The following is a 72,089-nucleotide window of genomic DNA, read 5'->3' as shown; positions in this document are numbered from 1 at the left end:
CTTCTGTGAAAGAAATTTATTTTTTTGTGAAGCAAAACTTGTAGTGCTTCAAGCTTGCAGTCAGATCACTATTCTTGCAGCTGTGTTTATAGAAAGCAACACTGATGCTATTGCTGTCAAGTTGAACCTAACTTTTTTTTTTCTGAAATGTATCTGTAAATGTGCCCACTACTTGCCTTTCCTACTGTATTTGACGTTATCATGGTGCCACATTCAAAAAGTTCCAGTATCTTATTACTGTCCACTACAATTTATCAAGCACACTGAAATGAGAAGCATAAGACAGAAAGTTCTTGATGCCCTTGAGCTGGTGAAAAGTGAAATTCAGTCATCTGAAATTCAAACTGCAGTTGTAGCTGGATATTACAGTGTCATTTGGTGATTTTGTTTTTAAGCAGGGAATTATTTTGCATATATTTTGGTCCATGAGCACAGAAATCACATTAAGTCTGGAAAATGAAGAAAGGTCCTTATACATTCTGAATGAAGATAAACGTGTTTAATTCAGCACATTATATTTACCCTGACATAAGTATTGGTGGTGGTGAAAACTCCAAAAAACTCATTCTATCTCTTGGTCTTTGGGTCTCTGAGCAATCACAGACTAATTCCTTGAAAGTGGGCTGGACACAGAAGCAGGACTTCCTGTGGTTAGTCGTAGGAGCAAGTAAGTATGATCTTTGCCATTTTGCTTCAGTGCTCTGTATTCGTTTTGATGGTGGGTAGGGCCTGTAAAAATGGATGAAGCTAACAGCATTGAATGCTCTAAAATTGGTTGTATACATTCTGTGCTGAAAGAGAAAATGCATGTTTTTCAGCCCCTATGTTAATGAACTGTCTAGGGGCAACACACTAATTTATCATTGAGAAACATGAAGCTCCAGCAATAAGTAAAGCATTAAGCAATAAGTAAAGCATTAGGACTCCAGGCATGATCAGGTAAGTGCTTCAGAGCCTGATATGCTGATTTTAAAAGTTCAGCTTAGACATGTAATTGATTGTGTGATTCTGCTGCAGTACAAAATTAAATGGGCTCACTAAAATGTCCTCCGTTTAAAAAAAAAAAAAAAAAAAAAAAAAGTGCATTCCATATTTTGGAGATACAGGGGTCCCTTGCTTTATTTAAGGAAAAAGGTTGTGGCTTATCCCGTGCAAGTAGGTGTATGGGGATTTATTTTTCTTCTGGGCAGGACACCTAAGAAAGACATTGCAGAGCATTTGATGACTGAGTTGTCTTTCCTTTCTTTCACCTTAGTATATGGCTGAATGGAGAATTAACTCCAACAAACAAAGCTGATATACAGAAACTAGAAAAGTAGAGCAAGAAACAGAGCAAGTTAGAAAAAAAAAAAAAAAAAAGGCAGGTTAATTTCCCCCTGGAGTGTAAAAAGATGTAGGGACATAACTGTGCCCTTACATAATTTTCTTCCTGCTCTGTTCCCATGGTATTACAGCTTTTTGCTCTCTTGCTACTGACTGCCAGAGAACTTTCAGGCTGACCCTACATTACTGAATCTCAGTAAGAGACTTATTCTTTATAACTGAAATCTGCACACTTCCAACTGAAGTGTGTATCCATAAATGAATCACAATAAAATAAAAATAATTCAAACATTTTTAAGATGTGTATAATTTGAAGCTCAGAATGAGTATAATAAAATTGTGGGTCTCTTTAGGAAAGAAAACACCCAGATGGGATCACCGTCTACACTCCATATGGCACTCAATCCCTCTGCTCTGCATCTTGCTGTGCTCACAATGTAATCCATATGGACATTGCTTAATTGGTTTCTTATTCTGGCAACATTTACTATCTCTGTTCATATCTTCCCATGAAACATCTACTTATTGCTGAAAGAATGCGTTATTATGTGTTGATTTTCTAGATTGTTAGAAATATAAAAGCATTAATTTCTTTCTGTATCTTTCAGTGCTGTGGCTTTGCCCATTGCTGATGAGGCTGAGAATATTCGTGCACATCCAAGATGTGCAGTTTCAGCCAACTTGTGAGTGCTCATATGCACGCCCTAAGCATAATTATGTGTGTGCTTCTCTATTCAAACAGAGGGCTCCTAGGATGTGCAAGCAAAAAAACAGAGGGCCAGGAAGCTGTATGAAGGCCCTGGAGGTGCACCAAGTTTCTCCATGAGTTTCTCCAGCTTTGAATGATGTGAAGATTTTAAGGGCAGCTCTGAGATTGCTTGTGTGACAACTGAAAATTTCACAGATGAAAGAAATGAAGGACAAAAGGAAAGACAACTGTCACTTTGCTGAGGTTTCCAGTTTACAAGGTAAATTAGCATAGCCCATACACTGCAAGCTGAATGAGTGTGATCTGACTTTAAGGCCAATGGCACGCTTACAGTGACTGATCCCAAATCATACAAATTCCTGTTTAATGCTAACTACATCAATGTATAAAAAACAAACCAAACAAACAAACAACAAAAAACCCCCACACCTATACAACTCATAAAATGTTGGCTCAGTGTGTATTAGTGATCCCAAAATAATATCCTTGTGTTCCTCAGAAATGGGGCAACTCTAACATATGCATTTTGCAGTTGTCTTGAGTGCTGTGTTTGGGTTTGATTATCCTGTCTCTAGAAAAAGTAATCCAGAGGATACAGTGCTGTATGATGAAATATCATAGGAATATGATGTACATGTATAATATGGAGATAATATATGATAATATGGAGGGAAATGGAAAAGGTAAAGATATGGAAAAAGAGGTAGGGAGAAATTACAGTAAAGACTATATGGTAGAGTTGTAAAAGGATAAAGAGAAGGAAAAGAATATTTTAATTTACCTTTCATTATACAGTAAAAGCTCTAGTTCAGTGATATAGAAGCAATATGCTTAAAGCTACAGTAAACACTTTGTACACATTGCAATTTACCCACAGAACTCTGTCATTCTGTCATTAAGTGTTTCTATTGTAAATAGATTTGTGGGGTTCGGAAATGAATCAAATATTTATAGTAAGAGTGGAAACATTCAGAAATTTGTTAGACATATATATTATTTATATCTATGGATAATTTATATTTATATATGAAAACATCTATCTATATCTTGTAGCTATTTAGCTAGCTGCTGGCCACTAAAACCTGTCCTGTCATATTTATACATTTTATATACATAAAATTTGTGTACAATTTATACATTTATGTTTATGCATTTATACATATATATTCCCTAACAAGAACAAACAACCACCCTGAGAGTTTTCTTGCATCTTTCTGAAGCTGTGCATAGTATTAGGGAGCATAAGGGAAGCCTTGGGACTGGTGACTCAGGAACTGAAAATTCATAAAATAGAGGCATGCAGAGAAAGAAAACAGCACCTTTTTTTTTTTTTTTTTTTTGGCGAGGGGGGAGGGGAGAGGCATGCAGCATCTCTTCTATATAGCATAGCTTATAAAAAGGAAAATGTGTGATAAAATATACCCTATTATATACTTCATTTTTATTACTGTCACGACACCTGATAAACTCAAGCTGTTGATTGTGTCTGTTTTGATGGCAAGCTATAACTGTTTCTTTTTATTCTCCTCGCCCTTCCCCTCTGACTCTAAGAGTAGTTTAAACAGTTTACCACTATAATCCATGTGATATTTTCTCACTATATTTGTTTTCAGGTATATTGTATTCACCTGTAGATTTACTGATGTAAATGTTTTTTTTTTTTTCAGGCTCCAGACTTGTTTATACTGTACAAACTCCTGCATGTACCTTGGCAGCCTGCATGTATCAACATTGCTACTATATAAGAGAATCATAGAGCAAGTTAAGGTTGGCAGGGCTCTTTGGAGATTGTCTACTCTGAACTCCTGCTCAAAACAGGCTGAGAGAGAGCAGGTTGGTTAGGGCTGTGTCCAGTCAGGTTTTGAGTATCTCCAGGGACAGAGACTCTACAAACTCTCTAGGAAACTGGCGCAGGTGCTCAGTCACCCTCACAGTATTTTTTTTTCTTATGTTTAAACAGAATTTTTCTGTATTTTAGTTTGTGCTCATTGCCTCTTATCATTTGGTTCCACGGAGAAAAGTCTGGCTCTGTCTTCTTTACTCCCTCCATCAGATATTTATATATACATTGAAGATCACCCCTGAGCAATTTCTTCTCCAGAATAATCAGTCACAGCTCTCTCAGCCTCTCCTCGAAAGACTGAAGCTCCAGTCTTTCAGTCATCTTTGCAGTCCTTTGCTGGGCCCACTCCAGTATGTCTGTCTTGTACTGGGGAGCCCAAACCTAGACACATCACTCCAGAGGCATCTTGCTAGGGTTGAGCAGAAGGGAAGGATCATATCCTGCGGCCTGCTGGCCTCCTAACACAGTCCAAGAGGCTGTTGGCCTTCTGTGCCATAAGGGCACATGGGCCTGGGCCTCATGTTCGCCTTGTTGTCTGCCAGGACCCACAGGCTCTTTTTGACAAGGCTGCTTTCCAGCCTGTTAGCATGCAGCATGTACAGGTGCATGGAGTTATTCCTCTGCAGGTGCAGAGGGGCAGGTCTTTGTTTTTCCCTTTGTTGTATTTCATGAGATTTCTCTGTTCCCCCTGATGGTTGGGGTGCAACACTGGTGTGTCTTGGATTGCTGGTGTGCTTTTGTGTTGTCTCATCAACAAATACTCTGGTTGTTCAAGTCCCTCATGAGGACCTGAGCCTGCAAATGTGAGACTACTCCAAGTTGTCTGAAGAAGGTCTCACCTACTTTATCAGGCAGTCTGCAGCAGGCACACACACCATAACCCACTTTGGTCTGCCTTCTATTCCTGACCCACAAATTGTCAGCTGCCTCATCATCCATCTCAGGGCAGATCTCTATGGATTCCTGCTTCTCTCACATGAAGGCTGACCCTCCCTTCTTGCTGTCCCATCCTGTCCGTCCTGAAGTGGAATCTGTATCTATCTACTGCAGCACTTCACTTGTGTGAATTATCCCACCCTGCCTCTGTGGTAAGTTCATAGCCCTGCAACTGCACACTGACATCTAATTTCTCGTTTGCTCCCCATGCTGCACACTTTATTGTACAGTCACTTCAGAGAGACACCCAGCTGTGCTCATTTCCCAGAAAGGGTACAAGTGCCTTCCTCATGATACGTTCTTTTCTTGAAGGCACTCCCTTATTTCTGTACTTACACTTGAAATGGACCTCTTTCAGCCCTGATTTCTTGATCATGAGGATACTCCAGTTCACATCACCCTTCAATATTTGTTTGCCAACATGGTTTGCTTGTGAGTTGTTGTCTCTCTCCCTTGTTCCTACTTTAAAGGTCACCTCTCTAATTTGCACAGCCTGTCAGCAAAAATAGTTTTGACCCACTTGTTAAGGGGGACCCTGTCTGTTCTCAGAAGTCATCAATTTTTGAAGAGAGTCTCAAAGTAAAATAAATAAATAAATAATCCTTATTTCCAACACCTGCTACTCAACTGGTTGTTGGTCTCACAACATCTGTGGGTCACCAGCAGGCTGAGGAGAAAACTCTCTGTGTCTCATGCTCTTGATTGTCACCCCCAGCACCATATAGTATAGTCACACTTGATATGCTTCAGGTTTTTTCTGGCATGTGAAGAGCAGCAGAGATAACTGTCCAAGGCTCAAGCCTCATCAGTCTTTTTGCAATGTTTGAGCCCCTGCAAGGGGCTGCTGGGGATTGTGCCCTGCAGCGTGTCACCACCACTGCTGAGCAGAACATATAATGTCCTCAGCAGAGTTTCAGGTTGTCCCCTGCCACACCACCTCCCGTGTGCCCTTCTGCATGAATTGATGCCTCTATTAGCTGCCTCTGTTATATGCAACATTATATGCAATAATCCACCACTAGACTAAATGAATTGCAAGTCTGAGCTAGCAAGTTCCTGGATATTATCTTTGTAATTCTGCAAAAGTATTTTTCCTCTCCTTGATTACAGTGTCAGAATAATTTTTTATTGTTGCACAGCAGGGAACTGTATTGTTTATTCAGTAATAAGTTAGATCTGGAGAAAGAAAAGAGTGAGGGCAGGAATGGGTACAATGATCTTAAATATAAGCAGAATATCTGACTTGCAAGACCCTGATCATACCCAAAAGCATGTATTAACCCGTTTCATACTCAGGGAGGTGTGGCAGAGAACAGTCAAAAAGGGGACCACAAAAACAAATAATACAATTTTTAAAGCTTTTTTTTTATTTTTTTTTATTTAACTTTTCCTAGGCCATATAGACTCACGTTCTAGTGTGTAGAAAGTTATTCTTTGTAGTAGTTTCGGATGGAGAGGCAAAGATCTCACTTCCAAGTGGAGAAAAGAGAATAGCCTTTAAAATGGCATTTTGCCGCAGGCACTAGGAAGCATTTATACTCACTGATTTTCATGAGTAATGCTACAATTTGTTATTGTAGCAAACCCTTCTGTCATTGTTCTCTACACTTAGCATCTGAATAATAAGTAATATATAAACGTAATAATATATGAATAGCTGAATAGCTACCAAACAAGAAATCTTTCCAAAACCAACCAACCAAACAAACAAAAGACCCACCTCGTTATCACTGAGGAATAGAGAGCTACCTTTTTATTTTCAGGTATGCTTAGGCTCTTTTATTTGAGTTAAGTCTTCTTTATTCTGGTTAATGCATCATGGTTCCAGATGTCTTTGAAATAGGATTTAGACATTGGTCTTAATGAAAGCACTGTTGGACCATGAGTTTTTCAAATATTCTGGAAAAACTCACTCCTCACCATGAATGCCCAAGATGTTTTGGACAATATTTTTATACCTTGGGTAATTTATTGAGTTTGCAGTAAAATCAGTAGATGATAGCAAGTCTAGTATTTGGTATTTGGTGCAACATAGCTCTTGCCAGTACAGTTTGATAGGTTCCATATTTATGCCTCTGACAAAGTAATGAAAAGTAAGCCTCTAGATGTAGTTGTTCACCTAAGCACTAGGTAGAACCTTGACCTAAAGATGACTCCCATAATATAAGAAAGCACTGATTATCTTATGACTTTTGAGTTTGTTGACTTTATATGAAGCTGCACTGGTTTTTTTTCTTTTTTTCTTTTATTTTTTCCTCACAGGTTTTCAGAGCACCAAAACTTTTCACTGATTACTTCACTGTTGTGTTTTTTGTTTGTTTTTTTTTTTTTGTTTGTTTGTCTGTTTGTTTTTGTTTGTTTGTTTGTTTGTTTGTTTTAAAAAGACTTCAGACAACAGGAAGGATAAATAGTGTTGAAGCCCATGTGTCTGGTATTCATGACAAATACTGAAAAATTTATGCGGAAGCACTGTGTGTATCGTAAGTTCACTTTATCATCTCTTGTACATGCAAAGGGAATGCCTTGTTGCTTAAGGCACACTATACTGGTGCTTTGTCTGTTTCATTGCAAAAATCTAAATATAGTACAAATGTTAACAGGTCACAATTCCAATACACACTGCGGTTAGGCACATAATTATGCATATAGAACGGATTGAATGAATAGGTCAGAAATTAATCTGAGATGGGATTTTTGTTTTAATATCTGCAAGTAGTTCTAATCACTGATTTTCAGGCTGTAAAAGGGTTTAAGTGGATGTGGAAAGGTTGTGCAGTCGCCCTATGTGGAGATATTCAAAAGCTGCCTGGTCACGATCCTGGGCAACCTGCTCTAGGTGACTCTGTTTGAACAGGAGGGTTGGACAAGATGACCCCCACAGGTCCCTTCCAACCTCAACTGTTCTGTGATTCTGTGAAAATATGTCAGTGGAATTATGTTTTGTTGTTTGTTTGTTTGTTTGTTTTCCCTCACAGCTGTTAAGAGCATCAGGCATGAATGCAGAGGCTGTTTTCACTTCAGGTTCTTTTGAGAGCCATTTGAAAAGCTGGGCAGGGTTCTGTACACATATAAGGCCTACCACAATCAAGTGGTAGTAACAATCGTTCCACGTTTGCTAAAGTGTGATAGAAGTCTAACCTCCATGAGGCATCATACATACAGTAGTCATTCTCTGCAACCTTAAAACAGTTTGCATAGCACAATAAAATAAAATTAAGGAATTCTGAGTTTGATGTGAATTTGGCAACAATTCAGATGTTTCTCAATAGTGTGAGTTGTTCATTAGTGTGAAAAATAAGTCTTTATCACGTTTACATTCATCTTAGAAGTATACAATGAGAGAAAATATCAAGAAAACATACAAAAGCTGTCTGTGTAACAACACAATAGCAGTTAAGAAATATAATAGAATGAACACAACCAACTAGAATTATACTAATTAGAATGAGTTGTTGTGTCCATTAAAACAGTTGGTTATAAGCTATGGGTTACGTATTCTAGAGAGCAAAGACAACTGGGCAAAGGGCAGATAACCTTTCTGTCTGCCAGAGTGGTCTTATGTTCACTGGTCACCCGAGTTGAACATTTTACCAAATATTTAAGCACCTAAATACATGGTTCAACTATTGAGAATGGAAAGCTCTTATCCCTCTCACTGGTAATAACAATCCTTTTGAAAAATATTGTTTTAACTTTTTACACAGGACAAGAGACTCAAAAAAATTAGTCATTGAGTGTCGTGTTCTACAGCTGTAGGCAAGCATTAAATACAATGTTTTCTATTCTCTTTTAGCAAGCCATTATGGCTGCCATCTCATATTTTCAGCATGAAGCAGTGAAAAAAACAAACAAACAAAAAAAAAAAAAACACGGGAAGAAATAAAAGAAAAAAAGCATTTAATAAACTTAAACATTTTTTCCCCACTTCTATTACTTAAACAAAATCAGCATATTTTATTTGCATAGCTTCAGCAAATCTTGGACCAGCTGTTGTGTTTTTGAACTAATCTGTCAAACTTAAACTCACTGACTTTAGAGGTATTAGTTGGAATTACAGCAGTATTGCTCAATTCATAGTTCAGACTACTGCTGTGATACTATTAGAATATTTTTGTCTGCAGTTTGGGAAATAGGCCATATTCCACAGTGTATCACAAGGACTTTCCAATACATTATGATACTTTCACTTCTACTTGCAGTTCTTGAAGAAAAGATAAAGACAGAGAAATGGTCTGAAAGTCAGACTAGAGAAGCTTGTCCTACTTTAGCTAGTAGTACTTAATATAGAGTTTGCAGTTTTCTGAATTATCTTCCACACTTTAGCACTGAAAACTTCATTAAAGTGTTTTGCTGCCTATAGAAGGAACTTTCAGTCTATTTTATTTGAAATTTAACTGAAGCGTATGGTTTTCCTTTCTTCTCTTTCATGGCCAATTAATTTTCCTGATAAACCCAATCAATTCTATAACCACTAACCAATGTTACTCCATTAGACCAGGAGTTAGCAGGTGTTCCCAAGCCATGTCTCTGTGAACTCTGCTAATAAAATGTTCTTTCTCAACACTGATGAGGGCCAGTTGGTTCAGGGACTTCTGTTCATTAAAGCAAAGCAAAATTTAGTAATTTTGCACACAAACTACAGAGCATTTACTCCTTATCAGGGAGTGAGGTGGTAGGAGAAGGAGTAATGGCTTTAAACTAAAAACAGTCTTTAAAATAAGATATCTTAGACTAGATATTAGGAATAAATTTACTGTGGAGGTGGTGAGGCACTGGAACAGATTGCCCAGAGAATCTGTGGATGTCCCATCCCTGAAAAAGTGCAAGACCACGTTGGATGGGGCTTTGAGCAACCTGGTCTAGTTAGAGGTGTCCCTGCCCATGGCAGGATGTTGGAACTAGATGATCTTTAAGGTCCTTTCCAAGCCAAACTATTCCATGATACTATGTGTGTTCAAACGTAACTACCAGCTTTTTGAGAATAGCTGTGTGTTGCATGACATGGTACGGCGTGTAGCACTTCCGGCTGCCAAACTGGACTCTGAGGACTGCTCCAAGGCTGGTGTGAACTTGTTAATAGTTCCCAGAGATCTGTTCCAAGACAGGGTTTGGCATAATGAGAGGACTTGTGCTGTATACATCAATCTTCATCAGAAGATTAGAAGGCAGGATGGCTGAAGGTGATGCCAGAGAAAACGGTGCAAGTTTCACTTTGCTGGTAATGTGCGAAGTTCCTCAAAGGAGAAAAAGAGAAACTGCATTTCCTATTAACATTCAAAATCACAGAAAGATTTACAAAGAAAGACAGAGATTGACTTTAGGATTGCAAATAGTATTGACTTAAGGATTGGTCATAGCTGCCAGATAATTACAGAGGCTGAAGTAACACCACGAATTAAGGAAGAAATATGAGCTATTTGGAGAGGAATTGCACCTCCTTTCCCTCCAAGGTAATAATTTTTGTAAAGAAATAAAGCGACACAGATGAAGTGTTCTATGCAGGAGTGACAGTTGTGAATTTTCATGGAAAACATTTTGTGCTTTTTATTTTTATTTTATTATTATATATATATTTTTTAATACCTAAACATCAAAGCCCAAGAACTTCTATTTGATGTGTATGTCATGTTTGGGTGGCCCATAACTTGTGAAGTGTTGAGAGGAGCAGAGACTCAGACTAGCCTAGTACTTTAATGCTCTGATGCTCATATTATTTACATGATAGGTGAGAGACTCACATTTGGAATGCCTTACTCACAATAGATGCTTAAATCCATTACATTTGTTTCAAGTAATGCTTCTATTAGGCTACTTATCATCACAGAGTAAAATCTACTTACTCAACTTTTTGGGAGATTTCCCACATTTTGTAAGTAATTCAATATGTGATAAAACCCTGAACTTTCCTGGCTTAAACTTCCAGATTCTTCATACCAGATGGAGCAACTGCAGTCTTACTAACCCCTCTTCTTATTCTTGTCCCTCTCTTTTTCCTCACTTCTTTTTTTTGAAAGTTTCACTTAATGGAGAGTGAAAGTAATTGTAAATCATACAAATGATTTATGAACTTGATCCGTCATGACAGATTTTTTTTATTGTCATTATTATTTTTTTGTATATTCAAGTATCCCTTGATCTGTAAGGTGGATTTTTTCTTTGAATCTCTGTTCAAAATATTTATCCAGGAATTGTATGGCCCAAGAGCTATGTGATGAAATGGGTGGAGACATCAGTGGAACATCTTCAAATTAATGACGGTTTACAAATTTCCTGATCTAGAGGTGGCATCTGAATAAAGAGATTTATAATATCTCACAGGTGAATTTTGTACAGACAGTTTCAGTGACTCTAGAATTCCTAAGGATTATCCAAACTTTCAGGTAAATGAGAAATTTCTACTGATCTTGAGATAATTAATACATAGAAATTTAGTCCAGAGCTTATTGAAAAGTGATTAAGTTTAGAGAATTGTTATCTCAAGTCAGGTACAATACGAATAATTTTCTTCATTAATCATTTTTACAAATTCTGATTTCTCTGTGGTTCAGTAATGCATGCACCTTTGTTTGCTTAGTTTTTCCCTGAAAATTCATGCAAATTTTTTGTTCATACAAATATTTGCAAAGAGCTTTTATGCATGTGAATAATGTTACTGGCAAACAGGGGTATTAATCCTAGTTAGCTCTCCTATATAAAAAAGTTTTATGCCTATGAATTAGGGCATGGAAGTCAGAGAGAGACAAGGGATATTTTAAAATATAACAAATAAATTGGCATGAACTAACATGAGCAGAAAAGTTGGAATCATTGTCCTATAATAACAATAAAGAATCACTAAAAGAGCTGTTTTCTGCTACCAGGAACTAATATTTTAGTTTGAGGAAAACAATACTACTCTGAAGCATTTGGTTGGTTAGCTAAACCTTGATTCCTTGGAAGGTGATGGAACAACTAATCCTGGAAACCATTTCCAGACACATGAAGGACAAGAACAGAAGCAGTCAGCATGGATTCAACAAGGGGAATCCATGTTTGGCATAACTAATAACCTTTTATAATGAAATAGCTGGCTTGCTAGATGAGGGGAAAGCAGTGGTTATTGTTTGCCTATACTTCAGTAATGTTTTTGCCACTGTCTCCCATAAGATCCTCATAGAGAAGCTGTTGAACTATGAGCTTGATGATCAGACGGTGATGTTAACTGAAAACTGTCTGAAAAGCTGGGCCCAGAGGATGGTGAACAATAACACAAAGTCTAGTTGGAGGCCAGTAATTAACAGTGTTCCCTAGGACCCAGTACTGGATCCAATCCTGTTCAACATCTTCATTAATAATCTGATTAATTGCTGGTGACACACAACTGGAAGGAGCACCCTGGGGGTGTTCAAGGAAAGGTTGGGCCTGCCACTTAGGGACATGGTTTAGTGGGTGACATTGGTAGTAGGGTGATGATTAGACCAGGTGATCTTGAAAGTCTCATCCAACCTTAATGATTCTATGATTCTATATGTCAGAAGGACCTCAACAGGCTGGAGAAATGGGCTGACAGGAACCTCAGGAAGTTCAACATGGGAAAGTGCAAAGTTGTGCACCTTGGGAGGAGTTACTCCATGCACAAGCATATGCTGAAAGCTGCCAAGCTGGAAAGCAGCTCAGCAGAAAAGGACTTGGGGGTCTTGATGGGTGCATGACATTCTCTTATAGACAACACAATGTGACTCTTTACCTGCTGTAGATGTTTATAGCAACATCCACAGTTCAGTATATAAGTATTACTGAATTTTATCTATTTATAATAGTTCTTGCTCAGTTCTTGGAATTGCAAAAAATATTGAGATTCCTCACTACTTTAGAATAAGCAAATTAAATAAATTAAATAAAAATGAAATACTTTAACATATAAACCATGTAAAAAGGATTAAACCCTAGGTTTAAAGATCTATGCCTGGTACTGAAATGGGTAATGTCAAGCCAAGGAAAGGGAGGAAAAAGGGTTAACAAGTTGTTTTCTATGACATTAGTCTTCAAGTGTAATGCTTGTGGCATCTGGACTCAGACTGTGATTTAGAACTTTTGTGTCATGGCTAATGATATGGTGATCATAACTAAAACATACATTTTAATATTTACTAGCATCGCAGTAGTCTTAAATGTCATATGTTATGCCCATATTTCAGACAGGAGAGATCTACAGCATTTCTTAACGTAAGCATGGCTTTTAACACAACTGTAATGCACACAGATGCAGCTGTACATGATTTTTTCTCTGTTTTTCTTAGTTCAGCTGTAGTCCCTTCTATACCAATTGTCTGTTGTGCTGAAAAATATCACTGCTTGCATAAAGGTAGCCCTGTTCTGAAGGGCTAGCACACTGCTTTGTTGTCTAAGTAGGTGTTTTCACTTACTACGAAATCCATACATTTCTACTTAGATATTTAAGCTTACAAATACTGGAACCTTTATCACATGCAATACATTATTCAAAATGAAGGCTTTTGAAAATGAATATTGGAATTTCACACGCTTATTGTCACAGTTATGATATTCTCACGCTAGTTCAATTTCTCCATGTTGCAAAATGAATTATGGATAGATTTACATTTCCCAGAGATTCTTCACACATATCTAGGCCTAGATTGTTGATCTCTCTTGAAAATATTGCAACAATTAGTACACTTGAGCACATCTACAGGGTCTTTCAGGCTCCAAATATATTACCTAATTGGCACAGCTCACAGTAAAAATTAATGCAAATTTTTATAACTTTTTTTTTTTTTAAAAGTTTACATTTCTTTTAAAGTTGAGGTCAAAGTTTGAGAGGAATTTGACAGGATTCAGCAAAAGTCAGCAGAAAGAGTAAAGTAAGCTGAGACAGCAACACAAAGCAACTTGGCTGTTCAACGGGCAGGGCAAGAAAGTCTGATCTGGCAGCAAAACCGCCTGCCTGAAGTCAGCAGTGGAGTTATACAGTCTTCTGTTAGTTGGTAGCAAAGGGTAGCTGAGCCAGCAAGTCAAGGAGCAGAATAAAGGAAAATAACCAGGCTCCAAAACTCAAGACATCTTTGACCAAAGAAAACAGTAGTCTGGGGTAGTTTTGATAAGACTGTGTAGTAACTTAAGTAGAGGAAAAAGATGATGTGAGACAAGCCTCCCATTAAACGTGCTATAAAAACACAAGGGAACAGAACCTGATGCCTCTCTCTTTGCCTGTGAATTGTGCAATCTGTGTATCTTAAGAACGGGCTCAGACTGACTAGGCATTTATGTTAATTATGTCTGACTTGCCTGCTAATGATCTGGTGGCTCAGTTACTAAAAATGCCAGAGCATATGCCTTTTGCCAAACACAACTACAGCTACATTAACTGTTTTAGCAATATGCAATCAATCTTTTCCTGAATTCCAACTGAACTGGTATGAAATATTCCTGTGTTCTGCTCTGTTGCAGTTTCTGCTACTTTTTCTTTGGTGTATATCTAGATTTTTTTTTTTTTTTTTTTTTTTGGGGTGGGGGGAGAGGGAAGTGGGAGCTAACTCTGGAAATTCCACCTGTCTGTCTGCTTATTACTAAGAATTAGTTACATAGTTACATGTACATGCACATGTATAATCTGCCTTTTGTTTTTCTCAAAACCTCGTCTTCAGGTTTCACATACTTCACAGAAATTAGTAGTAACCTTTCTGATAGCTGTAGTGTGTTAAAGTTCATGAAATACCTATGTAAAAATGAATGGTAACTGCACTTTATAATGGATTTCATACTTTGAGATCCCTGTTATATCATGCCTTTTTTGTGTCTCTATCAGTTTCTCTTACTGCACATTACAATTTTTTTCTACTGTCTGCTGTAGTTTTGCTAAATTAAGAATCCACTTTCCTCTGTGAAACACAATTTCAGTGGTGATGTACTGTGCTGAAAAGGTGATGCCCGTAGGTTTAGCAGAGCTAAACCCATCCAACCTCTGTATCCTTTTGAATAACATTTAACTGCTTGCATTTCTTTGTTCATCAAACTGTTCAGTCACATACCTGTAATGTTAAATGCTGAAATACAATCTCACAAAAAAGAAGTTTAAACAGTTTGCAAGAGACACTATCTCTTTGTTCATTTTCATATCAGGACATATCATAGAATGGCTTGGTTTGGAAGGGACCTTAAAGATCATCTAGTTCCAATCCCCCTGTCATGGGCAGAGATGCCATCCACTAGGTCAGGTTGCCCAACAGAATCATCACCAGAGCCTCATTAAACTGTGAAACATCACCAGACAAAGACTTCTGGAATGTCATGTTCACTAATACAAATTTAATATACATTTTGACATATTACACTATGCCTATTTATTATATTTCAGGTATACACTAACATGTTAGGTTCTCTAAGAATCCACTTTCAAATAAATGTGAATGATAATGTAGCATCAAACTGTTTTAGCCAGTATCTGTAAATATAGACCAATTTTGCAATTTTGTATTAGAATTTCAGGTTCTCTCCTCACTCTTTTGAATTAAACTTGCTTGTAAATGCTTAGCATATTTATTGGCATAACATTTACAGCATGTTTACAACCAATTTCATTTCATTAGCCCTGAAGAGATCGGGCAGTTCGACTAGATCTTTGAAGGTCCCATCTCACTGAACTATTTTGTTCTGTTTCCACTTTTGATTTTCAGTTCAAGATCACGTTATTCATTATTTCTTCTCTAAGGTATTTTCGATGGGGATTTTAGTGATCTTGTTTTCTAAGTCAAAAGCTAACAACCACATTTCCTTTTCCCATGTTCAGATAGATATCAATATCCAATCTATAATTCAGAAATATTCCCTTGGTGTGTACAGAAAGACTTCAGCCTTCTGTCCCTGATTTCAGCTTCTGGAGATTCAGGATACCTCTAGAAATCCATTTTAGATTTTCAAACATTTATTCCCTTAATACAGAGCATTGATGTGCTTGTTAAATTGAAAAGTATTGCAAAATGGTTGAATTTATGTCATCTAAACACAGATGTTAAATGTTTTGACTGGTGTGTGTTCCCACAGCTAATGATTTTTCTATCCATCACAGCTTCTTGCTATTTTGTAAAGTTTCCTACTTTATTTTGTCTTTCGACTTTCCAAGTCTCCCCTTGTGATAATCTGTTGATCAGGTGTAACTGCATCTCACTTTTCTTCTAGCTTCCTTTTGACAAGTCCTTACTGCTTTTCCTGATTTAGGTTTCTATCATGTAGCTGTCATTCCAGTAGCTTTATATCTTTGATTCCAATCACTATTTGATCTCTTCCAATGGAATCAGTCAGTATGCCATAATTACATGGCTGACTTGCTAAGTGACTGTCAGTCAAACATTCCTCAAATTTAGATAAATGAAAGAAATTCTGTTCTTTGAGAAGAACATATGATAACAATGATGTCCTTTAAAAGTTTCACTTTTCTTAGGAATACATTTTTTTTCCTGCATGCTCAGATAGTCATCCCATTCTCTTTTAGTACCATACTAATAAAGAAACAGATAACTTTAGGTACCGCTATATACAAAAATATCTTTTGTGACTACTTTTAAGTCTAATTCTTTATGCATGGATTCAAAATTTTGATTGAATATTGACCCTCCAGCATTGCCTGAGAGCTTTGGTACTTCTCACTCTGAATACCATTTCTCTCTCTGTCTTTATTTCTCTGAAAACTTACTGTTTCAAGAGCTCACTTTGATTTGATGCAATAGCTGTAGAAAGTTTAGTTTTAGAGTGATCACTATGTTAGAAAGATTGCTTATATATGATGTAAATAATATGATAATATTAATAAATATGATGGCAATTCTTTGCTTACATTGCCAACATACTAAATGCTTTCATAAAATGAATGGGAAGGGAAGTAAAACTGACTTCCTGCCAGTGCACTGTACCTCTAATCAGACTTCCCTTGAGATGTTTTTATTTGTTTGTTTGTTTTTGTTTTGTTTTGTTTTGGTGTTGTTTTTTTTTTTCTTGTTTTTGTTGTTGTTGTTTGTTTTGTTTTGTTTGTTTGTTTTTTGTTTTTCATAATCCATTAATCCGTCCTGCCCCTTTGCCTCTTGCCCTCTATTTTTCAGGGCTGTAGTCTTCCTGTGAAGCCAGTTTATGTCCAAACAACAGTTTGTATATGTAGCAAAATGACAGTGTTGTTCAATACAGAGTGATGGTCAAGTGAAGCCCAAACTTTAGTCAGAGATTACATTGAAGCCAGAGCTGTAGTAGGATGCAAGAAGATCACGTACTTCAAGGTCAAACAAGGATAAGGTACATAGCCAGCTCAGATTGCAGGGCAAAGTATTCTTACAGGGAGACATCATGAGACATCATGGCTGTCATTTAAGATGGTATGTCATCTCTGCATATTTATTTAGTGTTTTAATTGCTAATGGGAAATTGACTCTGCTATGCACATTCAAATGTCTATTTTTTCTGTTAGGGGGAGGGGGGGGGGAGGCAAAGAAATGGCTACATCTGAGAGATGTAATGAAGAAGCAGTAAGTTTCTTATTACCAAGGTTTCTGATTTTCTATGTGGCTTAACAAGAAGACCGAAATAGCTACAGAAAAATGCAACCTGGGTTGTTCAGAATGACATAATGACACATTGCCTTCTTAGTGAGATGGCTTATTGTGATGACTTATTTGCTTTCACAAATTTGCTGCTTATTCATTTATCATGTGAAGAAACATAATTTAATCTCAAGTAAAGTGTTTATTAAATTGTTAGTATATAAAAGTTTTTTTTTTTTTAAAAAGACAAAATCTATGAAAAAGAGCTTAATAAAGAAAGGATTTTAAAGTTGTGTCAGAGTGACATAATAGAAATCAAAAAAAGCAAGGGTATGGTAAGTTGTGGGAAATCATATCATCAAGCTTGGAAGTATATTTACATAGGCATGGAAATTTCTGTAAAGTCAGAAGACCTTTTCTTCTACCTGTGAGTAATACAGCAAATGCTATATGCATCACTTTGTTTCCTGCTATATGCTAATCTAACACCATTTTATACAAAACAGAAAAATGTGATTTTTTAATACTTCACTACTTATGAAATATGATAGAGCTCATGGTTAAATCTAAATTAAACTGGAGGTGGCCTAACTTTAATGCTTACCATAAATTTTTGTTATCTTAGTCTGAGAAAATTATTCAGGCCATACACTATCCTTTGTCATTTACCTGGGAACACCTAAGCCATCTCTGTTTTAGGATGCATACTTCTCTAAGTGCCTGAGAATAAGTAACTCTTCATAGTTTAGAGTTTGACCAGCTAGACACGTGACACTGAAACTCCCTTACGGTTCAGAGATGTGACTCCTGAGCTGTTACAGTTGTCAGAGAGATTTGACACTCAAGGATTCTAGGACTGAGCACTTCATCATGCCAACACAGTCAAGGTGGAGACATCTGAGTTCAAAATATGGACAAAAACAACACAGGAATTAACATCTTTATAAAAACAATTTAAAAGTTAGAGCAGGTCCCTGGAAAGTGAAATGTGGATTTTAAGCATCTTCTCCTTGAGTATGCTGTTTTAGCTCCCAGGAATGCCATAACCACTAAGCTGATATGAGATGCTTTTATTTCACTTCTGAACTAGGCAGCAAGAACTAGAGAAAGAGATTGAGAAGGGAGAACATCTGGGGAAGAAAAGAACTCACCTGGGAGCAGGAAGAAAAGTTTTTGGTTTCCTTTTTCATATTAACGCATTCTGCTGATTTATTTCATTTGGTATTAAGCAGGAAAGTAAATATGTGTGTGTGTGAGAGAGAGAGGGGAGAGGATCCTTGGCTATACTACCCAAGATTGTCAAGGAATCTCAAAGTCAATTAGTTCTAATAAAGTTTTCTCAAACTGACTCTTAGCAAAACCGACTCGCTCTCACTCCCCCTTCCTCTCTCTCTCTCTTTCTCTCTTTCCTCTCTTATATGTTCGTATAAATTACAGAATAGGATGAAGGGGCTGTGTTGGCCACCCCACTGGGTGTCAATGAGGAAACGACATCTGAGAGATAACAGCCCTTTCATCTGCCTAGTTGCAAGGCGGTGCCAGCTGCATTGCTGCACTGGAGCCTCCCCACAGCACATGGGCACAGCACAGGCTTGTGACCACTGCTGTACAGCTGGTGTGCTCTGTCCCCTGATGCAGCACACACTACTATCTTAGAGATGACACATATATATATTTGGTGCATATTAATTTAGCATGAAATGTGCAAGGTTTTATCAAGAAATTGTAATGTAATATAATTAATTCTATGCACATTAATCTAAATCTCATCTGTAAGTGCTAATTTTATCTAATTTGCTGTTCTAGAAGGATGATACCCATGCTATCAATATCTAAGTGACTGAACTATTACCCCAGCACTTAATACTAGTTGTGTTTTAAATGATCATCTGCAGTATGTGTCAGGCAATCAGATAAACCAGATGTTAAAAGACCAAATAATTCTAAAGAATTTTAATTGCTGAATGACAGTTTAGATTATATTTTGGTCTATGATTATATATATCAATATAAACACCAAGTGTTCACATTTTAGCCCTGATCTTATGAACGCTTACATATAATTGATGCTTTTTATTTAAAATCATTTAAAACTGCACATTTTTTTAATGCCTTTTTTTTTTTTTGATTTTTTTTTTATGGTAGGCAATTTGGGTCAGATTTTTGACTATTAGATTGCTGAAGATTGATATTAGCTGTTGGCAAGCATGTCTTTATCACATATGCAATTTTAGACTTGTAAAAACGTGCTAGTAAATGTGACTACTACCCTTCATCTTGGTGAAATGGTCAAAGCAAAGTGTCTGCTGACATAACAGGTTGTATTCTAAATATCTACTCAAAGTTTTTAGTTTATGTTTTATTGATCTCTTAATAAAAAGTATCTGGCTTGGTGGAGTAAATGTTAACTGGGAACTTAATCTCTGTAAACAGTCGTAGGAGAAGGTGGCAGATGCTTCCAAAGAGTAACTCAAAAGGCTTGAAAGGAGAACTCATCTCTCCAACTAAGGCGTATGGTGTTTGGATGCTCTGTATTTCTTGGTTACATTCCCATGCATGCTTTGGAGGAAGCAGACAAGCCCCAGAAAAGGGGAGCAACACAAACATCCCAGACATGACTGAAGCACAAGACTCCATTGTCCTCATACAAACTTTCAATACATCCCTACCTGCTTCTCGGCTGCATGGGAGATTAAACACCTACATGTCATCCAGAATGTCCTGAGCATGTGCAGTGAGCAACTTGGCAGGTATGTAGGCAACCTCATTATCTAGTACTGAGGCTGCTGGTGTATTTAGATGACTGAAAAGTCTGATAGACTGTGCAGTAAGCATTGAGTTTGAGGACAAAGACCTGTAAGGCAAGTGGAAAACTATTCCTTTTTTTTTTTTTTTCTTTTTTTTTTTTCTGAGGAGGAGTTTCTTGGACTTGATTCTAAATGAAAATATTGTAATGTCTGTTGCCAGGAAAAGAGAAAACACCTGGAAAGGCAATGAAGCAAAACTGAAATTCTGGAAGGACCTTAGAAAAAATTTTGGCTTTGGAAGTTGTTTTCTAAAGTTGGGAGTAATAAAACCAGATTTTGCACAGAACATTCCTAAACAAATTATACTAAATGCAGAATCTTATTTTCAGCATGTTTTTGTGACAGAACCCATCCCTCCCACCAACACACACAAAAAAACAGGGTACATAAATATGTTAATTAGCTCCTTCTTTAACTAAAGATTCATCACCCTTGTGTTAATGTCTTTAAAGCCCTTTCTGTGTGTCAAACAGGACGTTTGTCCATTATTGCTCTTATATTATGTGAGGAGGCAATATCCAAGATGCGACTAGCTGAAGTCGCAATTTGTGTGGGAAGGGTAAGTGAGGGGAAAAGTGCCAGAGATCACTGTCTTTGTCAGTTGGAAGATTGACTAGAATGTGTAAACATTGAAGTTTTTCACCAATCTAGGACCCAAGCCAGAAGCAAAGGCACTCTCAAACCAGACAAACAAATGGATAAATGGTTCAAAGTAAGACTTTTTGTGATGTCTACCTACTAAGGCATTTCCAGTGCTTATCCATGCAACATTAGACCCATGTGCCTTTGCACAGTCAGCTTCCAAACTGTTTGTTTCCTTCTCACACATAGGTTGATATTACACTGCTAGATGGTTCCTATAGCATCCACCATAACAAGAGAGTCCTGTTTAAATTTCTTTAAAGGTCATTATCTGCATTGGAAATTAATTTATCCATTAATATGTTTAGATCTTATACATTGTTGGAAATTCTGTTTGTTCAAATGGACTCTAGAGTTAGTAGTTTAGCTGTAATATAGCTATGATGGTTGTTTTTAGAATTACAAAGATGTATGTTTCAAATCTACTTTAGGTGTTTTGTGAATTTTCTTTGAAGACCTTGAAATTAAAATAGAGAGAAAACTGTCGTGACATATCTGTTCAGGTAATTCTTGTAAACAAGATAAGTTTTACATTACCTGTAATAATAACAATAATGATAATAATAATAAAGAAATATGCCAGCATCAGAGTAGACTAGATTTATTATCTGCAAGAGATATCTCGGTTTTACTTTAAGGTATTTCAGCAGCCTGCACAAAAAGGATGTCCATGTTTCTGCTTAGATGATGGATTTCAAAGATCTCATGTTGCCAGTTAATTTTCAGAGTAAAATTAACATAGTGGTGTCTGACTTGAGTGGTAAATTAACAAACATAAAATGTTTCCCACTTCTCAGCTCTAAAATGCATCGAAGAAGGAACAGTTGCAAAGGTGAAGAGCAATGATATGTATGTGTTGGACAAAAATTAAAGCTAAGCTAGGTGTCTAACAGGTAGGTGACACTAAACCCTAGGAAAACTTCTCTGTCATAATGACAAAGATCTATCCACAACATTGTTGATTTGATACCTTTGACAACATGATAGATAGTTTTTTAACAGACTGTATGCCAGCTTGCCAGGAGGTGATGTGCACCTCTTTCAGCAGTTTGTGCCCTGCTTCATGCCAGACGTTGGCTAGATTGGTTCATTAGCTAGGCAGCCCTCCTGGTGTACTCTACAGTGTTACAGATATATCCAGTCCATTTTCTCACACAACAGATATGAGGAAATGGCACCTCTGCTGATTTGTTTCAGATTTGTACACTGGTGTAGCAGCAGGCAGAAGCTCAAACTATAAAGCTGGGAAAAGATCCATAGCTCTGGCAATTAGCTGTAATTGAGATAGCTATAACACATTCATATCCCACTGGTTTCAGAAGGAAGTTCTTTGGCTCTTGAGTGCATTTGAGGATGAATTTAATCTGCCCTTGTCCCTTTTCAGTGCTGTAACTGTATATAGAGGATGAAAAAAAAAAAAAAAAAAAAAAAAAAACTACGTTTGCAGCAGGAACATTTCCTCAGAGAACTATAAGTAACTACTTCCTGTTGCAGGTCCTGTGCTGGTGGAAAAAGATGGGAAAAAAAAAAAAAAAAAGAAAAAAGCCCTCATGGGCATAGTTTTTAGGAATTCTGGGTTACTGTGGGTTCTTGGGAGCTGGAAGTCAGAGATACAATTTCTTTTTTTCCTTGGCCCTGAGCTTCATGTTCTGTATCATGCTTTGTATAGGCATGTAGACCCTAAGTATCTGCTTTAGTGCTTTGCATGTTATTGGGCAAAACTGTGTAAAATTTACCAGATAATCTACAAGAGTGCTCAGTTGAGCCAGGTACTCAGAGATGAACTCCAAGTAGGAAATAATAGAATTTCTATAGTTGATAATCTCGTATACTTAATTGCAGCTAGCCAGAAGCTCATTTTATCAGTGCATTGAGTGCACTGATATTACGGAGCCCTGTCACCTTTCATTTTTTTCTCTATCAGTGGCATCTAATCATCTGCATAAATCATAATATCTAATGAAAGTTAAAATCTTCATTATTCATTTACACATATTAGTGTTTAACATGCATGTATCTTCTTTGATTAATTCATTTAACATGTTTCTTTTACTGTCATTTTACAAGGGACAGAATTGTTTTAAATTTTCTGCTAATAGCACTCTAAATGCCATTGCAGTGAGCATGGTTAGTTGTGAAAATACAACTAAATTAGAATATCTACTTAGGTTATTTAAATAAATCTTACTATGTTTGTATAATGTATAACCCTGGAATTCTAAATAATGGTTATTTATATCTGAATTATTGAATTGTTTAATCCATATTTGATTCTCTGAAAAATTACTCTATTTAATTCCTTAATTCACTTTTCTTTTATTGTTTGGATTTATTCTCCTTCAGTTAACAATTCGTTATTTACAGGTTATTTGAAATCTAACTTTTAAACATAGATAGCTATTTTTATTTGTGAAAAGCAGCAGGGGAAAATTTCAGCCATTGTTTAGGTGGATTTTTAATTCTTTACTTTGTTCTTCATAATTTCTTGTCCTCCCATAATTATTCACCCTTTTCCTAAAAGAAAAAATTATTGTACTATTTTCTGCCCTTTTTAGGAGGTAGGACTCGCTTTTTTTTTTTTTTTTTTTTTTTTTGGCTTTTAATAGAAAGTTTCCCATTAAACTCTTCAGAACTCTTCAGAAAAAATTTTGGGGAATTTTGTCCTCTAAGAAATCCTTACCAAATGAACTCTACAGTAAGTGAACTGCAACGATTCAAACTACATTTGACTTCAGCAGCTTGTTTAACTTTAGCAACTTGTTAAAGCAGCTTTAGCAGCTTGGTGATTTATATTCTTTCAGGCTGAAACAGAAATGTTTCGATAGTGGCAAGAAAGCAAACTTCCGAGTTAGAAGTTGAGGAAAGTACACACACTAATAACTCTTCCATCAGTAATAGATACTGATCAATTATTACCAAAAAGAAAAGATACCAAACATGAAACTTAAAAATGAAACCTGAAGGATTGTTATAGAATTGTTACAAAAATTAAGGAAAGAAATAAGAGACTTTATGTGAATAAGCTGCTACTAAAAAAGAGTCACAAAGATGATACAGGGCCTGGAGCATCTTCCCTATGAGGAAAGACTGAGAGACCTGGGTCTGTTCAGCTTGGAGAAAAGAAGACTGAGAGGGGATCTCATCAATGTGTATAAATACCTGAGGTGTGGGAGACAGAGGAATTTGGCCAACCTCTTTTCAATGGTTTGCAGGGACAGAACAAGGGTTAATGGCCACAAGATAGAGCACAGGAAGTTCCGCACCAACGTGCGAAAGAAATTCTTCACGGTGAGTGTGATGGAGCACTGGAACAGGCTGCCCAGGGAGGTTGTGGAGCCTCCTTCTCTGGAGATATTCAAGGCCCATCTGGACACCTACCTGGGCATCCTGCTCTAAGGAACCTGCTTTGGCAGGAGGGTTGGACCCAATGATCTTTTGATCTTTTGATCTTTCGTGGTCCGTTCCAACCCCTTCAATTCTGTGATTCTGGAAGGAAAAAAAAAAAAAAAGCTTGAAAAATGTAAACCTATTTAAAACTGTTTTACTCACATTTGAGAAAGTTTTTCGCTTTCCTTGGTAAAATATTGTACCGTATAGAGTAAACCTTCCACTAATACTGTGTCTGAGAAATGCCTTATCCCTACAGACCTTAATCTTAAAACTAGACCAAGGAGAGGGTAAGTTTGCACCTGATATCAATATCTTAATGCATGATGAAGTCCCTTACTGGTTGCTATTACTCACTGGAAGACTTTTCTGTGCCTCCTGCAGTACCATCTTTCTACTAGTTAGGAAGCCTCAATGCTTTGCCTTACATATTTACCACTTTTCTTTACTTTGTCACATATTTACCACTTGTCTTGCTCTTATCTATTAATCTTAAAATTACTTTCTCTTCTACCTGGTTTAAGATAAAATTTGAATAGAAGTATTAGAAGATTAGAAGATCCAAAATAGATAATCAGTTAAAATATTAATAAATTTCTTAAAATATGAGTAAATTGGAAGATCTTTTGCCTCTCCCTCTTCTCCATTCTGATTTTTTTTAATTTTTTTAAACAAAATATAGCTTTCTTTTTTGAGCCTCTGTTAGCCTTTATAGACTATAGCTCTTTTGAAATTTTCCACAGACTTCAGACTGACACCTTTCAACTTGATATTCATCCAGGGGACAGTCTGACTGTTCTTCCTCAAAATAAGCTGCCTTTCTTAGTTAGAACAGTGGCTTGATAGAGCCACTTTGATAGAGCTTTTTACTGTTTACTTCTTTCAATTTATATTCATCAGGGCTATTCTGGGCTACCCTGATGTCATAGACAGTGAATGTATCCAGAATCATCGGGTGACCTCCCCAAAATGTGCCATGAAGGAAAGCACTGAATTTTAAGGGGAAGATCTGCCTTCTGCTTGTAGGATGAACCTCACTAAATGAAGAGCCACCAAAAGAGAAAAGGAGGTATAGGTACAGATTGCTCTATATTATCTCAATTTCTCTAGAGACCTTTTTTAATTATAAGCAAATTATAAGAACAGCAGTTTCCACAAGGCAAAGACATAGTTCTGTTCTGTCTGCAACTCCCTACAATTAATTTTTTAAAATGCTTAGTAGTAGAATTGCAAGACATTTTTATCTGTTTCTGAGATGCCTAATTTAACATGGGTGATAGCTGGCATCCTTCCTCCCTCTCCTGCATTCTCTCTGTGATGCCTGTGAAACACTGATGCTTGACATGTCCTACTTGCACAAACAGGTTGATGAGGAAGACAGAGCTGAATGCAGTATGTGGGGATATAAAACAAATGAAAAACAAACAAACAAACAAAAAAGATAAAGTGACCAAACCTAAATGTTTAAAATCACTTAGCATGAAGCAAAACTTCAAGCTACTTCCCCACTTTGAAGGGGAAATGGAACTGCAGTGTTCAATGTTGCACCAAAAACTAGCTAGCAAATGCTAACCTGGCAATGGCTGGTTACAGAGTCACATGTGACTTATCCTGGGTGTGATCCAGAAGGCTGTACCAGTAAGCATAGAGATATTCTGGAAGACAAATAGCTAAATACCTGCAGTACAATCTGTTTGCCATAGTGTAGATAGATCTTAAACCAGCTAGGAGTATACACTGTTTTTCAAGCAGAAAAGTGTGTATGTGTGTGTGTGTGTGTGAGAGAGAGAGAGAGAGAGAGAGAAAACCTCGATGAAACCTTAATCTTAAACTAATAAACTAAGTGTTTAGTAACACTTTGTTATCTTTAGATAACCAACTGCAGTGAGTCCTGGATGAAGGCCCATTGCAATAAGAGTGCCATGTGTGCCTCTGATTTCTATAAGCACCATTCTGACACAACATCTATTGCATTTATCAGGGTCGTGACATTTTGTGCTTCAGAAAATCATAAACAGGCACTCAAAAATCAAGGTAATTACAAGCCATGTCTGATTAGAAGAATTTTGGCCTGAATTGCAGGAACATATTTCAGGAAAAAAATAAAAATAAAAATTGGGGGAGTAAGCCATTATCTGATGTTTAAAAATCCAAACATCAAAAAGATAATGCCTCTGGGAAGAAATATAAATGGTAAACTGAAAGAAGATTAAAAGTGACTAAATCATAAAGTCTTTAAGCTATGGAAATAGAGAAGATAAAGCAAACAGCTAACTCAATTGATGTACAGCTGAAAGTCTGTACAATTACAGAGAAACTCCTTCTGTTGCTTTTACATAGGCTCTTTATTCCCATCAGGTGATGAACAGGGGATGAACAGTTTAGGGAGATTAGGTTATGGGCATAATAAATGTTCAAAACACTTCCAGAATGAATGCAAATGACAAATGTAAGAGTACATGCCCAAGAATAATTTATAATCCTTGCCTTGGTCAAAAAAATATAATAGCACCAGCAGTTCATTATGCACAGAAACAGACCCAAATTTGACCCAGCTTTCTGCTACATTCTTCAGGAAAGTAAATGTTATCTTGATATTTCATAGTAAATGCTCTCATTGGTACTCCTGCTGGCATCTGTCTGTTAGATCATGACATTTCCATACATATCCTCTTTCCAAAGAAAGAAGAAAAATGCTAAAAATATTCTGACATAGTAATGTTAGTTTTCAAACAATAAGCCTGTGCACCTTTTAATAACTCTAATATCTTGGGAAGGAAAGTTTCTTGTTGAGTACCCTAATTCTGTTAAAGGAATACCCTAGCATCACTGAAATATCAAAACATCTTAATGACTGTAACTATTTTATCATTTTAGTTTTTTACCTGGTGAGCACAGACAAGTTTTTGGTTTTGTTTCTGTTTTTAACTATTTACATTTTTGTTGGATCTATGGAAAGCAGTATGAAATGGCTGGAAATGAATTGTCACAGGGATTTTTTGTACAGGCAGATTTTCTTAGAGTTCTTTCAAATGACCTTTAAATTTCAAGAAAGCCATGTTTTAGAGAACACAAGCAGAGTGCTGACTACGTTTTAGGTCTGATTATGCTCTATTATATGCAGTATATGTTCCCAGGCATAGTTTTAGAGGCATTAAGAAAAACATTAAAATAATTTGACCCACAGCTGCTAGGCTTGTGCTAGGTTATTACCATGTGAAACCAAATAAAACAAAGATGCTTAATTTATTCTGAGTGTGAATTCTAAAAATAATATACATATTCTGCTGCTAATTACAAAAACATATGTATAAAGGAATACTGAAAAAACATGACAAGAAAATGTCCAGAAAGATTAATTTTGCAAAGGCAAACACTTGAAGGATTGTACTTGTATTTTCTTATGCGGCTTTAGTTCTGAGTGAGACAACACCCTGTGGTGAATATATGTGGTCTTGCAGTTGAAGTGTTGTGTTGCACAAGCACAATGTCAAAGGAATTACAATTGTCTAAGGAAGTGTAAATCTGTCATGTCCTAAGAATTGAGCTTTTCAACCAACATAACACTCAGTTAAGCGTCTTTTGTGTAAAGATTATGTAATATATTAAAATTTACATTTAATGAAAAGCAGTTGGAAGGCTAAGAATATGTTTTCCCCAATGTTATGGGGAACTAAATTAAATTTACAAGACCTTAGCATCTGGGAGGGAAATGGAATTCCTGTGCCCTGTGTATTGGTGTGTCACTGTTTTTGTGTTGCCGTTTACTCATCAGGTTAAAGCATTCAGGATTAGTCTCTGCTTTAGCAGGAATGCATGTACAGAAGGGCAATTGTAGTTTATAGTGCAGAGAAAGCTAAACACCTTTTCCACCAGGGAGGTGAGAGGAAAGAGATACTTTCCTAGCCTGAAGTCTTTCCCCTACCAAAGTTCATAAGCTTTCTGTATAATAACTAAATGGATATATTAGACCTAGAAAATCACCTGTCACCTTCTTATTTATTAATCAAAGATTGGCTTTTTAGAATTTCAGAGCATTTGACTCTCTAATTACTTATTGACAAGATTTTATGTTATTTATATTTCAAAGAAATATAAAGAGTAAATGATACAGCCCTCATCTTGTCTGTCTGATCTATACTTTGTATCTACATTTGTATTGTTCCCACCTGTTTTGACCCTCTCTTTTGCATTTCTGTTATTTTGGTTTCATCAGTTCAGAAGGGATGATTGCTGGTGGTATGGGCTACTGGATAACAGCAATAATTATACCATTTCTTCCTGGATGGAGATAACACTATACAAGGACCTCGATGGCTGAGGAGGGCAGAAGGCAGGCTCTGACACCCCATCAGTCTCCACCTGAGAGGACAATATTATATTCCTCCCTATGAAAACGTTGGAAGTAGTGCTAAAGCTCTGTAGCAACATGGATGGAGATGTTTAAGAGTCAGTCTTCAGTTCTAAACTGTGCTTCTCAACAATGATTCAAATCAAATAATGATTAAAAGCAGTTTAATCATCCAGCCTGTACTTTGCCACCATTACAAAGAAAAAAGGAAAAAAAAAAAAAAAGCATAAAAAAAAAACAATGACAACAAAAACACACACACAAAAAAAACAAAAACAAAAACAAAAACAAAACTCTTCTCACATAACCTGGGGTTCTATATTAGTACTTGGAAAAACCTCTTGTGACTCAGCAACAGAACATTGTACCTTTGAAAGGATTTATGCACACATTTGAAAATGTTCTGTATTATTGATGGTTATGGTATTATTGATACCACAAAATTTGAGCTACATGCAAGTTCATAAAACTCATCAGTGTGTGTTGACAGTTTATATTATAATTTGACAAGTAAAGAACACTTGTTCATTTGATGATTTTCATCTGTAACTGATGATAGATGCATTTTATGCTAATGAGGGCCTGAATTTAACCTGTTATTTTGGTTCTAAAGTGCAAAGATTATAATGGATTTATTTTTTTTTTTTTTGGATATTAAACCTTGCTTCTTTAAAATATCTAGAACAACAACAAAATAGTTTTAATTTTATTAAAATAGCAGCTGCACGGTGCTCTAAGTTTCTAACTTTAGTCTTTTGTACGCTATAAAATCCATTCTTAACTTACCAGCATAACTCTCATTAATTAATTAAGCTTTCAATTTGATTTCCAGCCATGTGTATTATATAGGATCTAGTCCTTGTTGGAAAGATTTGCTCCAGAATTTAGCTTTTTAAGGAGGAAAAGTTCTCCATGAAAAATCGCTTTTACATTTCTCATGAAATAAAAAGAATTTTGCAAATTAGAATAGTAGAAAAGCTATCTGTCTTGCTGACCTTGCATTCCCAAATCTACAGAGAGTTCAAAATGTAGTATTTAAAGGTATCTGCTGTTCCCTTCAGGTCTTTAGCTTTGTAACCTAACATTATAGGGTGAATCTCAGTTATCTTAGTTATTACTTCCAGTCTCATAATTACCCCAAGATCAATGCTTTTTATGTAGTATCTCCAATTAGTAGTTTAAAAATCTTTTAACTGTTCAATCTGGGGAATTTATGTAAAAATGAACAATGTAAAAGATTCAGTACTGATTTTTCTTCTCAGCATTCTGCATTCTTCAACTCCTCAAATTCACACTCATGTCTTAAGAACAGAATTTTTGCTTGCCCAACTAACTACAGCTGTGATGCCAGCACACCAGAACAATTCAGTGTCACATTATCACAGCAATAGTAAGGCCACTGTATTTTAACAAAAGCAGAACAGACAACGAAGACATAATCATATGATATGAATTTTTTCTTGAGATACACAAGACAAAGCCCCACCTAATGAAACAGTAGTCCAGTTTTCTTTCAGTTAGACATCCGAGTTTTGGAATGGCTTAGTCCATACGGAGCAATCTTTGTTTCACTTTCCAGGCCAGAACAAATTTATGCCCAGCTTACTTGGTACACACATAAAGAAACTCAGATCTGTCTGCAGCCATGTGTATATGCTTGCCATATCTTGAACTCTTTTCTTCTGTGCAGAGCTGTATAGGTAGGAAGCAGGATCAGAATCATAGCAACTATTCTCCTTTCTCATGCTAAAATATTCTGATGGATCACCATCAGCTGCCAAGCCTTCTGCTGCAATTTTGCCCTGGGAAATGTGGCATAAGGTGAAGATTTTCTGTGAGAGTTCACAAAATATATGCTTTCACCATATCAGGAGGTACTTCTGCATCCTGTGAAGAGGTGGTGGCTGAGTCAGCATGGTCCGCTTCTCCTTCAAGTGAGGTAGGACTATATTCATCTTTCTGGGGATAAATATCATATTTTTGACTTAATTTGCAGATGCTATTTTTGCATCTCATCTATGAAAATCTGGTAGCAAAAATTCCTAATTTAATTTGCACATTGAAAACAACATTAACCATCACAACTATCTTCCAGCATCTCTTTTTATCTGGATTTTTTATAAGAACATATCTTTTAGTATAATAAGTGTTATTCCTGAGAACATCTTGTGTATTTGCTTGTTTTGTTTAGAACCTGGTTTTAATTTTCTCATCCGTATTTCTCATAGCATGAATAGATACTCAAGGGGTACCTCTGTTTACTAGATACAGACTGAACTATAAGTTGAGCTGTTGAGTGGTGAGTGATGTGGGCTCAGGAACAATGGAACTCTAGCTGGTGAGACACCCATATAATGGGATTTATTCCTTTTCTATCATATTCTCCTTTCCACATCTTTTCTTTGTCGTACTGAAGGTGGTATAATCCTTTTGGGATCTATCAGAGAACTTCAGCCTTTTAATGGCTGATCTCCTAACAAGGACTGACTTCACTCACCAGTCAGTCATTCTTAAAATAAAAACCAATAAAATAAACTTTTCCCTTGGTGTAGCAAAAGAAACAGAATCTTCCTAATGTACCAAGCAGAAAGATGAGCTCAATGAGCTGATAATTCTGTAAGCATTTTTACCACCGCATCATGAAATGGTTGCTATGGAGAGAAGTTGCTATGGCTGCTAAAGTGACTGTAAAGCAATGTTTCTTCCTTTGTTTTCATGAAAGACCTTATGATTTGCACTTGAAATTAAAACACTCTGCTTTTCTTGAGGAACAGAAAATATCCCAACACCATGCATTTTACTTGAATCAAGAGGATAAAAAAAAAAAAAAAAACACAACACAATGCCTGCCTTACTGGAAACCTGCTCAATAACTAAACATTCGTTGTAATTTCAACTAAAACTATGGGATACATATATCTTGTTCCTCACTGTCTCCTATTTCCTCTGCACTTTCTGCTGCCCATTTGAGACGTTAATTGCCTGAAGATAAAATTGTTCTCCCTTTCATCTGTTGATCTAGTCGAACTGTTTCTCGGTATTCTAAACTCAATTAGTTATCCAGCTCCTATTGACTTCTGTCAAGAGATGTAGCAGTATGAGCTAATGTTGTGTTCTGAGTGTATTGCCTGAAATATGATGACCATGGTACTACTATGGTCAGTTTTCTATTACATGTAATTAAGGTAACCTCAGTATTATTATTATTTTTTTTTTTTTCTGTGATATGTAGAACTTTGCAATCAAATATGTTGTGGGTATGGAAAAAATAAATAAATATATTACTGCCTGGAATTCCAACTCAGTATTAAATATTGTTTTCTTTTTCTGTTGAACTTTCTCTTTCATGGAGATAAGTATTAGTAGGTTTTCCATTTAATGAATGTGCATTTTTCATATTACTAATACTTAATATTTAAATGTGTCTTAGCAGGCATAAAAAATTATATTTATTATATGCCTTTTCTTAGAGATTATTAATTTGTATGTGAAGGTTAAAATGCAATACTCTGATAACCATGAACTTCATTCAGTTCAAGAGTTTTCAAAAGACCCACATCAGGACTGGATAAGTCTGTATTCCTACGTGGTTGCGTTGTGCTTATGCCATGAATGAAGTCAGATCCAGAAAACAGAAGCCAATGAAAACAGCATATTCTACAGCTAAAAGTAAATACTGTTCCTCTAAATGCTTCTACACTCCTAACAACATATTGAAAAAAATGAAATAATCATCTCTAACTAGAGAGGTTTTCTCAGGATCTTCACTTACTTTCTCTATTTATTTACCCATTCATTCTCATTAACAGCTCTCAGAGTTCCAGGATGCCACGAAGGAAATGTAACAGGTGTATAGAGAGAGAGATCAGCATCTAAGGAACAAAGATTGCATTTTCTTGAATTCATAAGCTGTTGAAAAGAAACTATTAGTTGTCACAAATAAAATTTCCTAGATAGTAGATATTCAAGTAACCTGTTTCACCTTTTCCCATTTTTAAATTTTTATTTTTATTTTCATCCTAGAGTGCTATTTGAAAATGGAATTTAATACCAAGGCTTGACACTAAGAAGGATGATGGTGTGAGATGGTTAGCATATGGTGAGTAAAACTATCTGTAGCAGAAAGCACAAGTCTGACTCCCTAGACATGTTTCTTCTCTTTTGAACAGGTGTGTGGGACATAAATAGACAGAAACAGGTTGTGGGAACCATTTCATCTTGAACAGTGGTAGACAAAATCTGTTGTTTCTCAGTAGTTCCACAGTAGAATCTTCTTTTAGGGATAGAACAATTTTCTCTTGGTGCTATGGACTAGCCAGCAAGCAAAAATATTACTCTTAAGTTACAGTACCATGTGTGGTCTGCTGCTAGGACTCCAAAATTGGAGTTGCTGCTTTTTGGTACTCTGTTTTCTCCTGTAATTATTAAAGAGTTAAAACCCACTGTTGAACAGTAAATAACATACTGCTGCAATAAATTGCTTAGCGTATTTTAAACACTGCAGTTGCATAGTAATCTGAACTGTGAAGGAATGCATCAATTTTTTTCAAAAGGCTTTACTCCGCAGAACACAATTTCAATTTCCATAAAGGTGAGATATATATAAAAATACGTATGTGTGCATCTTGTGTGGTTTATATGCCAATACATATATTCTGCAAAAAATAACTGGAAAAAAAATAAATGTTTCTTGTTCTATGCTTCCCTAAAATATATTTGCATTATGAAACAAGCTCTTAATGTTAAACTGAGAACAAATGGAAGTATAACCATTTTGCAAATGCAGAGTAATCACTAACATCTGCATGCACTTCCTATAACCCTTGTTGCTTAGCCTCCTCTCATATCCTAATGCTCTTTTTTTCCCTGCCTCACTTTTCCATTCATTAAGTGGTTTTAGAAAATCTTTTAATGAAGCAGAGGCAAATAAATACTTGAACTTTTCATCTTTATACAAAGTACTTGATATTGAAATTCATTTGATTCTTTTCATGACTTTCTTGTAGGGGCAATAAAAGCATACATAGCCTTCCAAATAATTCCAGATAGCTCTCTTATTGTAGGGTGCCATTATATTCCTTAAATTCCTGAACTTTAAAATTAATTTATAATATAAATATATAATTTATTTTAAAATATAAATGTGTACATGAGTGTACAATATTTGTATATGATATCAAAATGGAGAACATAAATATTTTATGAAGACAAACATAAATTGAAAAAAAAAATAAAAAGAAAATGCTACCACCTTTTCCTATTTCTCATATATGGAAACAATTGTGATAATTCTCAGGTACCAATACAATTTCTCCTTACTTTTAGTATCTTATTTTCACAACATTTTGGAAGAATCATTGTTATTTTACTCTTATGACTTAAATATTAAAGAAGTAGAGCAAAGGACATGAATGATATGGGCTGGTCCACAATTGTGGAGCTTTGTAAATTATGGTGTGAGAGAATGTAACTGCAGCTAGATATAGAAATCCTCTGAATAAATCCAACTCAGCTCTCAAAAAGTAAGTATCACAGACTTTTTGGTGTATCAGTGTGAATGTAACAGCTCAGATGAGGGGTTTGATTAATTATCCTGGTGTCATTACTATAAAAAACATGTCTATCTTCTTTGTGGGATCCAAGTTAGTAAGACCGTAAAGTACAAGGCTGTGCTCTGTCAACATGTTCAGTGCTTACTGTGGCATTTCTATGTGGTAATGATGTGCGTAGCTCACATGTGACCTCAGAGACTACTCAGCTCTAATTGCCTTTTAGCTCCAACATGCTATTGCTTTCCCCTCCATTTCTTCTTCTGTCTTCTTCTCTTTTCTATATCTGAAAATGGTCATATGTATATTCTTGAGCAAAGAGAAATTTAAGTACATCTTTTCCTCTGATTTTGATCAGATGCTGGAACTCAAAAATGTAAAATTTATATCTCAGGATCTTCACCTACTTCTTTGTTTCAATTTCTATCTCATGAATATTCCATGGTAAACTGCTGTCCTGAATTTGTAAAAGAGAAATCTGAGGAGATATTCTGAGTGTCATTTCTGATATTTGCAGTCCCTTGAGTGAAACGTTGGGGAAAAATTATCATAGGCAAAGACTCCTAGGTTTAGATCTTTCTTCCACTCTTTCCCTTTGCAATATTTAACTCTGTGAACATTAGGGTCTGCGTGCTGTATTTCTGATTCTTTAGGAACTATATGACACACTTTCTCTGGTATACTAAATTGGTTAGCTCAATTTTCTTTGCACTCACTTTCAATCTGGTTGTACATCCATGTCAGCAAAGTCTTGTAAACTCCTTCATGGAATACTTTCATGATGCTAATGAACCAACAGACTAAACTCTTTGGGAGATTTCATGCCTGCATACTTGTAATTCACCTCAGTATAATATCCTTCTATGCCAGAAATCCCTCTCAAAATATCAAAATATGTTTTGTTTTATAGTGACAAAGATGATGAGAATCATCTTTGATGATTCAAAGAATCATCAGAATCATCTTTGACGATTCTTCCAAATTGAAGAATTTCTATTTGTTGATGCTTTTGTGTTCTCCTTACAACCACTTGGACAAGAATTTGTTTCTGAATGCTCATAAAGATGTATCTGTTTGGAGTTAATCCGATACAAGCTGCAGATTTGGAGTTAATGGCCTTGGAGGGATGCCTTCTCTTCTTTAGTTCAGTTATATTTAGAAATCAGTAGATGCTGTAAGCACCTCTTATTCAACAACTTCTGCTTCAGGGACAGTAGTTCTTTTCTTTCACAATTATCTGATTTGCCAATATCTTCTCTTTTTCCCTACCCACTGCTAAAGATGAAAAGATTGAAAAGTACCATTAGTTACAAGAACATGTTTGTTTGTTTGGCTCGTTTTTCTTGTTCTGATTTGAAATTAATCAAATTCTTGCCCTTTCTTTTATCCCTGCCCTGTGTGTTCTACTTATTAGTAAGAAGATTGAAAGCACACAAGCAGATCTGTTTTCTTAAAGCACAAGAGAAAATAACTGCTTTGACTCCTGTGTACAAGCATTTCTTTAAATCTTTAAAATTGCTATCTTTATAAAACAAAAGCTTTGTAAGAACTTAACTATAATTCATTGTAGTTCATTTATGAATCTACAGTTATTATCAAACCAATTTTATGAACACTAAGCTTTATGAACACTAAACTAAGGTTAATTCTTTTGTGCTGCTTGTACTTTATTCCTACAGAATCCTACTGCTATGGACCAAAAATAATTTGTCGAGAACAGAGAAAGTCCTCTGTCAGTACAGGTGCACATGAAACTATTTTATCTGGACAACCGTTAGGGATACATACTGTAGGGTTTTTTTTTTTTTGTTTGTTTGTTTGTTTTGCTTTATTTACCAGCAATATTGCTTCATTTTTCCCTCCCACAGAAATTGTACAGATCTGTGCTGCTGTTTCAGGCACCCTTGCTCTGTGCTAGAACAGAGTGTAAGCCTCTGTCCTGATCTACATATAGGTAAATTGCAAACGTGGATTATGGTCTGGTATATAGCAAACAAACTGCTTCAAACAGGTAGTGACATTTTACTCCTTAGTCTTCATTATTTATTTTATAAGGCAGTACACATAAGGTGGAGTGGAGGGAGAATAGTTCTTCCATTGACTACAGGCACTGGCCCACAGAGGGACATCTGTAAATAGCACAACTTGTATTCAGCACAGTTACTGAATTATTATTGGTCTCCACTATTACTGGTCTCAAGTACAAACAGCCCTTTTACATCAGCCATCAAAAGCTTTACATTTTGCTAGAAGAATACATGTAAACACAGGGACAGATTAGCCTCTGGATGGATGGAGAAATGAGCAGAAAGTAAGTGATTTATGTAGTACACAAGTCAGGTTATGTCAGGCAATGAGTTATTTTGGTTTTGGAGATTTATTCATTTTCTGAGGGGAGAAAAAAAATGACGAAGAAGGGGAATCTTTATTTGAGAAGGAAAACCTTCATTGGTTTCTAATGGAACACAGAATATAGACAAAGATTGCAAGACCTGTGAGAGAAATGTGTAAGACTCTAGTACCAGGTGCTGGGGCACAAGTGCTGGAAGCAAGGCTGCAGGACCTCCAGGAGGGAAGGCTGGTGCTGCCCTGTACCTGATGCAGACAACCCCAGCTGGCTCCAAGGGCATGGCTGGGCATTTGGCTACAAGCTGGGGCCAACATACCACAATTCTCTAGACTCCAGGGTTAATACAGTATTTTAATAAACATAAATTGTAATGAAATTCTACAGATGCATTTTACAACATGCAAATGACCCATAAATTAAAGAAATGATTATGACAAATGCATCCTTGTTTGTTCAAAAAAAAAAAAGAAAAAAAAAAAAAGGACTCAAACTAGAGTGCCTGGTGCCAAAGCAGTTACAGAAATATATGAGAGTAGAAAGGGAAGCTGGCACCTGCCTTCCTCCCTTTTTCTCCAAAACTCAAGTGATCAAGAGTTCATCAGATTTAAATGTTTTTTGCTGCATTTTGTAGGGTCAAAATGAGAGAATTGGGAGAGATCACCACCAAATGAGAAAATGTATGCTGTTCTGTACTCTAGGGAACTTCTCAGATATTTTGGTGCCCTAAGCAAGGCAGATATTTTTGGCAGCGTGAGGAAGGGCTAAAAGATCAGACAAGTGTTATTTGTAGCTGTCATTATTGTTGCAAAGATATTGGTCTCCTAGGAGGCCAAAGAGAGGGCTTAAAGCTGCCTTAACTGCTCTGGTTTTTATTTTACATTTCACCTCCACCCTTCTCCATTATGTTGCTAAGTGAACACCATCTCTCTTTGTATTTTATGGTAATGTTTAAGTTTAGAACAATATTTTGTCAAGTAAGACATCAAAAATGATAGAGTCATAGAATGGCTTGGGTTGGAAAGGACCTTGAAGATCATATAGTTCTAGCGGGATGACGCCCACTTGATCAGGTTGCCCAGGGCCTTGTACAACCTGGTCTTGAACACTTCCAGGGGTGAGGCATCCACAGCTTCTTTGGGCCACTTGTTACTGTGCCTCACCACTCTCTGAGTGAATGATTTCCTCCTAACCTCTGATCTAAATCTGCCCTCTTTTAGTTTAAAACCATTCCTCCTTGTCCTGTCATTATCTGACTGAGCAAAAAGTTGCTCTCCATCTTTTTTTATAAGTTCCCTTTAAGTATTGAAAAGCTGCAGTGAGGACACCACACAGCCTTCTCTTCTTCAGGTTGAATAGCCCCCACTCTCAGCCTTTCTTCATAGGAGAGGTGCTCCAGCCCTCTGATTATCCTTGTAGCCTTCCTTTGGAGCCGTTCTAACAGGTCCACATCATTTTGGGATGTGGAGCCCCAGACCTGGATGCAGTGCTGGTGGGACAAGGGCAGAGCAGAGGGGGACAATCCCCTCTGGTGACCCACTGCCCACTCCTCTGGTGATACAGCCCAGGATGCAGTTCATCTTCTGGGCTGCAAGTGCACACTGCTGGTTCATGTCAAACTTTTTGTTCACCAGAACCCCCAAGTCTCTCTCTGCAGAGCTGCTCTCAATGAGTTCTTCTTCCAGTCTGTACTCATGTTTGGGATTGCCCCAGCCCAGGTGCAGCACCTTGCACTTGAACTTGTTGAACCTTGTTAGGTTCATGTGAGAACACTTCTCAAGCCTGTCCAGGTCCCTTTAGATGGCTTCCTTTCCTTCTGTTGTATCAACTGCACCACTCAGTTTAGAGTCATCTGCAAACTTGCTGAGGGTGCACTTGATCCCATTGTCTATGTTGTCGAGAAAGATATTAAACCTTACCAGTCCCAGGACAGACCCCCAAGGGACACTATTCATCACCAGGTCCACCTGGACATAGAGCCATTGACCACCACTCTCTGGGTGCAATCTTCAAAACATAGTGTAATTAATGTAAACATTGCATTAGGTTTTTTAGTCACTTCTTTTTTAAATATTGGCACAGGAGATTTGCACTTATATGTAATAGCTCCAAGGGACTTACACTGCCAATATTTAGGTTAAATTAATAAAAGCTATACAAATTTGTTAAATAAACATATGGCTCCTTTACAGCCATATCTGCAAATAGCAACCAGAGATATTTATTTGTTTTCCACAGGTATTAAATTTCTGTTGGCCAAATTGTGCCTGCAGCTATAACCATGCTGAGGCTGTTTAAAGTTTTTATTTTCTGTAATGACTGATGTGCTATGAGGTATCAGGAAACTTGCTTGAAGAAATTTTTCTTGATAGACACAGGAGCAAATCCCTATTCATTGAAAGGATAAAAGTGAACAATTTTCTAGGTCTAAATAACATTATAAATTAATGGAACTTCTAAAGAGGGATCAGAGTGATTTTGTTTCAAAAAGTATTTTCTTTTTCTAAGTGTTTCTTATTAATAAAATATGATTTCAAGTATGAAAGTAGATCAAATTGATTTTGTATCAACTGACACAAGTGCCGATAAGACTGGTCTGAGATCAATATAACAGCACTTAGAACAATGTTCTTTAATTTTTTGCTTAGCCAACAAATTAAATGAAGTAAATAATACATGTGCAGATTTTCTGAGAAGGAAAATAATCAGACTATTATTAGCACTAGCAGTATTCTTTATTCACATGTCCCAACAAATCCACAGATTTTTCTGTTTTTTTTTTTTTTTTTTTTGTTGTTGTTTTGTTTTTTGTTTGTTTGTTTGTTTTGTTTGTGTTAGTATAAAAAGGCAAAAATGGAAAACACTGTCATGTTTTCAGTAAATTTCCATGTAGGCTCTATTTAATTCATAAAATGATGTGATTTTCTTGTTAACCTAAATATTTAGATCAGTATTTTCTGTTTGATTGCTTAGCATTTTTTGGTAATTATTTTTCTGGTCATATTTAATTTCATTTAGACTATAAAGCTGTTGTGATAAACATCAAGCCTTTACATGTTTTTGTACTAGTGCAGTGGTGGTGTTATGTGGATAAGAACCTCTGAATTCATTTGTAAGATAAACTGCAAAATAACTGTAAGTGACTGTCAGAAATTGCTGAATTCAAGTGACCTGGGATAGTTTTTGTTTGTATGTTCAATTTTAATCATAACTGAGAAAAAACGTTCTGTGAGATTTTAGTGCTAATAACTAAACTGATGTCAGTTCGAACACTGGAAATGTTTGAAAAGGTCTAATTCCCTGCTGCTCCTCGATTCATAAACTTGTCAATTATTTGCAGGAGAAAAAAAAAAAAAAAAAAAAAAAGAGGAAGGAAATAACATTCCAGTACCCAGCAATTTACTAACGTGTTGTAACTAGCTTTTCTTGGAACAATGAGATTATCCCAGAGCATACTATAGTTGAAATTACTTAGAAATCTCTATACCCAGAAACACAAAAAGACTTAGAGCTGATAAAACCTTCCTATGAGGCCCGGAACAAACAGAGTAATCATGTGGCTCCTTTGTGTTTGTTCTCCAAAAAATGTTAACAAGTCTGACTGGGATTTAAATATTTATAGTAGAAATCTAATTTTTATAGTTACTATGTAGTACTATAGGGACTGTGGCGAAACAAGCAATAGCAAGCTAACAGTAAAGACAGCTTTAGAAGTGACATTTACTTCATAAGTGACAGCATATGCTTTGTCTACCATCTTCAGCTGTGGAAATGCCAAAACTTTGGCTCTGTTCTTACAAGATGATGACTACCCTCAACTCCCCATGGGCTAAGTTCTGCTGTCTTTGTTTACTGAAGTAAATTTGGAGATATCTCATTTATCAAGGCAATTGCCATGGATTCACATGGTAAGGTAGCGGTAGCAAAATTCAGTCATTTATTTAGGTTGCAATGCAGAGTGCTTCTAAACATGCAGATTGAGACCCTTAATTTGCCATATGTTTGAAATAGCAAAATCTCACCAACGAAGTTAGCATTATATTTTTGTAATTTTCTCTTGGTCTAATTGCTGGATAATATTTATTTATTTATTTATTTATTTTAAATCCCACTCTTGTCATAATGTGCCTTACAGATCAAAGGGTATAAAATGCAGAAATATGCATATTAACACCAGAGTGAGAACAAGTCAAGACTGTGTGGCTCCTTCAGATCACTACTGGGTTATTTGCAAAGAAACACCTCCTGGAGCTCTTTTGTCCACAAGCCAGCGTAGAATCTGTAGATCCCAGTAGTGGTGCAGCACTGTTACTCTTCACAGTCCTTCTCCCTAGCTACAGCCAAACTACACTGGTTGTTTTCTACCCCTTACCTTGGAACTCTAGGGTTGAGACATCAATTCCGTGTGATCCATGTGCCAGCTATATCTAAGATGGGAAAAAAGACAGATGGCTCTTTTCCCACTTGCCTGAAACAAGCCAGCCAGGCATATTGCAGTTCTAATATCTTTTTTTCCATTAAACTAAAAATTAGGAATTCATAAAGAAGAAATTCACTATAGTGTTCAATCTTTTATTGAATTTGCAGTATGACGATGATCCAAAGTAATTGAAACCATATAGATAAATCATAATAATACTATAGATTACTTTGGTTTCTAAATTCTATATAGTAAGTTAAAACAGTCAGTACCAGTTTTGTTAAACTGTTTATTTTCAGTTAATGTAGTTAACAGCTGTGATATTTGCTACTTTTATGGATAAGTGCGTTGTAGCACTAGGCAGAGATCACTGTTACCCAAAATTGATTCATTAGTAGTCCTTCAAATATCGAGAGCCAATTTCTCAGTTCGGTCACTCAGAGTCAGTTAGGGATAATTTGGGACTTGGTGTTTCTGTGGTGTAGGGTTGTAGGTTTTTGTCTCATTTTGGGGAGGGGGGTGGGGGGGAAATATTCACTGAGCAGAGCTGTTCCTTCACTTTACAGTCTTCTCCAAGGATTTTTTTTTTCTTTCTAAAATTTTTAATTTGTTCTAGACACCCAAGGTAACACCATATTTAGAGCTCTAAAGTAGTAATATCATGAATTGTGTGTGTGGTTAAGATACTTAGGTAAACTCTGCGGTTTTATTTGTCAGTGACACCATCGGCTGAAAGCAGAGGCATACAATTTCTCCTGACAAAACCACATCTACTACAAGCAGGAAGAAAGTTGCATGCTACGCCTGATAACTTTCTGAGATCACCTTCCTGCACATGTAGGAAAAATCTTTCAGGTTGTAGATCAAGTAGATTTAAAACAATCTTGGCTTCATTTAGAACATCTTTGCTTTCAAGAGACACCCTACAACATATCCCAAAGTCTAGTCTTTTAGTGTTTGCAAATATTATTCGTTAATTCTATGAAGCTTTTATTGTAAAGAAACAAACAAACAAAATATCTAAATATTGTGTAGATTTGTTTGGAGATCAGAATAGTAATGTCTATGTGTATGAATGATTATTATAGAAGTATAAACTACTGATAAAATAGAGAGAATTTGTGCTATCAGCCACAGTCATCCATTTTGTAATTATGGAAATATAGATAACATTACAGTAAGAGTATCAGTGTATGGGTTTCCATATTTCAGATATATAGTTGTAAGTCTTGTTCTTTATCATGTAAATATGCATTAGCCACAGGGAATCTGAAATTCAGAAGTTTGCACACAGGTAAAATGGAGGGTTTTTGTTTTGCTTTGTGTCAATCAAACATAACAAGAGAGAACGGCTTCTGCTTCTTTATCTATTTGCTTCATCTTTTTGATTGGATTTCTACAGTTAATGGTTGGTCATATTGTTAGTAAAAAACTTCAGAGAGAAAATAACTGAGGCAAATCTGGGCATACATCCAGTCCTGAGAGTGGTGTTAAAATAAATTCACACAACCTAATAAAAGGACTGCTGCAGCTAAGGACCAGTGTTAGCCCTTATCACTCAGAATGGAAAGCTTATAAGACTGATTTATATTATTGTTTGGTACTTACAGTGTTAGATCACATAAATTTTGTTAGGTAAACTACCACTTTGACAAGTATTCCTGTAGTTTAGTACCCCTGTGCCTCTAGGAGTTGCATCACAACTAGAAATAACAACTATGAAACGAAGTTTTCTAAATATGCCCCAAATGAAAGCAATAAGAACTGAGACAATGAGATTTTTAGGTAAGACTCACTATCTCAGGTTTATTTTTATTTATTTATTTATTTATTTATTAAGAAAAGAAGGGCAAAATAGTTAACTTTCAAGTTCCAGTTTCTTATATATAGGAATAATCATCATATGGGCATGGAAAAAACATAAAATGTTTGCCTTATTTATCTGTTCTGTTTTTGAAATAAACAACAATAAACAAACACCAAAGAGGTACAAGATAAAATATGAGTCAAAACAAATTTGTATTTGTTTACAGTACAGCAAGTCATTTAGTTCAGCTTGTGATTGTGAGATGATGCAGGATACTAACAGCTACATTTGCAGTTACATATTTGTAGCATCTAAACTATTATTTTCCTTAACTTTGAACTGAATAATTAACTACAGAATCATAGAACCATAGAATCATTAAGGTTGGAAAAGACCTCCAAGATCATCTGGTCTAACCATCACCCTACTACCAATGTCACCCAGTAAACCATGTCCCTAAGCACCAGGTCCAGCTGCATGCAGCTGCAATGGAGATGGGGAACAGAGGGGGAAAAGGGAGGCCTCTGTGCCTATTCATGTCTGAGAGCTAGCATTCTCAGAAGTACTGTATTGAATAAGATGCAGCCCCATGTATACTTAGTTTGATTTAACTTTAAAAAAGGGTTCAATACAATTGTTGATAATATTGAGTTTTATGCCACTTAATTATAAAATTATTAAGTACATGTTTAAATTATTAAAAATAATTTTAAAAATATATATTTGACCCACTATTAATTTTTCAATGCCAATTCCCACAATGAATGGAGAGACTTCAGTGTTAAAAACTTGGTCAAATGTTGTGTGGGATGCTCACAAGAACAAAGCTACATTAGTCAGAGGCATATAGTCAGAGGCTTGCCAAGGTGACTGGCTCCGGGGCAGATGCGTTCTGCAGTGGAGCGGGGGATTGGACAGGCAGGGCTGATTTTTCCAGCACCGAGTTCACTCGAGGGAGCCACCAGGACCCGGCAGCCCTGGTGAGGGAGGTGAACGAGGCGAGAACGAGGCTTAGGCGGAGCCAGCAGCGCCTCCTCCCCAGCCGTTCATAAGCTGCCCCTAGGGAGCACGAGTGACCAGGACGGGCAAACAGGGCGTGGCATGGCAGTTAGGGCGGCAGTTCGCGCAGGCAGGGCGAGCAGGAAGGGCATAGCGCTTCCCCCCTTCCCATACAAACACCTCCTTAACGGTGGTCTACTGCTAGCTCAGCTGCAATGGTGTACACCAGGCACAGTGTGCTCTCCAGGAAGTCTGTACACACCCAGACCGACTGCCCGCTCAAAACTGCGGCAGTTCAGGTCTCCGGGTGCAGGGAGTGCCTGAGCCTGTTGCTACCACCTGTGGGGGGCAAAGAGACTGTGTGCATGAGGTGCGAGTAGGTGGATGACCTGGTCCGCCTCGTGGCAGAACTCAAGGAGGAGGTCGAGAGGTTGAGGGATATCAGAGAGTGTGAGCGCGAGATAGACTTGTGCAGCAACTCCCTGTGCAGCCTGAAGGACAGGCACCAGGGTGAGACACCCCAAACAGGGGTGAACCCCCTGCCCTGTTGCTGTCGGGCAGAGGCAGGGGACCTAGGAGTTGAGGAGGAATGGAGACAGGTCCCTGCTTGACATCGCAGGCGATGCCCTCCCCCACCAGCTCCACCTTCCCAGGTGCCCTTATGCAACAGGTTTGAGGCCCTGGAGCTTGAGGGACCGGTAGCTGAGGAAGAGGTAGTAAGTCTACCCAGGAGGATGCCTAGGGCAAGAAAGTCAACTCCACGCCTCAGGACTGCCTCCACCAGAACAGAAAGAAGGGTGATTGTTGTGGGCGACTCCCTTCTCAGGGGAACAGAGGGCCCTATTTGTTGGCCTGACCCTACCCGTAGGGAAGTCTGCTGCCTCCCTGGGGCCAGGGTCAGGGACATTGCCAGAAAGCTTCCCAATGTGGTTTGCCCCTCTGACTATTATCCTCTTTTAATAGTCCAGGCTGGCAGTGACGACATTGAAGAGAGAAGCCTGAAGACCATCAAACGGGACTTCAGGGGACTGGGATGGTTAATGGATGGAGCGGGAGTACAGGTGGTGTTTTCGTCCATCCCTACGGTGGCAGGGAGGGGTACAGAGAGGACACAGAAAGCCCACCTGATAAACACATGGCTCAGAGGCTGGTGCCAACACAGAAATTTTGGTATTTTTTGACAATGGGGTGCTTTACTCGGCACCCAGCCTGATGGCCGCAGACGGGTCCCTATCTCTAAGGAGAAAACGGATCCCAGGCCAGGAGCTGGTGGGGCTCATTGAGAGGGCTTTAAACTAGGTGAGAAGGGGGACACAAGCCTTGTTAGAGCTGTGCCAGGGGTAGCAATGGCCCAACTGAAGTGCATCTACACTAATGCACGCAGCATGGGTGACAAATAGGAGGAGATGGAAGCCATCATGCGACAGGCAGTCTACGACTTGGTTGCCATCATGGAAACATGGTGGGACCATTCTCATGACTGGAGTGCTGCAATGTCTGGCTATAGGCTCTTCAGAAGGGACAGGCAGCATGGAAGGGGTGGTGGTGTGACTCTGTATCAGAGAGAGTTTTGATGTCGTGGAACTTGAGGCTGGGAATGATAAGGTTGAGTCCCTATGGGTTAGGATCAGCGGAAAGGCCAACAAGGCAAGCATCCTGGTGGGGGTCTGTTATAGACCGCCAAACCAGGATGAAGAGACTGATGAGGAGTTCTACAGGCAGCTGACAAAAGTTGCAAAATCCTCAGCACTTGTTCTCATGGGGGACTTCAACTTCCCAGATATATCCTGGAAGCACAACACAGCCCAGAGAAAGCAGTCTAGGAGGTTTCAGGAGAGCGTGGAAGATAGCTTCCTGACGCAGCTGGTTAGTGAGCCTACCAGGGGAGGTGCCCCGCTAGACCTTCTCTTCACAAGCAGAGAAGGACTGGTGGAAGATGTGGTGGTTGGTGGTTGGAAACTGTCTTGGGCAGAGTGACGATGAAATGGTAAAGTTCTCCATTCTTGGAGAAGCCAGGAAGGGGACCAGTAAAACCAATGTATTGGACTTCCGGAGGGCCGACTTTGAACTGGTCAGAACACTGGTTGGTAGAGTCTCTTGGAGGTGGTTCTGAAGGGCAGAGGAGTCCAGGAAGGCTGGGTGCTCTTCAAGAAGGAAATCTTAATGGTGCAGGAGCGGTCTGTCCCCACGTGCCCAAAGATGGGTCGGTGGGGAAGAAGACCGGCCTGACTGAACAGAGAATTGTGGCTTGAGCTTAGGAGGAAAAGAGGGTTTACAATCTTTGGAAAAGATGGTGGGCTATCTGGATGAGGGGATCGAGTGCACCCTCAGTAAGTTCACAGATGACACCTAGTTAGGTGCGTGTGTCCATCTGCCTGAGGGTAGGAAGGCTCTGCAGGAGGATCTGGATAGGCTGGACCGATGGGCTGAGGTCAACTGCATGAAGTTCAACAAGGCCAAGTGCTGGGTCCTGTACCTGGTGCTCAATAACCCCAAGCAGAGCTACAGGCTGGGAGATGAGTAGTTGGAAAGCTGCCTGGCAGAGAAGGACGTGGGAGTATTGGTGGACAGTCAGCTGAATATGAGCCAGCAGTGTGCTCAGGTGGCCAAGAAGGCCAACAGCATCCTGGCTTGCATAAGAAACAGTGTGGCCAGCAGGTCTAGGGAAGTGATTGTCCCCCTGTACTTGGCTCTGGTGAGGCCACACCTCAAGTACTGTGTTCAGTTTTGGGCCCCTCGCTACAAGAAGGACATCGAGGTGCTCGAGCAAGTCCAGAGAAGGGCGATGAAGTTGATGAGGGATCTGGAGAACAAGTCCTGCAAGGAGCAGCTGAGGGAGCTGGGTTTGTTTAGCCTGGAGAAAAGGAGGCTCAGGGGCGACCTTATTGCTCTTTATAAAAACATTAAAGGAGGCTGTAGAGAAGCGGGGGTTGCTCTATTCTCCCATGTGCCTAGTGACAGGACGACGGGGAATGGTCTAAAGTTGCACCAGGGTTGGATACTAGGAAGAACTTCTTTACTGAGAGGGTTGTGAGGCACTGGAATGGGCTGTCCAGGGAAGTGGTGGAGTCACCATCCCTGGAGGTCTTTAAAAGACATTTAGATGTTGAACTTAGCAATATGGTTTAGTGGAGGACTTGTTAGTGTTAGGTCAGAGGTTGTACTCGATGATCTTGAGGTCTCTTCCAACCTAGACAATTCTGTGATTCTGTGATTGTGTGATAACCTAGAGTTTATTTTAAGCAGAATGGGTGTAGCAGATGAATGGCAATTTAAATTTCAACATTTCTATTACGTGACACACATACTGTACATTTGTGCAGCACATGGCTCCAGACCCTCATGTCCAGTTCAGACCCACAACAAGGTTCTGGGAGAACAAGACATCCACACTCGTGGGACCCTAGCTATGGCAGCTCCACCCTAGACTTGACCTTCTGCACCATGTTGTATGCTTGTTCCTCCAAGTAATACAATGCAAACACTCAAAAATAAAATAAAGTAAAATAAATCCAGAACTGGTTATATTCTATATTCACTCTTTCAATACAGAATCAGTATATTGCCAAAAGGTTACTGTCTCACTCAATAAGCAACTACTCAGTCTTTGCTTTCAGCCTGTTTATTTGATAAATGTTGATAAAACATTTTTGAAGCTCAATGTCTGAGTGTTGCATTGAACAAAGAAATACCAATTTCTTCTTAAACTAGCCCAGAAGGCTCACTAAACAATATTTAAGTACATTAGAAATAATACGAATAATACAAAATGAAATAATACAAATGGATTTTATAACATTGAAGTACCTGTGAAGCATTGATAGCTCCTTTTAAGAAAGGGAGAACTTTGCATGCTTAATTTTATATATCTACTCTTGAGTTGCTGGCCTTTTTTTCTTCTTTTGAATTTTCTGTGGAAAGGTTAATAATTCTGTAGTGTTGCATACGTTCAGGACTGATTCTGATTCACTCTGAATGCAGTCATGAATGCTCACTGTTTCTATACAGGGAGCTCCCATTGTCTCTGACTGAGCATATAGAATGAAATCTTATACCTAAGCACTACTGTCTATTATCACTTGGTGTGCATCATCAATTTGTATTTAGGCAGCATTTATGTGACATTCCATGTCACAGATTGTACCTAGCTGAAAATAAATAAATTGACAAGCAAATAAATAAATAAATAGTTGACTAAGGAATTTAAATAATACCGCCATTATTTATCAAATAATTTATTTGACAAATATTATTTTGGCTGCTGCAGTATTCGTTCAATATCATAAGTATTTGTTTAAATAAAATAATCAAGGGAAAAAAAGACAAAAAAATCAATGGGTAGTGTATTTGATAAATTATATTTGACAAGCTCAACTGTAGGCAATGTTTTATTTTCTAATCCTGTATTAAATAATTTTCTTTAAAGCAAGAACTCTAGTTGATTTTCTGTTCCAGATGATTCCCTTTGGCCAGGTGGAACTGGATCTGAAACAACGGATGCTGTTTTGGCTCTTGCAGTACTGTTCTTCTAGAAGTCCATGAGTGAAACAGATCAGTAGATCTGAAAGTAGAAACTTTCTACTTTCACTAGAAAGAGTTTTTGTAGCACCCCATATTTTGAATGTATTGTTCAAAACCAAAATTCAATTTTAATCACACCTATTCTACTTTTCCATGTATTAAATGCACAATGATGATTTGAGACATGCTTTAATAAAAGTGTTATTTCTTATTCTGATTATAAAAAATACCGATAAGACCTAGAAATTAGTGTCATTCAAAAATTCAAAGAAACAGATATTTAAAACTTACTTTACACGTTGAATTGACATTTTTCATAAGTATCTTTAATGTACTAGAGTTTTCAGCTACTTGGCTGAGTAGGTGATGAACTTCCCTTACTCTTTTTTGTATATGTGTGTGTGTCTATTCTTCCTATAACCTGAGAAACATGATCATTAGTTCCTTAAAGATTTTTTTTTTTTTTTTGAGGAAGTTCAGAAGAAAAGATACCTGGAAGATATAATCTAAGCTGAAACTGGTGGAGGTTATTTAAAATCAAGTGTTGTTTTTTTTTTTTTTTAATTATTATTTAATATTTTTTTTCTTCTAATGATATTTCAAAGATTTAAGATATTTCAAAATCAGCATCAAATAGATACAGCATCATGTCCTATTTCCATGCAGGCTTCCCTGAAAATGCTTCTCTGAAACAAATAAGACTTATTCACCTCAGACCAGGCAGCGCTCAAATTTTGAAATATATTTCAAAATGTTTCTCTTCTCAAACCAAATAATTTCAGTTCTTTGTTTTCTTGAGCATCGTGTTTTGTATCTTCCTGTCATCCTCTCAACTCCATCAGTTTATTTCTTTGGAAATACAGTGACCAAACCTTGATATGGTATTCCAGCTGAAACACTGTATATGCTGAATAAATTAGGAGAAATTTCTCTGATGTGTTAGAGGTGTCATGTTTGTTTATGCATCCAAGTATACTTTTTCTTGTTTTGTGACAGCTTGATGTTAGTAACTAATGCTTTCTTTGTGATCTGCATAGACTACAAAATTATGACTACTGAACTAACTCATATCCATCTTACATTGGTGCTTAGCTTTACCTTTCAGTTGCTTATGTTATACTTGCTTTTCATTATCCTATTACTGCTATTGACAAGCTGTATTATCACTGGCAAGTTATGTTTACAGAGGTAGTTTTAGAGTTGAAGTTTTTTCACTTAAAAGCTCTATTCAGTTTTTGATAAAATTGTCAGGTAGATATGAAGGCTCAGTGTTGGGTAGGGTTATTTTCAGTAAGAATCAACAGTAAGGGACTCCAACTAGATTAGGCTGTCACAATTCTCTCCCTCTCACGAGATCACAAATAGAAGACACTTAAGGCAGCACATGCTGGTTTGGTAAGGAGCAATTAAAAAAAATGCATACACAAATATGCATTAGATTTGGTGATAATGAGGGCAGTATAGTATTTGTTTCTGGCTAATAACAGCAGATATCAGTGCGTGCCAATGGCAAAGAAAAATACTCCATGTTCTGATTCAGGATGGGATCTTCACCTCTGCTGTGTCTTCCTTACCAAAAGGTTGTATATGCACTAAAAATCCAGACTCCCATTAGGTCTTTACCACTCCTTGTTTCTCCTGTTATTTAAGGTCCTTTTGTAGGGGGTTAGTATATCTGGGTAATACTGTTCTCCAAGTACCATTAGGATGTTCTGATTATTGCCTGGAGGTATATAAGATACGAATTCAGCAAGAGATGTAGATCAGAAGAAGAAAAAGATGTCAAAGCTGAGAAGCCCCCCGGCCTTGCAGAAGTTCAGAGAGAAGCGCGGGAATGGTAGGAGAGAATCTCCATCTGTCTGGGGCCTTAGGCACCAGTGGTTCCTTAGTGTCTGCTGTACTCACCTGTAGCTTGTGCTTTAATTTTTCTGAAGACTGAAATATTTTGCTAACTACAGTTTTTCCACCTGATAGAGCATCTCTAAGTGAAACCCGGTGGCTTTTGATGTACAGAAGGACAGACAAAATAGTAATTGAAATTTCTAAAGAAACAACAGGGGTTAGACATGAAAAGAAGCTTTTGAGGCCTTCAGCTGCCTACGTGTCTGGAGTATTCTGCAACACCCTGTGGGCTGCTTGAGACTTCAGATTTTTCTTTATCATTCCGCATTCACATCGTAGGAAGACAGTGGTACTTGCCTAACATATGAAAACATCTAATGATACCTCTGGCTTTAATTTGTATGAAATTATGAAGGTTTCCACAGAAGCAGACATTTTGTCTTATCTTGTACCTGAAAAGTTCAGTTCTGTCATTGGCCAGAAGAAGATAAACTATGTGAAGAGTCTGTCAAAACTTGAGTGTATTTTTTTGCATGTTAGTGATACAAACAGGATGAAATACTGTTTTTGTCACAGTCAATGAGAGATTTCTGCTTGACTTAGTCAAGACAGGATGTCACCCACAGAGGCAAAGCTGAAGCTAAAATAAGCCTTTGGTCTTCTTTGGATTCAGCAGTTATTCTAACCACCAAGTTAGATAAGAAACTCAATAGCACTCACTTAAACATCTACTTGGATAGTTTAAATGCTATCCCAGTGGAAACAGTCTCATTCTTTCGTTACTCTCAGGGAGCTTAAATGCGAAATCATATGTTTTATGTTTCAGAGTAGTGAATATTGTCTGAAAAGTCCCAAAAGTAACATCTCTTATTTCTTTGTGATGTATAGAAGTATATTCTACCAGTTTCCTTGCATGCTACTTTAGGGAGAGAGAAAGAAAAAAAAAAAAAAAGGTAAAAAAAAATGAACAAGCATCCAACAGCAATACCCCAAAATGACCTGTCTAAATATTACCTTTACTCTTCAATCTGTAAACAATGTTGCATTGGGAAGCAGACCACAGAACAGCAGTCATTAACCTGAATGTTGCTTGATCTTAGCAATCAATATGGGTTTATCAAACCACTGCATTTCCTAAAACTGTAGTGCTTCTGGCATAGGTCCAAGCAGATTTTAGACTTCAGAGTGATGACAATAGGATTCACTTTCCTGCACAATCAGATGACTGCAGACCTTTCAGCTGTCATTGAATGTAACAGCTTTGACAAATGTCACAGTCACATGGAAGCTTGTGGGGTATGTTATCTTGCTTTCCCTCTCATTGCATCCAGAGCGCACAGAGTGAAAAATATCCAGAGGACCTCTTTGAGTCAAAAAAGATTCATCACAGAGTATTATGAGTTATTATTATTATATTATTTTTCCCTGAAACTGCAGGGTTAGGATGTCTGTTTATTTCAGTGAAGAAGCTAGGGACTTGATACAATGTCGCCTTTAGTTTCTTAATAAGTGAATGCACTCATGTATGTCACCTCTAATTTAACCACAGGTAGTCTGCCTCCTAGGTGTCATGTTGTGCTTTCAGGATAAGATATGGTAGTTCAGACAAGTATATTTTCCTCATGTTTAGGTGGAATCCTACTGAAATTTTAAAAGAAATGTTGGATTCAAAATGCTTTGTAGGTTTTTTAATTATGTTAATGTAAAATAAGTGTACCACATAGGGATACAGTGCTTTAAGAACCTTCATGTCTTTGCCCAAAGCTGAAGCCATAAACTGCAGAATATGCACTGTACAGGATTTGAAGAGGAGCTGCTCTAAAGTAAATAGCATATATATGCTGCAGCCAGATGGGGGGGATACTATATTTTCATAGGTTTGTCATGAAGAGCAAACAAAAATATGCATTAGTTTTTCATGATGAACCATAGGCTTTTCCCACTAAAGTTGATGTCAAAATTGATATTGACCTCAGTGCTGTCAGAGCAAAGCACTGATGACTTACAATGTCAAAACACATTCTGCCTTTTTTTGTTACGTCTTACTCCTAATGTTTCTGTACCTTTCATTATAAAGGTCCACTGACTTTTTCTCTCACTTATCTCAGGAAAAGCATCCTGTTAACGAGAGCAGTGGTTTTTAGCCATTCAAACATAGTTTTCAGCAATACTGTTCTAAAATGTTTTAAATGATACTATTAGTGTCTATGTACTGACTGTGTTACCCCACAGAAGACTCAATTTCACTTAAATGAAGAGTAATGAGGTATTATTAAGAAGTGGATATGAAAGCTTGTGTGTCATGAATTAAAAAAAAAAAAAAAAAAAAAAAAAAGAGAGAAAAGTGACACAGTGAAGTGAAAAGAAGTGAAGAAGTGAAGTGAAAAAGTGAAGTGAAGAGAAAAGTGAAGGAAGGGTTGAGGGAATTAAAGGTGAAGTACAGATTTGGCAAATGAAAAGAGCAAGAAAATATGGAAGAAAAAATAGAGGGATATAGAGGTAGGAGGGGCTGGCTTTAAGCCCAGGACACTGACAGCTTAGATTTCACCATACACCTACACGACATGCAAAAATGTTTATATGTAAATATTTGAATACATATATTAAATAATCATTATATAAAAATGTAAATCCATGTCCGTACATTAAAAAGTAAACAATACTTACATGTGAAATATTTACACAGACTCACCTTTTTGAGTCTGTGTAAATAAAAAAATGGGGAAGAGAGAGAGGGTAAGCAACACATAGCATCCCTCGTATTCATCATAACTAAGCTGAGCAGAGAGGAGAACATTTTCAGGGTATCTGTTGGCCAGTCATGCGAAAAGGTTATTTCGTAGGAACAAAGGGGAAGTGCAGGTTGGAATGGGGCCTAGAACTGTGGCTCTGGGACAGTTCAAGTGTTGATTCAGCCATATTTCAATACAAAATTAGACTAAGCAAAATAGTCTGTAATTTCAAGGCAAGATATAAATTTCATAACATGAAAAGTAAATAATGCTAGTGTCATTGTGCCAAGAACAGAAGACTTCCTGGAGTACTTCTGCTACTCTGACAGAACAACATGAATTCTCCTGCAGATTACAATCTAAATTATATTGAACAAATACACAAAAAGGCATGGAATCTTTTTGACAACAGCTGAAATTAATTACCTAATAGCTTTAAGTATCAATCTTATTCTCACCTTCCCGTAAAATATTTGCTTGTCATCAGCCTTTTTGAATTTGGGTTTTGGGACTGGAGTTGCCTTCACAGCAACTCCAGTTAATCTAAGTAATTTGGTAAATTTAATCTGTGTGTGAATCTGTGTGTGAGACATCCTGGACTCAGCAAGAACTACTCACTAAATACTAACAAGGAGAAAAATCCAGTTTGTGGTACCTTGAATATATGCAGATTAAGGAAAAGGCTTGTACAATCATTGTGGTATCTTAAGAATTGAGAAGAAAAATGAGCTACCTTTACTACTTTGCAAAAGGTTTATAAAACAATGTTTCTTACATTTGCAACTGGCATCTGTTCTGTTGTTTCTGATAGGGTCTACTGTAGCAGAAAGTGGGCTTAAGTAGGTCACAAATATAAGCATGAAATACAGAACTTTTGAATTAACACAGATTGTCACACTCAAATATATATTATGACAGTTGAAGTTTTTCTTTTCTGTTTTGTATATATTGTCTGAAACACCAGAGATTATTTTTATTCAGAATATTAACAGCTTGCAGAACGGGAGAATGACATGGTGTTTCCTAGCTACTTTGAGAGAGGAAGGTGCAGAGATGTACAGTATTTTGTTTTCTTGCATTGTATCTCTGGGCTAGCCTGGGAGATGTCACAACTACTAGGCTAAGGAAGGTGGCTGGTCTTCCTAGGCAAACTAGAGGGGGAGTCCCCTTTAGGCAGTGAGCCAAAGAAATCAGCGTAATTTTTTTCAAAGTACTTTTGCAACTGTGTCAAATGACTGGAAAACACTATGAATGGTACTTGACTAAACTTTTTAATTTGGGTGCCCAAAGTCAGGTGGTGTGAATGCTATACTAATGTTACATACATTATGCCATCTCTATAACATTGTCACTGCTGCATAGTGGACTTTTAAGGCATGAAAAACAAAAGCATAGCTACAAATGAAATAAAATTTTGTGTGATCCTACTAGAAATGTTTCTATCCTCCCACTCTGACTGTGTGCCCACAATTTTGCTAAAAAGAAATACATATTGAACTGCACCTTCTTAATTTGAATGAAAATGCTTTTTTTTTCCTTTTTTTTTTTTTTTTCCCAACATTTAGATGTTACAAAAAATATTAATTTTGATTAAATATTTAAACATGTAACCTGAAATCTCATGAGAGTCTGACCCAAGCTCTGGAACGCTGCGGTTTTCTCCAAGAGCATTGTTTACATCTTGACGTTGCTGCTAACTGCAGCTCAGTACAGATACATAATGGCCCAGTCTACTTAGAGTCAATCAAGAAACATTGCTGCTACTAAGATGTCTGACCAAGCATTGCATTATATTTCAACACCAACCTTTAAATTTGGGGATTATGAAAACCACTGTAAACCACAGAGACTGAAAAACTACAATTAAAAATACATCTTTTTGTCTGCAGTGTCATAAATTAAATTTATTAACATCATGATAATGATTATGGATAGTATCACAAACAACTCGGGTAAAATGGACTACACAGAGCATAAGCAGCTACTAAAGCCCTAGTATTTCCATTTCCTTCCAGGGACATTTTTCTTATTTGTTAACATCATAACAGAATCGCACACAGCATCACACTCAATTTGAGTTAGGTGTGCTTGTGATGTTGCCAAATCCAGAAATCCAGGCTGAGTGTTCCCGAAGAGCAAAGAACACATTCATAGTAAATCAAGAAAAGACTGGTTTTCTTTTCTAATTCATGGATATATTGAAGTAACTCACAGTATTGCAGCATAATGGCAACAAAATGTATGTCTAATCAAGTGTGTTGCCAAAAAGCAAACAAAACAACTATTTTTTCCCCGCTCTGTACTAAGAAAGATGCAGAATATTTGCACTTCACAGAATGACTAAATTTTGAATGATACATGAAATAACAAAAACCTGTATGACCTACTGCTCAGAGAAAATGCAGACAACATTGTGCTTTCATATTTAGGAGAGCTATATCTGCTAGTTGTGAAATATACAATCTGATTGTAAACTAAGTCCAAGAAACCTCAAACATCTTCACATTAAAGCCAAAGTAAAAGAGCTGTCCACCTCACTTTTTTTTTTTTTTTTTTTTTTCTTTTTTTCTTCTCCCTACTTTCTTTGCCTTCCTTATGAAGTCAGCTGGAATCACTGCAAAACAGAAAGCCCTTCTTCTCACAGACTGCAAATGCACCCTTTAACCTTTAAAATAAGAAGTGAAATCTAGAGCACATATCAGTTTAACCTTGGAAAGATCTTTAACAACTTCTGAATAATTTCTTCATTTATTTCCTTTTCATTTGACTGTTTCTTACTGATTTTTTTTCTCATTTAATCCATTAACTGGTTTGTGTAGGGAAAAGTAACTGAAGTTGGGAAGTTAGATCAGAAGATGAAGAAAGTAGCTTTTCAGGGAAACAGAAAGGTGTTATTTATCCTGTTGTGCAGCACAGCTGGAGTGCTCTCAGGGGCAGAAAATGTTCATGCTGAAAATTCAGTGGAAAAATCAATAGCAGTAGTAGGAGGATGCTTTTATCATTTTAATGATCATACACTCAGCAAAATTTTTAAGTTCTGACTAACAGCATGATCATAAGTGAGAATGGCAGGTAGTACTGGAAAGAACAGCATAATGTCTATCAAAAGCAGTGAGTTGTATTTTTTACACCCTTATAAGCAGAATGATTGTTACTATTATTCATGACTAGAGACCATGTGGTGCAACAGAAAGTCCTTTACAATGATATAGATTCAGAATTCTAACTAAGAGTAAGAAGTGCATGGGGCCAGTCCTGTTCTAACTGGAAAGTAAGAGTTTTGCCAGCAATCAGACTGCAGAATTTCTGTATCTTCAGTGTAATGCACAGAAACAGTGAATCCTGAAAAAGAAAGCCTCTTTCAGAAGACCAAGCTTTGCATCTCTAGGTAGCTCTGAATAATAGAGCAAACCTTTTCTAACAATTCTAATGCCTTTACTCCCCACAAACTGGTAAAACACTAGATCTCCTTTTATTACCTTACTTTTGCTTGCATCTTCTACATGCTCTAAAGGGAAATACATATTTATTTTTCAGCATATATGTAGAAAACATAGGAAGCATATATAAAATGAACTCCTGGTTCAAGAAAAATTATGTCTATTTTATAGTTACTCTGCAGAAAAAAATATGCAAATCCCTTTATGTGAAGAAGTTATTGTGTTTGACCCACCATTATGTACTGAAGAGATTTACTAGAAGAGAACATTGCTAGAGTTTCTGACATCTCTGATTTATCAAGCAGTCTGTGATACTCTAAGGCATTAATTACATTTAACTGGGAAACATAAAGTAATGTTTTTTGCTGAATTATTTAAGAGATTAATATTTTAGTTTTATGAATAGGCAGTTTTATTTTAAGATGTACTTTATGATCTCTTTTGGTAAGTCCATTCAAAAATGCATATTAAAGTTGTGGGCATTTTTTAACTCTTACTATCCCTTTTTTTGGCTATTAGTGTGTGTTTACTTGGGTCTTCTTGCTTAGGGTCAGAATTTGCCTAAATGTCAAACAGTTAGGAAATGAGAGCCCAGAGTGAGGTATTTTAAGACATAATTTGGTAAAGAAATCTTTTTTGCAAAGATTGAACATAACCTTGAAAGTTTGCTAACCCCTTTACTAAACTGTAGAAGACATTGAGAAAGAGAGAGGGCAAAAGAAAAGATCAGAAGGGGAGGGAGACACAAAGAGCTTTTCCTACTTACAGAAGAATAGTTTTCCTTATACCTTTACATCCCTCATTCAAGGACAGCATGGGTTTAATATCAATGCAGATGTTGGACCTAGGAACATCATAATGATGTTGCCTTTTAAAGACTAGAAGCAAAGTGTTACTCCAGTAACTGTCAGAAAATAAAGTGAATCTACTTCCAATTTCAGATGTTTCTTGTGGTGTGTTGTTATTTGAAATCAGAGAGATCTGATAGATTCCATATCTGAAAATCCAAATCCAAAGTCTGAGAATCCAAATTGAAAAATACTTTGAAATGCTTTGGCTTTTGTTTTGTTTTGTTTTGCTTTTTTTTTTTTAGAGGAAGTCCAAGTAAACCTGGATTTACTAAAGCAAAACTGATGTGCTGGAATAATACATATTGATATGTGTGTAAATACTTTGTGTCTATCTGAGAATGTAACACAGTATTCAGTCTGAAAAGAAACTGAAACAATGTGAATGGTAATACAAAGCTACAGTTAAGTATATAAAGTTGTGATGAGGGTTACAGGTAAAAAGAAGTAAATATGAAGCATCACAAATTTTTTTGTTGGTCTTTTGAATCTGAGTTAAAAAAATAAAGATATAATTAAATAAACTTTTCCTAGAGTAAGACTTTATTACAGCATTCTCTAGAATCTTCACATACATTGAAATTCCTTTAAATTATAGTGTAAAGTATAATAAATCTATTGTATTTTTTTCCAGAATTTCACAAAAAGAAATAAATGACATCAGACTGTCAGCCTGTTTGAAGAGAAACTATGCTGCCTGTGATTTTGGAAATGGTGATAACTACACATTAGCAAGAGTGAATATTTCAGGGTACTCCATTTCACGTTCCTGGCCTCCCTATCCAACATGGTAGAGATTTTGTAAATTAATGCTATATACCAGGCCTGGACAAGGTTCTCAGAAAATGTAAATCAGCATAAATCTAATGAAGACAATCGACCAAGGCCAGATGACAAATCAATTGGTTCAATCAATTGGTTCAGTTAATCTTAATTCTGATTTATTTTTTAAATAGTTAATTTACAATCTTTTTAACATACTTCCTTGTTTTAATAAATACTAAATAATGAATGGTATTATATTCCATGTATCTTGTTTATAGCTAAAACAGGAAACTGTGAATGATTCATACAGAACTCTCTCAGATAAACTGTTAGTTCACATTGATTCAAGTGCTGCAGCAGACATAGATTCTGCTTGTCTTCTTTTTTGTCCCCTACTCATCTCAGCATTTTTATTTTCCCTGTCATACCCCATCTCATATTTTACGTCCTATATCCTGTGTTTATCTGAAAGACATTGCTAGATACTGCTTTTTTTCTTTAGAGTTGGAAGTAAGGTAAATAAGACCATGCTGATAAAGAACTGCAGAGGATCTGAAGAATGGAGGAAATGATGACAAAATGAGAGGCTATTGTCGCTTCCTTATTCTTGAATAGTACCCTAGTGAAAGATCGCAGTGTCACATGGTCAAGTCCTGGTGGCTACTGAGTTAGTTGGTGCATAGAAAGAAGTTTAGTTTTGAGAAGATTATGGAAAAGAGAAGAATCTACGTGAACGTAGAAAATGGAGAAGAGTGCTCAGAGAAAGATTTGCTGCTGCAGAAAAAAACAAGTCATATTAGATGGCAGGTTTAGAAAATAAACAAACAAACAAACAAACAAACAAATAAATAAATAAAAGAAAATAGCAGTTAGTACAGCATAGAAGGGGACAACTACAACTACTACAACTTAGGAAAGCAGAAGACAAGATACCAAGTCATATGAAACAAGAAAGACCAGCAGATATTATCTGAGGCTGAGTTAAATTCCAAGGTAAACACAGCAGAATCTGATGTCGACAGGACACTTGACAGATTCCTGCTAAATTATCAAGAATGACTTTGCTAAGTTATGATACCATCAAAGAATTAGAATCTTAAAGGATTTCAAAGGTTGTTTTTTTTTGTTTGTTTGTTTTTGTTTTTTTTTTGTCTATAAACAAACAAACAAAAAAGGAGTGTAATTGGCTTGGATCAAACTCAAATTGAAAAAGAACAAATTGTAAAAGTGATAGAGTGATGACAGAATCTTTATTTATTTATTTATTTATTTATCTATTTATTTATTTATTTTGCATTTTATTACCTACCTCTTTTATTCACTAAATAATAACAAATGATGATCCTGTATTAGATTTAGTTTCATTAAGAAGTAACCAAGATTTATGGGTTGTAGATAACATGGGGAACTAAAGATTCATCTACGTGCCTGGGAAGATCATAGCATTGCTCTTGGAAGCAATGTTAAGATACATGCAAGAGGAGGAGGTGAGCTGAGACAGCCAGCATGCCTTCATCCATGTTTTGTTTTTTATTTGTTTATTTTGTTTTCATTTTAACCTGTACAGAAGTGTTTCTGGTTATTTAATTCTGTACTGAAAACCCATCATGTAAATGTCAGCCGCTTCTTTACTTTGTATTGTGCATTCATGGTGGTCAACTATTGTCGATATAACTTCAGAGTTGTTCCACTTGTTTAGAAGAAAGTGCTGCTGTTATAATTGCTAACTATATATCGCTGTTCCTAAGTGCAACCAATTTTTGTGACAGTTTGGGATAATCACATATTAAACCTTCCTGAAGTAAGCTTGAATTTTAATAGAGGATTTCTACCTTCAAAAACATGAACCCTTCCAATGTTCAGATCAAGGGCTTCAGATTTCATGCAGTTATTTGTTGCTGAAAGGTGTGAGAAGGTCAGGAATGAAAAAACAGATACTGCGCTAATGCTGGCAGTTTCAATTCTGCATCTGTTGGCTTCTCCATATTGCAGCTGAACTCTGATAAATTATACCAATTTATAATTCTAAAGTGGTCCCATGGGTATCTTTTTCTTCTGCATTTTGGTATGTATCTGCAGTGATACAGTTTTACAGGTTGCCTTTATGTAGCAAATATAGGAGACTGCTTTTCACTGCAATTGTCATGCTGTGCAGGAGGACTGTGTTAGGATTTGGGAAAAGGCCATTGTTACTGTCCTTTAGGAAAGCTCTCACCTCAGCTAATGTATTCTTTCATCCTGCAAGTTCTAGCGTGATATGAAAGAAGGCATAGAGAGTTATTTTATAGCTTAACACAAAGTCGTTGGAAAAAGCCTGGGAAGTACCTCAGAGGGTCGACTCATCTGTTCATCCCAAAAACTGCAAGGAGCGGGCCTCTGCATAAGAGAAATTTTCTGTGCTACATTTTGTGATAGTCTCTAATCTGTGATTATACTTTTATTTATGATTATACTGCCTTATTGACATGCACAAGATGAAATATTTAGAAACAAAAATTAAAAAGTGAAACAAACTTACCATTGCATTTTATCTATTTGTATTATTATTTATTTTTCAAGATGTTCTTCCAGCATAGCATTTTTCTTTTTTTTTTTTTTTTGTAAATTCAAAGCCTGTGAGTTTCACTCATCTACAGTTCTTTTTCTGTTCAGCTTGATTACATTTTACAAAGAAGAAGTTGTATTGCTTTAACAATCTTACATGAGTCAGTATTTTCTGTGTAAGAACAAACACATCAAACATGATGAGGATTTTGTGGTTTTATATTGTTTTTATTTGTAGAGGGGTTTGTAGAATAAGAACACAATTTATAATAAAATACTGGAATTCTTCTCCTGATGTTTATACTCCATTATAAATAATTCATTTAAGGTTAGACCATGGTTAAATATTATTTTACAGCTATTTTAATTTGATTACTAGTGGATCTATCAAATTTTAATTGATGACGAATATGATCCAATATACATTTCTTAAATAAATATGCGATCTTGAATCCCATGAAGTTGACTACCTAATAAAAACCTTTGATTACCAAGAATAAAATTCATCCTGTATCACAATTCATTGCTATTTCTGTCATTTCATAATTTTTAATGGAATTAAGTGATGTTTATATATATATTGCTGTTTAATTTCTTTATACATCACCGAGTTTTATGACATTTCTAAGTAAATTAATTACATCTATCATTTTCCCCGCTCTTCAATCTGTACACATGATTAGAGGCCATTTGAATTAATATCTATATGTATCCTGAACAGAATAGATACTTTTGCAGATGTTTGACTATGGTAATACTATTAAAATGTTAGTAAAATAATACATTAACATCTGAAGTAAAAATAAGCAGAAGATGTAATCATTCTGCATATAATTATACTGTATATAATCTGTTAGCTTATGCCTATGATAATGGCACTGAGAATATATTTAAATAATGTAAAACTTTATCTGAATTATGAAGTATCTACTTAAAAATCTGCCTTCTGTCATACTACAATATAATATCTTTCCAACATGTTACTTGCTATTATGTAGTAGTTCTAAATATTACTCATATTGGAATTAATTTCTTCTTCCAATAAAAATGTACATGCTAAAAATGATGCACCAATAGCTGACAATATGCCATAAAAATCACATCAAGGATAAATAGATGTCTGTTCCAATAGGAAATGAATATTTAAAAACATTTCTCCCCTATATCTTATAACTTAGAAGTAGAAATGCTTCAGTATTAACAATTAAAATTAGTATTTCAGTAACCAGTAAGAGGAAAAATAAATGGAACAATGGAATTAAGGGAAAACGGTGACATATTACCATATGAGCATTTAAGATAGCTAACATTCAACATTTCTTATTTTCCTTCTCCCACCACCCCCCCGCCCAGTACTTACAAATGGAACAGAACATATCAAACCATGTACTCAAATAAGGCATTAGGCTTTTATTCCTGGTATTCATAAAATTCAGTGGAACTGAGAAGGTATGAACTTCCAAATCAGAAGAATTTCCAGTAAAGATTAATAATTTTCCCTCAGTGCTAAAGCACATTAAAGTAGATTATTAATTAATTGCAACAGTTTATCTATATACATATATATTTATATAAAAGTAAAAAATAAAAAATAAGTGCTATACTACCAATGTCTTCCCATTGTTTAATACTGTTTAACACAAACCATGTAAGGTTCGAATATATTACATCATAAAAACAAGCTTGATCCCCATCTTCACTATCAGCCACCATCCGTTGCATGAGTACAATCACTGTCCTTGATGTAGATTGCACAGATCTTTTTCCAAGACCAGAGATTAGACTAAATGCTGGATTTTAATGTCTTTATTATCTCCATATGTGGTTTATTACTGAAAACTGACATGGAAATTTAAGGTTAGACCTGAAAGGTAACGTTATTATTCACAATGCTTTAAATGAATTCTCCTCATAACGACTTGGACACAATAAATTATCTCAAAGTTATGTGGAAGATGGAAGATTACATTTAATTTTTTTTTCTTCTGTTATTTGTTCATTGGTTTCTAAAGACAGAGCTAAGAATTCAGGTTTGATATACAAAGGACTGTGAATGGGTCACATACATAACCAACCGATTGATGTACAGTACCATGTTTAAGTAATGTTGCAATACTTAGGAATAATATTTGGTAGCTATCAGCTAGTCTCGATTTAATATCTTTTATAAAATGATAATACAATTTGAAGTATATTAAAAGTTAACATTTTGAGATGGAGAACAAAGAAATACCACCAACTGTAACTGCACAAAACTGTTACTTTCAAAGATGTGAGCTGTGTTTTAAACTGATGGTGCTTTTATATGTTGAAATAATTGACAGGTAGTTAGGATGGTGTTTTTAAGGGAGGTTTCTTGCCACAATCAGTGTTGAAATTGTGCAAATGGTGCTTAGTCCAAATATAGCCTCCAGATTCCTTTACCAGAATTTGATTTAAAATGTCCATTTGTCTGTATATTTCCTGAGGGAATTTAAAAATTAAAATAAAATTGCCTGTCACTGAATCTACATACAAATTACATTAGCCAAGGAAATTCTTAAATTTTAAAAGGCCAGTTTTTGAAGCTCATGGTAATGATGACAGTGATCAGGTAAAATTCCCAGAACAGATAGATGGGTTAGCAGTGGTAACTGTTGGTACATTCTACTATTCTTATTGCTTGATATACCTTAAAAACTGTTCTGTGGGAGTTAAAACTCATGAATAAATAAACACATACCTGTGGAAAAATGCTTTCATCTTGAATTTTAAGGAAATGATGTTGGTGTTTATCATAAGATATAGGTAGAATTTTCCCATTCTCCATGACTCCGTCCTTGCATTAATAGGGAAGCACAAGAATCATGCCAACTTCTTAGGATGCCAAACAATATTTAGCAATAGATATGTATATATTGCGCAGTATGCAGAATACTGATCTTTTACATTTTCAACAGAACAGTCAAAGAATATCAACAATGAATACTGTAAATCTGTGTAAAGTTTTTTGTTTTTTGTTTTTTGTTTTTTTTTTTTGTTTTGTTTTGTTTTTTGTTTTTTTTAGTCATTTGAAATACCAATTGTGATGTTAAGCACAAAATAAGACTACAAATGTGTTTAAATAACTTTGGATCTAGCTTAAACTGACGAAGGAAGGAAGGAAGGAAGGAAGGAAGGAAGGAAGGAAGGAAGGAAGGAAGGAAGGAAGGAAGGAAGGAAGGAAGGAAGGAAGGAAGGAAGGAAGGAAATTAAGCCACCTTTGCACCTCTCAGTGCAGCATGCTGAGTTACGAAGAGAGAATACGATTCAGTTGTTTTTATATCATCATCCCTATAAAAGAAAGCACTTTACACAGAGTCAAACACAAACTGAAAAGTAAAATAAGGTTTTAAAACCAAATTTTAAACAAGAAACATATTTAAATAATGGGTGACAATTAGAATAAGAATTTCATATTCACTGGCCATCATTTGTTTAAAGGGTCTTGTGCTTAAAAATATCAGTACTTAGCAATGACTAGGAGTTGAGTTTAGATGGAATAGAAATGATTTTTAAGTACCTAAAACAAAACAAAACAAAACAAACAAAAAAAGTTTGAAGGAAATATCCTTCAAATGTTATGTGTAAATGTACTTGTGCCACTGGGACTCATTTATGTATAAAAATAAAATAAAATAAAATAAAATAAAAACAAAAAAATGAATTAAACAAGTAATGACCAATTCTTTGAAGATGAAGCTACTTGAGCTACTGGATCAAGCATGAACTTGAACTCTAAGAACAAAATGTATTAGTCTGTTATTTTTTTCCATTTTTACATCTTTTTCCAACAGAAAAATAATCTAATTCCTTTCTAGTAAGAACTCCAAAGTACTTGCTTAGCAGAGCACGAAGAACTGCATTTTTCTGAGGTGATGGGGGGGAAGAAGAAAGGATTCTAAGTAGCTTTAAAGGCATGATTTATGAAACAAAAAAAAAAAAAAACAAAAAACAAACAAACAAACAAAAACAACAACAACAACAAAAAAGCCTTCAGGAAACAACTATGTCAGAATCTGGGTCAACATGCTAAAGACCAGAGGAAAAAAATACATTCAGCTATAAATTATGACAGCTTCTTATTTGCCAGAGGAGTAAACATATATAATATTATTTAAAATACTCATATTCACGTAATTATAGAAAGATGATTAGGGAACTGAAGCATCTTTTATACAAGGAGAGGGTGAGAGATCTGGGACTGTTTAGCCTGAAGAGGTGAAGGTTCAGGAGGACTATCTCAGTGTGTACAAATATCAGATGGAGAAAGTACAGAAGACAGAGCTAGACTCTTCTCATTGATGCCCAGTGAAAGGACAACAGACGGGGCATAAACTGAAATACAGGAAATTTCATTTAAACAAAAGAAAAAATTTATTTACTGTAAGGGTGATTGACCATTGGAACAGGGTATCCAGTCTGTTTCTGTAGTCTCCATCTTTGGAGACAGTCAAAACCTGAAGACATGGTTCTGAGCAACCTGCTTTTAAGCAGAGGTTTAGACTAGATTATCTCCCCTCCAATCTCAGTGATTCTATAATTTCATGACACATTTCATATCAACGTGGATAAGTAAGCATTCTAAAGAAGAAATAATTCTGGCAAATAGTAATAATAATAATAATAAATAATAATAATAATAATAATAATAACAACAACAACAACAACAACAACAACAATAGTTTAGAATTGACTAGTCTCCATTTGTCATACTTGCCAGTTAGATGAGTGTCTTGTATTCTTTATTTCTGTTGCTTGAAACTGGCCCTGCCTTGCCAATGACTGCAATGACAATGAATTTGTCAGATATGTCTTTTATTTACTCTGGCATTAAGTATCCACAAAATATTGTAGTCTCTGTGCTATAAACTATGTCTCTCAGTCGGGAGTTTTTACGTAGCTGAAACATTACAGGGTAAGTCAACTAGACATGACTTTCTTCTGGGCACAATCCTCTTATAAGCAAGCTGTTCAACAAAAATATTTCTTACACATATGGAAAAAGTCAGATTTACCTCCTAATAAGATGTTCTTTTCTAATGTTATGATTGGAAGGAAGGAGTGGTGGTCCTCATACAATCTGCTAAACTATGATCAAAGCAACTAACGACTGACTGACATGAATGGCAAGCAATCAACACTTCATATGAACTTGAAGTGGTTATGTTTTTTAAATACTTTTTTTTTTTATTATTTTTATTTTTTTAATGTTTATGCACTATGTTTTTATCATCGTTCAGTCCTAGTTCAATTACGCATTTGTACTCAGGAAAGAATTTATAACATTTGAATAATTTTGGCTTTAACACAGCAGAAAAGTAAATTATAAAATAGAGGGAGGATAAACTACTAGTTTAGAAGGGGAAATAGTGATATTCAGATGAAAGAATAGTTGTACAAATCTATGAGTTGTGCACAATACCTTCTATTTGACACATAGAGTGTCAGATATAGAGGATCTAGTCATCTTGGAAACATAAACTTAATTCAGATGGTCTAGCAGACCTTGACTCTTATGTATATATGCAAATCATAGGAAATCCCATATTCCCTCACACATAATTTTTCCGTGTATATCACTAAAGGTGTTCTCTTTTACATTGTTTTGCAGGTCATTGTATGGCCTCAGTGTATTTTATGTCATGGAGGAATACACTTATAAAGTACATGTTTAAAATTCAAGGTAATATTTCAGAGAAAAGGATACTTTACCCTAGTATATGAAACAAGGCCATTCTATGCACCCAGAATGTAAATGTTTATTCTGTCACATTTTTAGAATAGATGGCACTAGCAGTAGCAAGTAATTCCTGTTGTTTTGATAGCATGGGGCAGAGAATGATTGAGCTGTATGGCCAGCACTGTATCACTTTGCCATGCTACCTTTCTCCTCCATACAAAGATTTCAGTGTAGGCTGATTTCCCATACCCTACTTTCTTTGCTCATGATTTCACCACTCCAGACATATACTTTGGTGTCCTATTATAAAACAAAGAAAAACAAAACAAAACAAAACAAAACCAACCAACCAAAAACACTTCTGACAGTTGTGGAACTTCCCTCTAGTAATTTTTCTCAGGTTGTTCCAGGGATCTGGCATCAACAGCAAAGGAACATGAGGAGAGGGTAGTAATCCTGGCCTTTATTTGAGGAAATTTGTCCCAGGTGCACAGATAATTTGATTCAGTAGACCTCCTTTGGCACTTAAACCCAGATGGCCTGCTGTGCAGTGATGGAGAGCTACAGTTTCATGGTTATACTCAAGAGGCTTTATCTGGCCTGCTGGAAGGCCAGGCCCCAACATGGCTGATCCCATGTGACTTGGAATAGTTGCTCTACATGCTCCAAATTGCAAAGGAGGTGTGCAATTCTTGGTTATCTTGCAGCGGCTCCTATTCTAGATTCTCCTCCTTTCTTGCATTAACACTGTCCTGATGCAGCACTTCCCCTTTGAAAGATGAATGGGAAACTCTTGGGAAACAGCCATCTTCTACCCTGTGGCTACCATCACACACACTGCTTAGCCTGGCAGTAATAAGCTATAGGCCCAGATCTGGTGACAGGAAACTGATTTTGAAGCATGCTTGTAGGGAAAGAGGATAAAGTAAAAAAGATATGGATACACTATCTTCACAAAATGTTTTTTGCTTGTTTTTGTTTGTGTGTTTTTTGTTGTTGTTGTTTGTTTTTAAAGACAAAATTCTGATGCATTTTAAATGATAGCAGTGGCATTGTATTATGTTTGACTGATTATACTTTAAATTGTAGCTTCTGGTATATAATTCAGCTGCTAGAGGACCAGAGAACTAATTTTCACTAATAAAGTAAGAACTTACTGTCATATTTTACCTGAATGATGTAATAAGACTGACTTAATAACAGCAGACTAAGATTGGGATGTATGTTATTTATGACCCAGGTAGGTTCTTCTCTGTTAACTTAAAAATCATTTTAAAATAGATCCTTTTTCAGTTGTTGTTACATTACGGAACTGTACTAAACATCCTATAAGTGCCCATTCATTAAATTTACTGTCAATTCTTTCATGTGAATAATTTACAGCAAATGATCTCCAAAAAAATCAATATTAGACTTCTGAATTTCCAAAGCCTTAGGAAATGAAGAAGTAAAGCTTTTATATTAATTAGCAATAGATTTTGCTTTTCCCCTGCCATTGAAAAAAAAACAAACAAAAAAAACAAAACAACAACAACAACAACAACAAAGACTTTCTGAATCGTATTAAATATTAGTACTTTTCAGTTATATACTAAAACATGGTATGCATCCTAGGACTGCTTCTGGCAATGATTTCCTTATTTGCATGGTGAGGGCTGATGTATAGGAATTAGAAGGTCTAATCATAAGGTTTAGTGGAGGACTTGTTAGGACTTGTGTTAGGCCAGGTTGGACTACATGATTTTGGAGGTCTCTTCCAACCTAGATGATTCTGTGATTCCCTTCTCATGGACCGATATGCTGGGAACACAATCAGTCAACAGAGTATCGATAAAACAGGTAACTACAATGCTTATTTTTGATATCGATAGGTAAAACTTGCATTAGTGTGCAAATAAGCCGTTGTAGCAGCCACCACCACTTCTCAGAAGCAGAGGCTCCCAGCCCTGTGTGTGTGAGCTTCTATGGCCAGGTGGCATCACAGCCCCACGATCAGTCCACCATGGCATACCTTTCTAGCAGGCTCAAGTATTTTTCTCCTGTTAGTTCTGGATTCATGGCTCAAACCAAGGCTCAAAAGTCTGTTTGTATTGTACTCAGCTCTTGTTCAGGACAAGGACTTGATAGTCCTATCTCACACACATACAATACCTTTTTAATGACTTTAGCATGAGCTAAAGATCTTATTCTTTCCTTTTTCAAGTGGGTCAAAATTCTGCCAATTAATTGCTTGCATGTTACTTTACAAGGGAAAAATCCTGCACTGTACATCATATAATTTCCTTGAAGAAATGAGATTGCAAGGGGAAAAGTAGTAGAAATAAGAAAATGCATTTCTGATTTACATTCAAAGAGAAATGAATGCTTTCCATAAACATAAGCATGCCAGAAAGATGTGAAAGTGAGTTGATACATAACTGTTTGTCCCCAAGAGCTGTTTAATTCCTTAGTTGTCACTTTTGTACCTACCATCAAACTAGTTATTGAATCACAGATATTTGGGAAGGGGGGAAAAGAGAGGAGTTCATTAAGAAGCTATGGATTTTATTCAACCTTCAGATGCAGAGTGTGGATATGGTAAGCAGCATTTTAAGCTAAGCTTCTTTATTTAGCACTTAGAGCACCTATAAAGAGCGAAGTGTGGCTCTTCTCTCATAAGTCTGTTATTCCAGCCTTAACAATTTGCTTTATAAATGTGTATTCATGAACAAACACACACTTCTATCTAAATTATATATAAAAGAAAAGGGGGAAGAAATCAGGTGACTCAAAACCATAAAGGTGAATAGCCATGTGATAGGGACCTCACCTCCTTCCGCCTCAAAGATGTTTTAAGCTTGTAAGGATTTAAAGATTTTTTTATTATTATTTATTTATAATTATTAGAATATAAGCTCTCGTGGAACGAACTGCAGCATCTTGTTTTCATAAGATAAAACAAGTGGTTTTTATCATCTTTGTTTCTACCTTCAGGTACTAACAAAATAAAAAATCAATTTAAGCTTTAGCCTGAAAAGGGCCCAGGTCTTTCACTGTTTGGAAGGCTACTAGATATTTATTAGCACCCAACACAGTATTAGATTTTAAAGGATAAAGTTTGTTCTGCTCACCATTTCAGAAGCTACCCTAATGTATTAAGCTAAGAAGTAGCTGAATAGCCACCAGTACCTAAAGACATCATTAAGTTGTGAGATGGGATTCAGACACTGTTTTACTTAAAATTTTTCACTGGCTGACTATTTCCTGCTCAGTGCAATTGTTCCCAGATCTTTAGGAGCTTCCTAGACATCAGATACAGAAAAATAAATAAATAAATAAATAAAAGTTCTTTCGGGCAACTAAATTCTCTACCAGCTTTCCACTTTTTTTCAACCTCTTTAGGATAGTATGAATGTGACATATAAATATTTGCTTCTCTCTCTGGTTATAACATTCCAAAGTTTTCTTTTGAATTCCAGAAACCAAGAAAATGAAATTAGAGAAATGTTTTACTGCTTTCTTTTGTTAATGCTACTTGTCAGATATTAAACAGAGTGTGAATTTTGTGTAGTAATTGAGGTTAAATAATTTATTTTTAAGTAAGTATACAAACTAGCAAATGAGTAGTTTTTAATCTCTTTCTAAAGCCTGCATTATGAAGGCAGATATTATGCAAGCACCCAATGAAATGTCTAACATCTGAGGCTATTCACATTAGAACAAGTAGAATATTGTCTTCAGTGGAAAATCAACTGACCCTCTGCTAGCATAGCATCATCATGCAGATCCCAATTACATTCTTGTAGATTTGATTAGGCTTTTTATTTCAAATAACAGTGATAAAAAACTTACTCAGCTTTCACATGTGAAAATCCTTCATTAATCAACCCTATTTTTTTAATAACTCATTTGCTACTTACATAAGTATTTACAGACTAAAGCAATGTTTTGGATGATGGTGTTATTTCACCCTTTGTGGAGAACCATTCCCCAAGTCATGCCGTATTAATTCCAATACGCATGAGTGAAATATTTTTAAAAATGATTTAACAACAGAAATAATTGGTACTCTGTGCCCCATTTGAATTGTCAGAGCATCAAAATGTAACCAGTGAACAAAAAAAGAAATCATTAATGAGAAGACTTTAACAAGCAAGTAGGAGCCAAAGTCATTGTTCTCATTCACATATCATCAGTTTGCATTACTCAAGCCGCACGAGGAAAAACCATGTACAAGTGCAAACTAATGGATAGAATCATATATTATAGAGATAGGAGTAATTGAGAAAATAAATGTATTAGGAGGAGACTGAAGAAATATGTGATATACATGTATGTACATTAGGAGACATAAGTAGGCTGCTTATTCTAGAAGTGTAGATGAAAGTCTAGTATGGTACTGTAAATATGATTATTATCTGATCTACAGACATAAGAGATTGTAAAGAAACAATAGTCAATAGGCTACCGAAGCTTCTGTAGATGCCAAATAAATGCATTTTCTTGGGCTGAGTGAGAATATTATCAGGAAAGAAAACGAAGGGCACTGCAGTTGCACTGAATTAGTAACCAGTCACTAACCAAACCAGGTGTGGAAAATGTGATTTTTTTCACATCAGGAAGTGTGGTTCTGATGCAAATCTGGGAAGATACTGGATGCTTTAGGTTGCATGAAATTACAAGTGATCTCAGGAGGATGATCCTGAGAATTGAATAATCACAAATCACAGTATATGGATAAATGTCTGCTTTCATAAGAAAGAAATGTAGAAAAAAGCACCTAAAATACCAAATTATTATACTACCTCTATCCCTTATTCAATAGCATCTACACTGCTTTCATAAATTACACAAGTGTTAGTGCGTAGATAAGCATTAATATTGTCATGCTGGGAGCTCCAATCTCAGAAATGTGGTGTGACACAGCACCTGGAATATGAATCGTAACGTTTAGTTCAAGCAATTTTTCCTAATATTGTTCCTATTACTGATTTTACAGACATTTTTAGCAACAAAAATCCTCATATTATTAATTTTCTATTGACTGCATTCTAAGTTGAGCATGTTTTAGTATGGATAATATTGCAACTTTTTTTTTAATTTTGATTTTTTTCTGTCTTTTTAAATTATTAAGTAATATCATTTTTTGTCATGCTTTAAAGGACAAGGATACTCTGATTATATTTAAATGGTAACTATACCTAACACCTTTAGGTTCAATTATGTTGATATCTCCATACAGGACTTCGAAAATTGAAATGATTTATTTTCTACATCTGCTTACAGTCATGAAATGAATTTGACACTTTTGGAGACTTCTGAAGACTTTTTCACTTGCCTGCCTTATTGCTAACATGTCAAAGAACATGTTACATAGAAAGCTTTCTGTTGTACAAGTCAATAAATGTAGAGGACTACATTTATTTATTTATTAAATGTGTTCTCTGTTTTTCCAAGGTGTGTATCTATACATTCTAACAAAACCTCCCATGACCTTTCCTTCATCCCACACTGATATTTTTTTATGTAACCAACAGTCATGACCTGCTTTTGTCATTACTGACAGTGTTATGAATCTCTTCTATAGTCACAACAGTCTGATTTTATATGAGATATTCCTTCACAGTAAGAAAGAGAGTTTTTGATGATCAACAATGCTTCTGAGAAGTAAGTACATCTTAGTATGTAACATGTAAAAATAATTTTTCTTGGTAAAAAAAAAATGTCTTGTTATTTAACCATGTCTTTTATTCTGTGGGTAAATACTAATTTCAAAGCTATTTGTTTTGTGATCTGCCACATTTGCAGGTGAAAAAATTACATGTGTAAAATTGGTTTATCTAGGGTTTTCACACAAGCACATTATCTCACATTGCATTTTGTTTGTAAGTGAAAGTACTTTCACACAATTATTACTCTTTGTGAATGATTTCAGCAGAACAAAAATAGGTACGTGTTGACACAACTCCACTGAACTGTGGGATGATTTGCAACATTTGAAGATGTAACTGAGAGACCACATTTGAACTCACTTGAACTACAGTCCAATATAGCCTTCAGACTGAAAGATAGA

This window comes from Netta rufina (genome assembly GCF_964035555.1).
Source record: "Netta rufina genome assembly, chromosome: 4".
In the NCBI taxonomy this organism is placed as follows: Eukaryota; Metazoa; Chordata; class Aves; order Anseriformes; family Anatidae; genus Netta; species Netta rufina.
This window is presented reverse-complemented; position numbering follows the sequence as displayed.